The following is a 72,089-nucleotide window of genomic DNA, read 5'->3' as shown; positions in this document are numbered from 1 at the left end:
CCGAACCCCTCAGATGAACACCGTAAAAAATAAAAACGGTGCTAAAAAAAACTTTTTTTTGTCACCTTACATCACAAAAAGTACAACAGCAAGCGATCAAAAAGGCGTTTGCCCACCAAAATAGTACCAATCTAACCGTCACCTCATCCCTACCTAAGATAATCTTAAAATGTTTTATTATTGTGAAAAACTTACATAAATAAATAAAAATCTATACATATTAGGTATCGCCGCGTCCGTATTGACCGGCTCTATAAAAATATCACATGACCTAACCCCTCAAATGAACACCGTAAAAAATTTCAAATAAAAACTGTGCTAAATAAACCATTTTTTGTCACCTTACATCACAAAAAGTGTAATAGCAAGCGATCAAAAAGTCACACGCACCCAAAAATAGTGCCAATAAAACCGTCATCTCATCCCGCAAAAATCATACCCTACCCAAGGTAATCGCCCAAAAACTGAAAAAATTATGGCTCTCAGACTATGGAAACACTAAAACATGATTTTTTTTTTGCTTCAAAAATAAAATCAGTGTAAAACTTACATAAATAAAATAAAAAAGTATACATATTAGGTATCGCCGCATCCGTGACAACCTGGTCTATAAAAATATCACATGATCTAACCTGTCAGATGAATGTTGTAAATAACAAAAAATAAAAACGGTGCCAAAACAGCTATTTCTTGTTATCTTGCCTCACAAAAAGTGTAATATAGAGCAACCAAAAATCATATGTACCCTAAACTAGTACCAACAATACTGTCACCCTATCCAGTAGTTTCTAAAATGGGGCTACTTTTTTGGAGTTTCTACTCTAGGGGTGCATCAGGGGGCTTCAAATGGGACATGGTGCAAAAAAAACAGTCTAGCAAAATCTGCCTAACAAAAACCGTATGGCATTCATTCCTTCTGTGCCCTGCCGTGTGCCCGTACAGCTGTTTATGACCATATATGGGGTGTTTCTGTAAACTACAGAATCAGGGTCATAAATATTGAGTTTGGTTTGGCTGTTAACCCTTGCTTTGTAACCGGAAAAAAAATATTAAAATGGAAAATCTGCCAAAAAAGTGAAATTTTGAAATTGTATCTCTACTTTCCATTAATTCTTGTGGAACACCAAAAGGGTTAACGACGTTTGTAAAAATCAGTTTTGAATACCTTGAGGGGTGTAGTTTTTTAGATGGAGTCACTTTTATGGAGTTTCTACTCTAGGGTTGCATCGGGGGGGCTTCAAATGGGACATGGTGTCAAAAAAAACAGTCCAGCAAAATCTGCCTTCCAAAAACCGTATGACATTCCATTCCTTCTGCGCCCTGCCGTGTGCCCGTACAGAGGTTTACAACCACATATGGGGTGTTTCTGTAAACTACAGAATCAGGGCCATAAATATTGAGTTTGGTTTGGCTGTTAACCCTTGCTTTGTAACTGGAAAAAAATTATTAAAATCGAAAATCTGCCAAAAAAGTGAAATTTTGAAATTGTATCTCTATTTTCCATTAATTCTTGTGAAACACCTAAAGGGTTAACAAAGTTTGTAAAATCAGTTTTGAATACCTTGAGGGGTGTAGTTTATAGAATGGGGTCATTTTTGGGTGGCTTCTATTATGTAAGCCTCGCAAAGTGACTTCAGACCTGAACTGGTCCCTAAAAATTGGCTTTTTGAAAATTTCAGAAAAATTTAAAGATTTGCTTCTAAACTTCTAAGTTTTGTAACATCCCCAAAAAATAAAATATCATTCCCAAAATGATCCAAACATGAAGTAGATATATGGGGAATGTAAAGTAATAACTATTTTTCGAGGTATTACTATGTATTTATAAAAGTAGAGAAATTGAAACTTGGAAATTTGCAATTTTTTTAAAATTTTTTGGTAAATTTGGTATTTTTTTATAAATAAAAATGTTTGTTTTTTTTACTTCATTTTACCAGTGTCATGAAGTACAATATGTGACGAAAAAGCAATCTCAGAATGGCCTGGATAAGTCAAAGCATTTTTAAAGTTATCAGCACTTAAAGGGAACCTGTCACCGGGATTTTGTGTATAGAGCTGAGGACATGGGTTGCTAGATGGCCGCTAGCACATCCGCAATACCCAGTCCCCATAGCTCTGTGTGCTTTTATTGTGTAAAAAAAAACGATTTAATACATATGCAAATTAACCTGAGATGTGTCCTGTCCCTGACTCATCTCACGTACAGGACTCATCTCAGGTTAATTTGCATATGTATCAAATCGGTTTTTTTTACACAATAAAAGCACACAGAGCTATGGGGACTGGGTATTGCGGATGTGCTAGCGGCCACCTAGCAACCCATGTCCTCAGCTCTATACACAAAATCCTGGTGACAGGTTCCCTTTAAAGTGACACTGGTCAGATTGGCAAAAAATGGCCTGGTCCTTAAGGATAAATAGGTCTGAGTTCTTAAGGGATTAAAGACCGAGCCTATTTTCATTGTTACATTTTCCTCCCCACGTTCAAATAGTTTTGACTTTTTTATTTTTCTGTTCACATAGCCATATGAGGGCTTATTTTTTGCGGATCAAGATGCATTTTTAATGCCATCACGGCATTCACTGTGCGCTAGAAATGACATGACGTCCTTGATCTGTGGCTCAATACGATTGCGGCGATATCAAACAGGTTTTTATTTGATTTAATTACTTTTAAGAAATTAAAACTAATATTGGCAATACCAAACTCTAGTTTTAATTTTGTTTAATTATATTTCAGTCTACAGAGCTTTATGAGGGCTTGTTTTTTGCATAACGAACTGTAGTTTTTATGGGTACAAATTTTGTGGCATGTACGACTTTTTGATCACTGTTATTAAATGGGGAATACTATTTTTCATTTTTATCCGTTACAGCGTTCACCGAACAGGATTTTTTTTTTTTATATTTTTATAGTTCAAACATGCTTATTTTTTTGTTTATATATTTTTATATGTAAAATTGGGAAAGGGAGATTCAACCCCTTAAGAACCCGCCGTACCTGTACGGTGCAAGGTCCGCGGGGCTGTGGGGAACGATCTGGGCACCATGGCTGCTCTTACAGGCAGGCAGCCATGCCAGGTAAGGGCACCATGGTGCTGAACCGCCTCCCTGCAGCTCCAAGAAGAAGAAATTGTAGTTGGGGCGTTATATAAATAGTTATATATATAGAGATATAAGTTAATTTTTTAGCAAGTGTTTACTTTTTTAACACTAGTGAATTTTTATACTGCAGTTTTTGCACGCACGATCTGTGTGCGGGCGTGTGTGCTGCAGACCACCGATCAGTAGTGTGCTCATTAACATCTGCACATTTTTTTGGGGTGAAAAAAAGAACTGCAGTTAGTGGTAGATATATATATAATCTTAGTTCTTTTTCTACGTTTGTCTTGAAGGTGATCATTTCTCCACTCATTTCCTGCCTTGGGTATTTTTTGGATCTAACGCTTAAATCAGTATGGGAATATCTCCCAACACATGGAACGTCCGGGACAATATCAGTGACTGGATTTTTGAGAAAGTACTTCTTCAAGCAGAGCCCACGTATAAATTTTTCAATGCCCACATATGTGGAAAATTTATCTAAGGCCCTGGTCGGAGAAAACTTTAAACCTTTATTAAGAAGAAGTGTCTGTGCCTCTGTGAGTGTAGTAGTGCTGATATTAATTATGTTTGATATTTCCTCGGTGAATTGTGATGATTTCTTCTTTTTTGCGTGTCTACCCCTTCGTATCTTACCCCGTGCCTGTGTGTTTGTTGACCTCTGTGATATGATTGATCTTGTTGATTGTATGGTTGAGGATATCGTGTCTGATTGTAATTGTGTCTCACTCCCGGTGTCCTTTTCCAGCTGCCACCTACCTAAATGGTTATTGAATATACCAGTCAGCCAATTTAGGCGACTGAAGCGCAATTGTAAATCTGCAAAAAAAGAGGGTTAGTCAGCACCTCCCAGTGCGCAGGTGCACGCCGCCATGGCAAAGACCTAGAGGAAAAAAAGGAGACAATGCGGCAGCACTCTGCAAATCAGACAAAGTACAACAATGCTTACAAAAATTATGATGCTAATACTACGCTTAAAAAGCGAGATGCTTGGTCAATGCATTTTGTACAAAACCATCTAAGCCCGTATGCCAAACGTCAAGGCGATCTCTGTTACACGGGTCCTAACACTAAATACTACCTGTTATGCGCCATAATGACCGCCATAAAATTCAGGGAGTGTTGGACCCACATGCATGCTGGATCCACTCTGCCTTTTTCCGTTTTTTGTGCCAAAATGGCCTCCATTACAAGGGATGCAGGTACCAACATGCATGCTGAGCCCACTCTATACCCTTCCTGGTGCTAAACAGCTTCCAATGAATGTAGTGAGAGCGCAATTGTACTGACCAGAGACAGTTTGAAGAAGAAGCTACTACGCTTGGTCAACAGTTCCTGGATAGAGAATACCCAGACCAGACAGTGAAGAAAGCTTTAGAAAAGGTCAGGAATATGAACAGGCAGGGCTTCTTTGTCCCGAAACGTACATCCCCAACAGATGAGATATTAAGGATGACACTACCCTATCATTCACAATATCGACAGGTAGAGAAAATCATCAGGAAGCACTGGTATCGTCTCTTGGATGACAAGATTATAGGGTCATCCCTTACTAGAGATCCAAGAATTACTTATACGAGAGCCACTACGCTGGCAGCCAAGGTGGCACCAACATTGAAAAATAGTAAGAAAGGCCCAACCGAAGGCAATAGTTGGCTGACAATAGGGGGCTTCCACAGATGTGGGCGGTGTGGGAATTGCAAAGTGACGAACTTTGCCAGAAAAACCACAAGTGTCACCTCAACATTAATGAATGTTTGACCTGTGATTCAGATGTCATCTACTTGCTACAGTGTGGTTGTCGTAAACAATATATAGGGAGGACCAAGAGGACATTAAAGAAAAGAGTGGCAGAACATCTGGCCAACATTAAAAAGGGTTATGTATTGCACTCCCTCTCGAAACATTTCAAGGATATACATAACTGTGATCCTTCGGCCTTGACATTTTTTGCACTAGAGAAAGTCAAGAAACCATGGAGAGGTGGTAACCATGTGGCCGCTATGTCCAGGCAGGAATCCCGCCGTATCTTTGAATTTGAATCCCTGATCCCCAGGGACCTGAATGCAGAGTGGGAATTGTTTGGATTCCTTTGAGGGATGGGGGGTGAGCCGGGTGGTGATGCAGATTCAGAGTTTGGCTGTTTCCCAGCACTCTGTTCCTTCCTCACTGCCCTGCTCCCCTCCCCTTTTTCTACTTATATGGGCCTTTTAAAAGAATGTGATAGAGATGTCTACTTCCCTTGATTATAATCTCTCCTGCGTATAATCTGATGAAAACTACTATCGTGTATGCTTTTTTAACCTTTTTATGATGTTTCTATGTGATTTTATCGTTTTTTGAAAAAAAACGCATTGAAAACGCACCTTACCGCATGTGCGTTTTTTTTCCATTTGGCATAATTATTACAGTAGTACTGTCATTTATATGTTTTATCAGTCTATAAGATAAATTGTGTATGATAAAATTGTTTTTTGGTGGTATGGATTGGGACACCATTTTATATATATTTGTAGTTTTCCCAAATAGATGATTTTTATGTAGGCATATTCTAGACGCTATGGTCGTCTTATGCGCTTTCTTATGCGTTTATATTATTCTCATTATGTCGACACTTATACTGCCATATCTATATGTATTTTAATATGTTCATTATTTATGATGCTAGTTTCGCAGGACTAGTTGTTTTATATGGTTCTGTGCACTGAATATAACTGGTTTTCATACCAGGTGCTCATGATGTTTCAATTAGAGCAGGCCCACCCATGGCTGGCTTTCTGGGAGGATATAAAAAGCTGCTTAGTGCTCACTGTCTTTACCACTGAGGAAGGGGTGTATACCCTGAAACGCGTTTGGGCAAGTCGGGACAGTGAGCCTTTTCCCCCAAGTACTACAAGTGACCGAGAAGAAATCACGTCGGTCGGGGTGATCTGCATAGCCAGTCTCGCATGAGGGGCTGTTTTCAAATTCAACTGGTTACGTTACTACAGCTCCAGCCGATGAGTCACGTGGGACGCCGCGTTTGATCAGCTGTTTCCTGGATTCACCGCAGTAAGCTGAGTGAAGACACAGGGTAACAGACGTTTTTGCCACTTATTCGCTACAACATCCGAATAATTATACCTTTCTGGACTTGACACAATTGTCTATCCTCATACTGTGGAGGTGTGAAGTTGGACAGTGTTGGATATTCATACCCTCCGTCTGAGCTATGCACTTTTGGAGCCTCATCTAGGTTGATTTAACTTGCTGGGACTGACTTACATTGTGGGGAGTGTCCCATGAACCCTTGAACCTTTATCACCATCTGGTTATTTCTAGGGCCCTGCTCTCATTGATTTATTTTATTGTGATATTACGTTTGTAATTATAACCATCTGATGTATAGTGTGCTATTTTTAATTAAATTTTAATCCTTCACTACCGCCTCCTGTTCCCTTATACGGAGTGCCCCTCATCTCCATTACCAGTACTGTCCATTACTGATCGCGTCTGCTCAGTTTACACTGCAAGGTTTTTATTTGTGCAGCAGACATTTTTGTGCAGAAAATACTTTTTTTTACAAAAAAAAATCTAAATTTTACTTCAAATTTATTACAAGCCCCTTCACGTGTGAAAACACAACATACAAATCCCTCACACTAAATAAAGGTTTACACATTTCACACGTCACACCTTAATAAAATAAAAATGTCCAATTCACCCAACGAGTATACTCAGCTGAAGAGGCATCCTTGCTTCCGATACTGAGTGCCAGTGAGGGAGAAGAGGATGCCACTTTCCTCTACCTTCTCATCATCATCATCCGGTGATGAGGGACCCTCTAAAAGGCGCCCCACGGTAGCAGTGGAGGCGGCCCCCCAGAGTGAACCCTTATGGACCCCACCTACTAACGATTATCAGCCCCAAATTCCAGATTTTGTGGGCAGCTCCGGAATACAGATAGACTGTGTGGGCTTCACTGAACTAGATTTTTTCTAAATCTTCTCAGTAGATTTTGTAAATGTAATGGTGTCCCAAAGCAATTTATACACCCAACAACTCATTGATCAGAACATTACATCGCCATACGCTAGACCCCTAGGTTGGACCACAGTAAGTGCAGCAGAGATGATGACGTTTTGGGGACTCGTGCTGCATATGGGCGTTGTAAAAAAAAAAAAAAAGAAAAGCGTTAGACAATATCGGAGTTCGGACATTTTCTACCGGACTCCAATTTACAGTAACACCATGACCCGGAAGCGATTTTAGTCAATTAGGAAATTCCTACACTACAACAACAATTCACATTGCCCACCCCAAAACGACCCGACATTTGACCGTCTGTTCAAGGTTAGGCCTGTCATTGACCACTTTAACACCAATTTTCCTGAGGGGTACAACCCCAATAAAAATGTCTATGTACATGAGTCCCTATTACTTTTCAAAGGGAGGATTAGATTCCGCCAGTACCTGCCTAGCAAACGCGCAAGGTATCGGATAAAGTTATACAAACTTTGTGAGAGTAGCTCCGGGTAAACCCACAAGTTCTGCATTTACGAAGAAAAAGATTCCCGGATAGAACCCCCAAAATGCCCCCCCATCCTAGGAGTTAGTAGGAAGATTGTGTGGGACTTACTGCACTCCATGCTGGATAAGGGTTACCACCTCTATGTGGATAACTATTATACTCCTATTCAGGTCCCTAACTGCCAGAGTTACTGTGGCTTGCGGCACAGTGCACAAAAATCAGAGAGCCCTCCCTAGATCCCTGGTAGGGCAACCACTATGAAAGGGTAAAAGTAGGGCTCTCCTCCGTGAGAACATACTGGTGGTTAAGTACAAGAGGGATGTCCTTGTATTGACCACCATTCACACTAACGCCAGCTCCTCTGCTCTTGAATGAGGTATCACAATCACTACCGCCAAACCAGTTTCTATCCTGGACTACAACAGGCACATAGAAGATGTGGATCTTTCAGATCAACTTCTGAAGCCCTACAGTGCCACACAAAAAACAAGTGTGTGGTACAAAAAGCTGTCCGTACACATTGTGCAGATGGCAATGTGCAATGCGTACGTACTATTTCAATCTGCAGCCCACACAGAAACTTTCCTTGTTCCAAGAGGTGGTTATCAAGGCCCTCATTTTTCAAACCCAGGCAGCAGAGGATCCCAGCACTTCTGGAAGTCATGGTGCCCGTGTCGTACCAGGGCAACATTTTTGAGGTCAAGTCCACCAGACAGCAAGGAAGGGAAGGACCCAAAAAAGATGCAGGGTGTGTTCCAAAAGGGGTATAAGGAAAGACACCATTTACCGCTGCGAAACCTGCCCTGAAAAAACATGGCTGTACATGCAGGAGTGTTTTAAAATCTACCAATCTTCAATAAAGTATTAATTAAATTTCATCCTTTATGCTCCCTGCAATATTTCCACTTTACATCTCTGATTTAGTCCACCTCGCTTGCATATCCACCTTCCAACAACCACTAAATATTTTTTTCTGTGAGACAACTGTTAGGTCAAAAGTGCCCTTTCCACCCCATTTCTGGGGACCTCAGGAATCTTTTAAATGCGACATGGCACCTAAAATCCATGTCTGCCAATTCAGGCCTGTCAGCAAAATCCATATTTTTGCTGTTTGCCCGCTGTGCGCCCATACAGCAGGCTACGAGCACACATGGGTTGTTTCCCGAATGGGGAGAAAATGGGGAACATATACTAGGGTGCATTTTCTCCTTCAACCCCTTGTGAAAGTGAAAAATTTAGGTCTGCTATAAATTTTTTATTTTCAGAAATTTGTGCTTTGAAATCCTTAAACAAGTGTTTCTACCTTCTGTGAGACACTTGTTTGCTGAAAAGTACCCTTTCTACCACTTAAAATGTTCGTACGGGGGTGCTCTTTCCAAAATGGGGTCACTTTGGGGTTTTTAATTTCTGGGGACCTCAGAAATCTTTTAAATGCGACATGGCACCTAAAATCCATGTCTGCCAATTCAGGCCAGCCAAATTCACATGTTGTTGTTTGCCTGCTGTGGGCCCATACAGCAGGATACAAGCACATATGGGGTGTTTCCTGAATGGGGAGAACATAGGGAACACATACTGGGGTGCATTTTCTCCTTTAACCCCCTTTTGGAAAAAAAAATTGGGGTCTGCTACAAATTTTTCTTTCACAAATGTGTGCTTTGAAATTTTTTAACAAGTCTTTCTCCCTTTTATGAGACACCTGTTTGCTGAAAAGTACCCTTTCTACCACTTAAAATGTTCGGACGGGGGTGCTCTTTCCAAAATGGATCACTTCTTGGGGTTTTTAAATTCTGGGGACCTCAGGAAATATTTTAATACGACATGGCACCTAAAATCCATGTCTGCCAATTCAGGCCTGTCAGCAAAATCCATATTTAGCAGTTTGCCCGCTGTGCGCCCATACAGCAGGCTACAAGCACATATGGGGTTGTTTCCTGAATGGGGAGAAAATGGGGAGCACATACTGGGGTGCATTTTCGCCTTTAACCCCTTGTGAAAATGAAAAATTTGGGTCTGCTTTTTTTTTTTTTACAAATGTGTGCTTTGAAATCCTTTAACAAGGGTTTTCGGCCTTCTTTGAGACACCTGTTTGCTGAAAAGTACCCTTCCTACCACTAAAAATGTTTGTACAGCGGTGCTCTTTTCAAAATGTGGTCACTTCATGGGGTTTTTCATTTCTGGGGACCTTAGAATTTTTTTTTATGCGACATGGCACCTAAAATCCATGTCTGACAATTAAGGCCTACAAAAAACATCTTTTGCACTTTGCCTCTAGAGCCCTGCTTTGCGCCCATACAGCAGGCTACATGCACATATGGGGTGTTTCCTGAATGGGGAGAAAATGGGGGACATATACTGGGGTGCATTTTCACTTTTAACCCCTTGTGAAAGTGAAAAATTGGGGTCTGCTAGAAATGTTTTATTTTCAGAAATGTGTGCTTTAAAATCCTTTAAGTGTTTCTGCCTTCTGTGAGACACCTGTTTGCTGAAAAGTACCCTTTCTACCACTTAAAATGTTCGTACAGGGATGCTCTTTCCAAAATGGGGTCACTTTTGGTTTTTTTTAATTCTTGGGGACCTCACAAATCTTTTAAATGCAACATGGCCCCTAAAATCAATGTCTGCCAATTTAGGTCAGGATCTGTGACTCTAGAGCCCTGCTGTGCGCCTATACATAATTTTTTTAAGCACATATGGGATGGTGCCTTATTCAGGGGGAAATGGGGAACAAAATGTGGGGTGCATTTTGTCTTGTTACCCTCTAAGAAAGTTAAAAATGAGGGTGTAAAGCAACTTTTTTGTGAAAGAAAATGCTATTTTTCATTTTCACTGCCAAGTGAATCCCAATTCTGTGAAACGCCTGATCAGATAAAGTGCTCACTACACACCTTGAAATATTTCTTGAGAGATGTAGTTTCCGGAATGGGGTCACTTTTTGGGGGTTTCCACTGTAGGGCCACCTCAGGGAGTCTTCATAGACCTCCCTCCACAAAAAAAAAAAAACATAATTAACTAAACCACCAGTAGCAAAAAATAATATTAATAAAATAATTGTGTGTCCTGCGTTTCATATTTTCTATAGACTCATCTGGAGCTGGCATTTTTACCACAAAAACTGAAAACCGCAGGTGCCCCCCCAAAAAAAAACTATCAAAACGTATGTGCAAATCCACCCTCACAGCGGTAAAAACTGAAACTTACAGTAGGCTGTATCGTCTTTATTTAGTTTTATGTAAAAAAAAAAAATCCTTATAATGAGATGTTAAATTAATGTTTCATATATTAAATGGCCTTTTTCCCTTTATTTTTCTCTTCAGGGAGATCGCTGGTTACACTGGAAGGAGAGGAGAAGGTATGTCTGTATTTTGTCACTTGCAAGTGTGTGTGTGTGTGTGTGTGTGTGTGTATATATATATATATATATATATATATATATAGCATTACTGTACTATTTGGGGGAGAGCAGGTATTCCTAAGAGGAGGTTATAAAGACAGTTTTGCAGGAGTCTGTGTTGCAGTAATTTGGGCCAAATTTATTAAATGTTGCTAAAGTCTAACACGTCTGTGATGAGATGTGACTCCACTTCCACACCACCCCTTTACTGGAGTAAGACTCGAAAAAATTTGTGATGTCTTTAAAAGTTGCAGTCTAAAACCAAAATGTACAAATTCAGCTGCTTTTCATGTTTAATTCTAAGGGAACCATATTAGTAAATGTGATTCCTACATAAATGAAAAAAAAAACTGCCACGGACGAAGGAGCGCCAACACTTGTGTCAGGGTAATGGCTCTCTTTAACTATATTTGCAGATCATTGTATTAGGCTTGTAGTTTTATTTGCACTTTATTAGGCTTTTATCCGCATAGTCGAATCTTTTTACATATATGCATATAGCTAATATTCCCCTTCCTGTCGGTGTCCCTTTTCCTCCAATGAGGTCCCATTTTTGCAAACCTTTTTAACTGTTTTTATCTTATGAACCAATGAAGTATATGAACTATTGTAACTGCATGTGGTCTGGTAATTTCAGTAGGTTTGCATATTAATGCTAGTTTTTAAATATTCTCCATTTTTTTCAAGAGCCAGTTCACATGGCATAGTGTGTGGCACAAACCACTGCGGTTGCTCACTTTGACTGCCGCTCACAGCTTAGCGCCAAGCGGATTTTATGTGGGCACGTCTCTTCTCAGCTTGAGGCTAAATGCACACTATCAGGACTGCGTGCGGATTTGCATGTGGATAATCTGCACTGTAGGTCATGTATATTATATATGAGAAATTGAAATTCTCATGTACATAATGCAGATTTTTTTCAGTGCAGGATTTTGACCTACGGTACGGATTTTTAAATCTGCAGCATCTTATTTTATTTTTCTGACCGGATTTTCTCCATTCACTTCAATAGGGAGAGTAAAATCCACACAAACTGATTCGGACGGTCTGCACGGACTTCGCTGTGAATTTCAGTGTGGATTCTCCACACACAAATCCTGAACGTGTGCATTTAACCTTAAAGCGCCAGCCCATTTACTGCAGCGCTGCCTCCCAATAGGAGCAATGCAGCATGCAGCCGCCACTGGAATTTTGTTATCAATTTTAGATAATTCTGGAAATTTTTATTTCATAATTTTTGCTGGTGGACCCTGAGTAACGTCAGAGGTATCTGGAGCACAGAAACTAACCCACAGAATTTGTTAAAATGGCTGCCCCTTCCTGTCAGGCCCACACCGCTGTACACTGCACGGCCAGGGAGCTGGTCTTTAGCACCCACACCTAGCAGAGAAGCCTCCACCTTGTCAGCCCGTGTTATCTAGTGGAGGACTTGCATTGAGTTTTCACGTTCATATAAAACACCATAGCAGCTACCCTAACTATAGATACATTATTTATCTTCATAAACCTCGATAACTAGACGTAAAGTCCCTCATAAACCCCGCTGCGCACAACATTCCACCCCTTCAGTTCACCCTGCAAAATGCCGCCAAAGAAATGGCAGTCTGACATACTTATATGCTCTGTCCCCGCCCCGAAGCCAACCCCTGACCAATGGCGAGGCGACCTATCCTGATTGACAGTTCTCAGCCTTCCCGTTCCCTAATGCGGAAGTCATGTGATCAACAAACTTCGAAACCTCCCGCAGATCCCGCGGGATGTGGCGTCAGCGGTGGGAGATCTCGCGGGATCCGGCGGGAGGACAAGTTCAGGGAACATGGCGACGTCTCATCTGTTAAAGGTAAGGAGCCCTCCCCCTTGCTCTGCTTTGCCGCTCTCCTGCGGCTGAAGCGTGGACGTGGTCTCCGGTGTGGAGCGCGGGCTCTAGTGACGAGGCTCAGGCGGTGCAGAGCTGCGCTGTCACGTCAGTCTCCCGTTGCTGTCACTGACAGGAGCACCGGCCTGAGGCGTCCGCACTGGTGCCTGTCACTGGAGCTGCCCCTGTGTGTGTGACCAGGGAAGGCCATGTCCTCCTGCCTGTCACTGTGCATAGTGATGGCTGCCGGCTTCTGTATCGTAATCATAGTGATGAGGACATTTAAAGGGCTTGTCCAGATTTCTCACTGAGAACTGCAGAAAATATAAATTGGAATCTGTTTAGTTTTGTGTTGTAAATAGGTCAACCCTGTGAGGTAATATATCAACTAGACAACACGGTTGAGTGACATCATCGCTCTGTGGTTGAATTCTGTGCCGCCATTGGTTGACGTAGTCATGTGACTGCGTGCCATAGTTATACAGTACTAGTTTTGGAATTTTTCTCTTTGGTTCATCGTTGGGTGACAACCAATATGGCCGCTAACGGTGGTTGTCGGAGAGGTTTCCCAGATAAATACCAAATCCATCTTGCCATGTGCAGCAGGTGTGAATGGCGTTGTAACTAGGCAGGTGTAACGGTCAAGACCGCGTAGTCCAGGTAATGGTGACCACCTGCCCTATTGCTAGGATAGGACATCACATTATGATGGCGTCAGGCCTGACCTCTGGCACTGCCACCGATCCTGGAAATGAAGGGGCCGCCGCTCCGGTGTAGTAATGCAGGGAACCTTCTCTGCGCAGGGGGTGGCCCACAGTGGATGTGAACATTGCCTGAGGAAGTTACTATCTTTTTTGGGTTAAAGCGCCAGAAGGTGGTCCATTGAGTAAAATAAAAAAGGGGTTTTCGGAGACGTTAAAGAGGACCTTTTTACTGGTCCTGACATTACAATATAAGTACCTGGTACTGTAGGGCATGTTGAGATGTCCTGGCGCTTATTTGTTGTGCTGACGGGCCGCTCCGTTCCCCCCGCTGTGTCCCCCGTTCTGACTTCCCGTAGGTACAGTGGGGAGGAGACCACCATGTTTCTCAGGGGACGTGTCCTTCTCCCTGGTTGTGAGCTGTCTAATAACAGCGGATCCTGAGAAACAAGGCCGTCTCCTCCTCCTCCTCCCTGTGGTAGGAATGAAGCATACAGGCCGGGAAACCAGAACGGAGGGGCACAGCGGGTGATGGAGCTGCCCATCGAGGGAGAAAAAAATAAGCGCGAGGACATCTCGTCAACATGCGCTACATTGCCAGGTACTTGTAATGTCAGGACCGGTGAAAGGTCCTCTTTAATGTTGGTGGCCTGTCTTCAGGATAGGTCCTCCATATGAGATGAGCTGTTTGAAGAGGCCGAGGCACTCTGGTGAGCACCGCTGCTTCTTCCTGGACCAGTGAAGTCACCAGACCCAGACGCAGCTTGGTCCCAGTCAAGTGAATGGGGTTGAGGTGCAATACCAAGTACAGTCACTATTGAATGGATGGTGCTGTTCTTGGTAAGGCTACTTTCACATTAGCGTTTTTTGCGGATCCATCATGAACGGATCCTGCTGTATTATGTCTTCTATAGCCATGACGGATCCTTCTTGAACACCAGTGAAAGTCAATGTCGATTCGTTTTCTATTGTGTCAGAGAAAACGTATCCGTCCCTGTTGACTTACATTGTGTGTCAGGACGGATCTGTCTTGCTCCGCACAACATCGCGGACAGAAAAACGCTGCTTGCAGCAATATTCTGTCCGCGATGGGAACGCAACCAAACGGAACGTAATAAATTCTGGTGCACTCCGTTCAGTTCTGTCCCCATTGACAATGATTGGGGACAAAACTGTAGCGTTTTCTTCCGTTATTGAGATCCTATGACGGGTCTCGCCAGAGCACAGCTCCTTCCAACAGATCATTGCCTGAGGCGCTGGGTGTCAGACGACAGACGCTCACTAAACTGATACTGATGACCTATCCTGAGGATACGACATTAATGTCAAACACCCAGAAAACCCCTTAAAAGGCTATGGACACCTTGGGAGCTTTTGTTTTATTACTGCCCGTTTTTTGTGCAAAAAAATAAATAAAAAATTATTTTCAATTGGTGTTTATTAAAAATTTTCACCAGTTTTTCCTCTACATCTTTCGGTTTCACTGCCTCGGCAGACTGTTCCTTCTCGGTGAATCCGTCAGGGTGCTGCTCTGAAGGCCTCATCTCTAGTTCCCTGACAGCTTACGATTAGTGTTGAGCAAACTTCTGTTTTCAAGTTCGGCGTACAGGGCAAGGTTCGGGTTCTCGTTATTTAAGAATACTGTCATGGATTCCACTACCACGGCCCATAAGTTATGGTCCGTGGTAGCGGAATCCATAATGGAGTGCTTAGATAACCCGAACTTTGCTCGCCGAACGTGAAAACAGAAGTTCGCTGATCCCTAGTCACAAACACTCATTATAGCTAAATTCTCTTAAGTGATATCAGACTGATAAGAATATGGTTTAAAGCCTGTATCACCTTAGCAGATCAGGCAGAAGATTGTTGGGGAGGTAAGTGTTCCTTCCTGGTAATCGCCTGCTCGTCAGCTATTACATGCAGTGATCTCCTCCACGGTATGGGCAGGAGTGATCACTAATGCCATCGCTCGTCCCCATACTGAATCATTGTTTATCGGCAGCAGAGAGTGATTAGACACCACAATCTGCTGCCGGAAAATGACTTTTAAAAGGGTTATCCAATCCTAAAAAAAAAGCCCCCCCCCGCCCATATGCCGAGCCCCCCCACGCTGGATATAATTACTGTACCCTGGTCGCCGCTCCTGGTCCCCGCACTGCCACTTCTCCCCGTGCACGAATGAAAACATCCGGAGTTGGGGGGGGGGGTGGCAGCCAATGGCAGGCGGGGACAAGCCTCCTTAGCATCGCGGGTGACGCTAGGAAGGCTCGTCATTGGCTGCCACCTTGTCCCGCTAAAAACAAGCCCTCATACGGCTATGTGAACGGAAAAATAAAAAAGTAATGGCTGTGGGAAGACAGGGAGCACAAAACGATAACACAAAAAAAAAACTCTGGGGTAGAAGAGCTGCAGATCAGGCCTTCAGAGCAGCACCCTGATGGATTCACTGAGAAGGAACAGCCTGCAGTGGACGGGTGACGGCTGTGGAAGACAACTGTTGAAAATGTTTAATGAAGACCGGTTGAAAAAAATAATTTTTTTGCCCAAAATAAGCAAAATACAATAGTAAAAAAAATGAAAATTTTTCCCTTGGAGGTGTCCATGGTCTTTGAGAGGAGCTTTCCAGTGAGGAAGACAAGGAGCAGACATCTCAGCAGGAACAAAGTAACTCTATAGGGCTAAAGGTGTGCTCGCCTCAGAGATGCTCTGCTCCCACTGTGGGGTTGTCCCTGCCTGTTGGCGTCCTCGCACAGGACAGTGTGACTGATGTTCTGCCCCGTGGTCACAGGGGACTCGACATCTTTGGAACAGGATTTTTGGAGTATAACATTTTCACTTGAAAACCCCCTTGTAATAGCGGTCATGATGGAGTCACAGGATCTGTGAAATGCTGTAGTCCCCAATCTATGTTGCTTTTTATCAGTGTTTTCCCATATTGTCACGGATCGAGGAGCAGGAGCACCAGTGCTGACTGGGAAAGTGTTGGGGTCAGATGGACACGGACGCCTGCCTAATGTATGAGCATATCACCATTCATAGTGACAGCATTCACATGTTTTCTCCATCACCCACCAGTCACCACATGGACAGGGTCTCTCCTTTAGGCCTCATGCACACGACCGTATTTTGTATCCGTGTCTGATCCGCATTTTTTGCAGATAGGACGTGGACCCATTGATTTCTATGGGTCCACAAAAAAATAACAGCACACAGATGTCGTCCCTATGGGTCCATTCCGCAAATTATAGAACATGTCCCATTGTTGTCCATATTGAGGCCCTAAGTAAGAGCAGCATACGTTAGTGACGGAGCCCCCTTAGCAAGATTCTGGGTCACTTAGTTAATTTCTTTAACCCTCTCAAGACCCTGGGATTTTCCTTTTTTGCATTTTCATTTTTTACTCTCCTTGCCTTCCCAGGGCCAAAACTTTTTTTTTTTTCATAATTTTTCCATTCACATAGCTGTTTAAGGGCTTGTTTTTTTTGTACTTTCTATAATGCCACCATTTAATACTGCATACAATCTAGTGGGAAGTTGGAAAGAAGTTCCAAGTGGGGTGGAATTGGAAAAAACTGCAATCCCACCACAATTTTATGGGTTTTGTTTTTATGGCCTTGTGGTGGAGCAATCTTTACTCTTCAGTGATATCATTTGGGGTATGTATGACTTTTTCATTACTTTTTATTCAGGTTTTTTTTTTTTGGGTGGGGGGGAGTTAGCCATTTTGTTCTCTCTCGCCATTTGCAGTACAGGATAAATATATTTTTCTAGGACAGGTGTTTTCATACAAGGCGATTCCTATGTTAGTTTTTTTTATTATTATTTCTTTTTAATTTTGGGGAAAGGGTACGTTTTGAACTTTTACATTTAAAACAATTTTTATTATACTTAAAAAAAAAAAATTCTTTACTATATTTTGTCACCCTAGGTGACTATAACAAGCAATCATTAGATTCCCGTTTGTATTTTTTTATGGATTTTTACCAGTTACCAAATTCACAGTTCAGTATATTCCAATGCAGTGCTGCCACCTACAAGGCTCTGGCCTATCTACAAGGTAACGGCTTCCGCAGTCTTAGCCAGGGGAAGCTATTACCAGCGCAGGAGCATGCTGTCACATTAGACAACGGCATCTAAGGCTACTTTAACACTAGCGTTTTAGTTTTCCGGTATTGAGATCCGTCATAGGGGCTCAATACAGGGGGAAAAAATGCTTCAGTTTTGTCCCCATTCATTGTCAATGGGGACAAAACTGAACGGAACAGAACGGAGCGCTCTAAAATGCATTCTGTTCCGTTTAGTTGCGTTCCTATACCGGAGAGCAAACCGCAACATGTTGTAGTTTGCTTTCCGTCCTGGGATGCGGAGCAAGACGGATCCGTCATGACCCCCAATGCAAGTCAATGGGTACGTTTTCTCTGCCACAATAGAAGGAGTTTGTGACGGATCCATCTTGGCTATGTTAAAGATATTACCGGATCCATTCATAACGGATGCAGACAGTTGTATTATCAGTAACGGAAGTGTTTTTGCTGAACCCTGCCAGATCCAGTAAAACTGCTAGTGTGAAAGTAGCCTAAGGCCCCTTTCACATGAGCGAATAAGGCTACTTTCACACTAGTGTTTGGTGCGGATCCGTCTTGTATCTGCACAGACGGATCTTCACCAATAATGCAAACGCTTGTATCCGTTAATAACGAATCCGTTTGCATTATTCATAGACTTTTTTTTTTTTATGAATAATGCAAACGGATCCGTCCTGACTTATAATGTAAGTCAATGGGGACAAATCAGTTTTGACTTAGACTTTTTTTTTTTTAAGTCAAAACTGATTTGTCCCCATTGACTTACATTATAAGTCAGGACGGATCCGTTTGGCTCCGTATAGTCAGACGGTCACCAAAACGCCGCAAGCTGCGTTTTAGTGACCGTCTAAAAAACAACACGGAGACCAAACGCAGCCATATTGATGCATTCTGAAGGTAACCAAGTGACGAACAGCAGAACTGTACTGAAAACTCAGAATCATTGCGCACCCCCTCCATTATACTGAGTTTTAGGCTACATGCACACGACCGCATGTGTTTTGCGGTCCACAAATTGCGGACATGTTCTATTTTTTATTTTTTTGGCGGGGCTACGGAACGGACATACTGATGCGGGCAGCACACTGTGTGCTGTCTGCATTTTTTTGCAGACCCATTGAAATGAATGGGTCCGCATCCTATCCGCAAAAAAAACGGAACGGACACAGAAACAAACAACGTTCGTGTGCATGTAGCCTTAAGGGGAAAGTGTCATCAGAAAGTGACTCAGGCTACTTTCACACTGCCGTTTCTGGGTCCGCCTGTGAGATCCGTTAGGGGCTCTCACAAGCGGCCCCAAATGGATCAGTTTAGCCCCAATGCAATCTGAATGGATGCGGATCCGTTCAGAATGCATCAGTTTGGCTCCGTTCCGCGTCCATTCCGCTCTGGAGGCGGACACCAAAACGCTGCTTGCAGTGTTTAAGTGTCCGCCTGGCGATGCGGAGCCAAACGGATCCGTCCTGACTTACAATGTAAGTCAATGGGGACGGATCCGTTTACATTGACACAATATTGGTGCAATTGTAAACGGATCCGTCCCCCATTGACTTTCAATGTAAGTCAGGACGGATCCGTTTGACTTACACTTAGACTTTTTTTTGACAGAGTAAGGCTCCATTCACACGTCCGCAAAATGGGTCCGCATCCTTTCCGCAATTTTGCGGAAAGGGTGCGGACCCATTCATTCTCTATGGGGACGGAATGTGCTGTCCGCATCCACATTTGCGGATCCGCACTTCCGCATCCGTGCTTCCGTTTCCGCAAAAAAATAGAACATGTCCTATTCTTGTCCGCAATTGCGGACAAGAACAGGCATATTCTATTATGTCGGCAATGTGCGGTCCGCAAAATGCGGAACACACATTGCCGCTTTCCGTGTTTTGCGGATCCGTGTCTCCGTGTATCCGCAAAACACATTGCGGACGTGTGAATGGAGCCTAATGCAGACGGATCCGATCTGAACGGATACAAGCAAATACCAGACGGATCCGCACCTAAACGCAGGTGTGCAAGTAGCATCATTTGTTTAAATTAGGGTACATTTTTAATTTTTTTTTTTTTTTTTTTTCAATGCCACTTTATTTAAATGGTCACTTCCATCATAATGGAATATTTTTTTTAACTCAATTTTCATAGAACACCATTTAATTTTAGAATTTTTGGAGGTTTTTCTTTTTTTTTTTTCATTTCGGCAGTGCTAGGCCAATGAAATACAAGATAGTGGGGGAGATTTATCAAACTGGTGTAAAGTAGAACTGGTTTAGATGCACATGGCAACCAATCAGATTCCACCTTTCATTTACCAAAGGAGCTCTGAAAAAAGAAAGGTGGAATCTGATTGGTTGCTATGGGCAACTAAGCCAGTTCTATTTTACACCAGTTTGATAAATCTCCTCCAGTGTCTATGTAGCAGTCAGGTAAAACTCTTCTATAGATATAGAACCTATTGTTTATTCTACTTTCACATCTGCGTTTTTGGATACTTTCACACTTGCGGCAGAGTGATCCGGCAGGCAGTTACGTCGCCGGAACTGCCTGCCGGATCCATCAAAATGTATGCAAACTGATGGCATTTGTCAGACGGATCCTGATCCGTATGACAATTGCATTGAAATGCCGGATCCGTCTCTGCGGTGTCATCCGTAAAAACGGATCCGGCATTTATTGTTTTCAAATTTTTTGCGGTCTGAGCATGCACAGACCGCAATGCCGGATCTGTTTTGCCGGAACACTAGGGGCCGGCATTAATGCATTTCAATGGGAAAAAATGCCGGATCCGGCATTCTGGAAAGTGTTCTGGAATTTTGGACGGAGATAAAACCGCAGCACGCTGAAAAGGCAAAAAGACTGAACTGAAGACATCCTGATGCATATTGAACGGATTGCTCTCCATTCAGAAGGCATGGGGATAAAACTGATCAGTTATTTTCCGGTATAGAGCCCCTAGGACGGAACTCAATGCCGGAAAAGAATAACGCTAGTGTGAAAGTACCCTTTGCTGTCCTGTTTTTAAATCTGGCATGGGAACTCAAAACCACAGCAAAACCCCTCCATTATAATAATACAACCGGCGGCATCCGTTCAGAACGGATCCGGGTGTATTATATCAAAAAGGAAGAAACCAGATTCGGCACTAAAACCATTGTACAGGGAGTGCAGAATTATTAGGCAAGTTGTATTTTTGAGGATTAATTTTATTATTGAACAACAACCATGTTCTCAATGAACCCAAAAAACTCATTAATATCAAAGCTGAATATTTTTGGAAGTAGTTTTTAGTTTGTTTTTAGTTTTAGCTATATTAGGGGGATATCTGTGTGTGCAGGTGACTATTACTGTGCATAATTATTAGGCAACTTAACAAAAAACAAATATATACCCATTTCAATTATTTATTTTTACCAGTGAAACCAATATAACATCTCAACATTCACAAATATACATTTCTGACATTCAAAAACAAAACAAAAACAAATCAGTGACCAATATAGCCACCTTTCTTTGCAAGGACACTCAAAAGCCTGCCATCCATGGATTCTGTCAGTGTTTTGATCTGTTCACCATCAACATTGCGTGCAGCAGCAACCACAGCCTCCCAGACACTGTTCAGAGAGGTGTACTGTTTTCCCTCCTTGTAAATCTCACATTTGATGGACCACAGGTTCTCAATGGGGTTCAGATCAGGTGAACAAGGAGGCCATGTCATTAGATTTTCTTCTTTTATACCCTTTCTTGCCAGCCACGCTGTGGAGTACTTGGACGCGTGTGATGGAGCATTGTCCTGCATGAAAATCATGTTTTTCTTGAAGGATGCAGACTTCTTCCTGTACCACTGCTTGAAGAAGGTGTCTTCCAGAAACTGGCAGTAGGACTGGGAGTTGAGCTTGACTCCATCCTCAACCCGAAAAGGCCCCACAAGCTCATCTTTTATGATACCAGCCCAAACCAGTACTCCACCTCCACCTTGCTGGCGTCTGAGTCCGACTGGAGCTCTCTGACCTTTACCAATCCAGCCACGTGCCCATCCATCTGGCCCATCAAGACTCACTCTCATTTCATCAGTCCATAAAACCTTAGAAAAATCAGTCTCGAGATATTTCTTGGCCCAGTCTTGACGTTTCAGCTTGTGTGTCTTGTTCAGTGGTGGTCGTCTTTCAGCCTTTCTTACCTTGGCCATGTCTCTGAGTATTGCACACCTTGTGCTTTTGGGCACTCCAGTGATGTTGCAGCTCTGAAATATGGCCAAACTGGTGGCAAGTGGCATCTTGGTAGCTGCACGCTTGACTTTTCTCAGTTCATGGGCAGTTATTTTGCGCCTTGGTTTTTCCACACGCTTCTTGCGACCCTGTTGACTATTTTGAATGAAACGCTTGATTGTTCGATGATCACGCTTCAGAAGCTTTGCAATTTCAAGAGTGCTGCATCCCTCTGCAAGATATCTCACTATTTTTGACTTTTCTGAGCCTGTCAAGTCCTTCTTTTGACCCATTTTGCCAAAGGAAAGGAAGTTGCCTAATAATTATGCACACCTAATATAGGGTGTTGATGTCATTAGACCACACCCCTTCTCATTACAGAGATGCACATCACCTAATATGCTTAATTGGTAGTAGGCTTTCGAGCCTATACAGCTTGGAGTAAGACAACATGCATAAAGAGGATGATGTGGTCAAAATACTAATTTGCCTAATAATTCTGCACGTAGTGTATGTCAATGGGCGCCAGATCCGTTTGTTTTTTTCGGACACGACAAAACGGATCTGGCACTGTTGACTTTACATTTTTTTTGTGCAGGATCTGGCTTGTTCAGTTTCCCAGTTTGACAATAAATAGGGACAAAACTGAAGCGTTGGGCTGCGGTTTTGAGAGCCTGTGCCGGATCTCAAATCCGGACAGCACAACTCAGATGTGAAAGTAGCCTTATTTTACTACTACTTCAATGGGAAGATGTTACCTGTTAGTATAATAGTAGAATTAGGATGATAGCTGTAGGAAAGGCCTAGATATACATGTCCGCAGAAAGTATAACTTGTTTTGCAAGAAATAAGCCTGAGTTATGATGTCTCCTTGTGGCTGCCCCCGTACAGTGTAACGTCTCCTTGTGGCTGCCCCCGTACAGTGTAACGTCTCCTTGTGGCTGCCCCCGTACAGTGTAACGTCTCCTTGTGGCTGCCCCCGTACAGTGTAACGTCTCCTTGTGGCTGCCCCCGTACAGTGTAACGTCTCCTTGTGGCTGCCCCCATACAGTATAACGTCTTCTTGTGGCTGCCCCGTACAGTATAACGCCTCCTTGTGGCTGCCCCCGTACAGTGTAACGTCTCCTTGTGGCTGCCCCCGTACAGTGTAACGTCTCCTTGTGGCTGCCCCCGTACAGTGTAACGTCTCCTTGTGGCTGCCCCCGTACAGTATAACGTCTCCTTGTGGCTGCCCCCGTACAGTATAACGTCTCCTTGTGGCTGCCCCCGTACAGTATAACGTCTCCTTGTGGCTGCCCCCGTACAGTATAACGTCTCCTTGTGGCTGCCCCCGTACAGTATAACGTCTCCTTGTGGCTGCCCCCGTACAGTATAACGTCTCCTTGTGGCTGCCCCCATACAGTATAACGTCTCCTTGTGGCTGCCCCCGTACAGTATAACGTCTCCTTGTGGCTGCCCCCGTACAGTATAACGTCTCCTTGTGGCTGCCCCCGTACAGTATAACGTCTCCTTGTGGCTGCCCCCGTACAGTATAACGTCTCCTTGTGGCTGCCCCGTACGTTATAACGTCTCCTTGTGGCTGCCCCCGTACGTTATAACGTCTCCTTGTGGCTGCCCCCGTACAGTGTAACGTCTCCTTGTGGCTGCCCCCGTACAGTGTAACGTCTCCTTGTGGCTGCCCCCGTACGTTATAACGTCTCCTTGTGGCTGCCCCCGTACAGTGTAACGTCTCCTTGTGGCTGCCCCCGTACAGTGTAACAGCCCAACTGCTGATCTGCAGTACGGCGGCACCACAGGGAACTGTGCTGGCACCGTTCCTCTTCACCCTCTACTCTGCAGACTTCTCCATCAACTCCCCAGGCTGCCCCCTACAGAAGTTCTCTGATGACTCTGCCATAGTCAACCTTTTCACAGGTGAGGACGACTCAGAGTACAGACAGGGGACACAGGATTTTTTGGACTGGTGTCAGCGGAACCAGCTCCAGATCAACGCGGGCAAAACCAAGGAGCTGGTGGTGGATTTCCGCAGACACAGGCCCTCTGCTTTGGTTCCGGTGAACATACAAGGAACATACAAGGAACGGACGTTGAGGTGGTGGACTCTTAGAAGTACCTGGGTGTTCACCTGAACAACAAACTGGACTGGAGCCATAACACTGATGCTCTTTTTAAAAAGGGTCAGAGCAGACTCTACCTGTTGAGGAGACTGAGGTCCTTTGGCCTCTTTCACACGGGCGTTGCGGGAAAATGTGCGGGTGCGTTAGGCCTCTTTCACACTTGCGTTGTTGGGATCCGGCATGCACTTCCGTTGCCGGAGGTGCCTGCCGGATCCGGAAAAACGCAAGTGTACTGAAAGCATTTGAAGACGGAACCGTCTTCCAAATGCTTTCAGTGTTACTATGGCACCCAGGACGCTATTAAAGTCCTGGTTGCCATAGTAGGAGCGGGGGAGCGGTATACTTACAGTCCGTGCGGCTCCCGGGGCGCTCCAGAATGACGTCAGAGCGCCCCATGCGCATGGATCACGTGATCCATGCGCTTGGGGCGCCCTGACGTCACTCTGGAGCGCCCAGGGAGCCGCACGGACGGTAAGTACACTGCTCCCCCGCTCCCCACTACACTTACCATGGCTGTCAGGACTTTAGCGTCCCGGCAGCCATGGTAACCACTCTGAAAAAGCTAAATGTCGGCTCTGGCAATGCGCCGAAACGACGTTTAGCTTAAGGCCGGATCAATGCCTTTCAATGGGCATTAATTCCGGATCCGGCCTTGCGGCAAGTGTTCCGGATTTTTGGCCGGAGCAAAAAGCGCAGCATGCTGCGGTATTTTCTCCGGCCAACAAACGTTCCGTACCGGAACTGAAGACATCCTGATGCATCCTGAACGGATTTCTCTCCATTCAGAATGCATTAGGATAATCCTGATCAGGATTCTTCCGGCATAGAGCCCCGACGACGGAACTCTATGCTGGAAGACAATAACGCAGGTGTGAAAGAGCCCTTACGGGAACACCTGCAATTTTTCTGCGCGAGTGCCAAACATTGTAATGCGTTTTGCACTCACGTGAGAAAAATTGCCCATGTTTGGGATCGGTGTTCTGTAGATTGTATTATTTTCCCTTATAACATGGTTATAAGGGAAAATAATAGCATTCTGAATACAGAATGCTAAGTAAAATAGGGCTGGAGGGGTTAAAAAAATAAATAAAAATTAACTCACCTTAATCCACTTGTTCGCGCAGCCGGCATCTCCTTCTGTCTTTAACTGTGAGCAATAGGACCTTTTGATGTCACTGCGTTCATCACATGATCCATCACCATGGTGATGGATCATGTGATGAGCGTAGTGACGTCATCAAAGGTCCTATTGCTCACAGTTAGACAGAAGAGAAGCCGGCTGCGCGAACAAGTGGATTGAGGTGAGTTAATTTTTTAATTAATTTTTTTAACCCCTCCAGCGCTAGTTTACTATGCATTCTGTATTCAGAATGCTATTATTTTCCCTTATAACCATGTTATAAGGGAAAATAATAATGATCGGGTCTCCATCCTGATCGTCTCCTAGCAACCGTGCGTGAAAATCGCACCGCATCCGCAACTGCTCGCGGATGCTTGCGATTTTCACGCAACCCCATTCACTTCTATGGGGCCTGCGTTGCGTGAAAAATGCAGAATATAGAGCATGCTGCGATTTTCACGCAACACACAAGTGATGCGTGAAAATCACCGCTCATCTGAACAGCACCATAGAAATGAATGGGTCGGTATTCAGTGCGGGTGCAATGCGTTCACCTCACGCATCGCACCCGCGCGGAATACTCGCCCCGTGTGAAAGGGGCCTTTGGAGTGCAGGGGACGCTCCTAAAGACCTTCTTTGACTCAGTGGTGGCATCAGCCATATTCTATGGTGTGGTTTGTTGGGGGAGCAGCTTATCTGTGGCTGAGAGACAGAGATTAGATAAGCTCATTAAGCAGGCCAGCTCTGTCCTAGGTTGTCCCCTTGATCCAGTGCAGGAGGTGGGTGACAGAAGAACTCTAGCAAAATTACCATCATTGTTAGACAATGTCTCCCACCCCATGCCGGAGAGCCCCTTCAGTGACAGACTGCGGCATCCTAGGTGCACGGAGGAACGTTATCGGAGGTCCTTCCTCCCAGCAGCGGTTAGGATTTATAACCACCACTGTTCCCAGAAACCCAGTAGTGAATTTTTTAAGTAAATTCTGTTATGTTTTTCTTGTACTTTACTCTTTAATTTCTAATTACTCTTATTTTGCTCCTGTTGTGAAACGTGATTGCTGCTGTTATGCCCAAATTTCCCAACTGAGGGACAATAAAGGGATTTTCTTCTTCTTCTTCTACATGAGGCCTTATTCTAAGGCCGCATGCACACGACCGTGGTGTGTTTTGCGGTACGCAAATCGCGGATCCGCAAAACACGGATGTCGTCCGTGCGAATTCCGCAATTTGCGGAACGGCACGGACAGCTTTCAATATAAATGCCTATTCTTGTCCACAAAGCGCGGACAAGAATAAGACATGTCATTTTTTTTTTGAGCTGGGACACGGAACGGAGCAACGGATGCGGACAGCACACGGATTACTGTCCGCATCTATTGCGGCCCCATTGAAGTGAATGGGTCCGCCTCCGAGCCGCCAAAACGGCGGCTCTGATGCGGACCTAAACAGTGGCCGTGTGCATGAGGCCTAAAGCAGGATTTCCACAGGGAGACTACAATGCAGTAACTGCAACCTCGCCCACCAGCAACAGAGAAATATGAAGGTAGTACCGCGTCACGGACACCCAGGCTAATGAGGGTCACGGCTAGGATCAATTCCAGCCATGTGGTCAGCAGAGGGATAATAGGAATTGGATGCTATTACTCGGGCACATTATCGACCGCAGGTAGCACTTGGAGCTCAGGCTGCTCTTGTCCATATTATTGTCCGACAGCATTGATCCGTTACCCACTGGTGGCCGTTCTATAGCACCGTAAGGGTGCTGCCACAGGAAAATCATAAGGAGTGGATCATAACTGGAGATAGATTTCTCCACTTTTTGTAATCCACTCCTGTTTTGGGTTCAAAAACGACATAAAAAAACCCTGAATGTGTGGCAGCGCCCTCCCTGGCACATATATAACACTACTCTTATTATTATGTTAATTTATGCCAGTCATTTACTAGGGTTTCATGGGTTTTGTTCTTGTTATCCCCAAAGATCAGATAAACCAAACGTCTGGTGGGTCACATAAGTGACTCCCCCCCCCCCCCCCCCAGGCGAGCGCCTGCCATATTTATTTATAGAGGAGCACAGGGGCATCGCTGAGCTGTCTGCATTACTGTCTGGTCTCTGTTTCAGGCATTTCATGTCACAGCCGATTTGACAGTTTTGAACATTTTCCTAACGGGACAAGTTATTGATGATGTGTGTGTTTTTATTTTATTTATTTTTTCTTGTTAAAGGGCATCTGTCAGCAGTTTTGTACCTATGACACCGGCTGACCTGTTACATGTGCACTTGGCAGCTGAAGACATCTGTGTTGGTCCCATGTTCATATGTGTCCGCATTACTGAGAAAAATGATGATTTAATATATGCAAATGAGGCACTAGGAGCAACGGGGGCGTTACCGTTACACCTAGAAGCTCTGCTCTCTCTGCAACTGCCGCCCCCTCTGCGCTTTCATGGACAGGGCCAGGTGTGATCACGCATGCCTGGCCCTATCGGTCAAAGTGCAGAGGGCGCGGCAGTGGCAGAACCCGCTCCTATCTCCAGGAGGGAGAGCAGCCATGCACCCTCCGCTGGCTCGGCTATTTCTGGCAGTCCCATAGTGGTGAATGGAGAGGTGGCCGCACTTGCTCTACATTCAATGCTGTGGGACTAACAAAAATGGCAGAGTGCGCTCTTTCGGCCATTTTCCGAAGCCGCATTGTGGTGCATGTAGAGCAAGTTGTGCATAAGCAGCTGCTGACCTTCACTTCAGGGGCCCCGTTCTCTAGATAGGTGCAGGTCCCACCTTTGGGACCCACTCCTATCTGACATGGATGGCATCCTAGCAATATGCCATCAATGTCGCTGATGTGAATACCCCTTTAATATACAGACAGAGAGCTGTCAGGTCCTCTGTAATGGTGGGAACATTTTCAAAAATTCTGTCCAGCTGTTTTATCAGTTTCCTTCTTAGTGGAAGAAAATAATATTTAAAAATACGCTTTTCAAAAATACATTTGCTAGTCTCAATTTATTGTAGGTATTCATTTACCAAAAGCCTCCGGCACGTAAAGAAACCGTGTCCAATGATTTTTTTTACATGATAGCCTATGGGGAATTCCTAGAGGTATAGGTCAGGTGTACATCTGGCACCACACACTGCAATTACAGTGTGAATAGACCCTTTAAAGGGGTTGTCCGGACTTTTAATATTGATTACTTATCCTCAGCTGTACGAGGGGACGGCGTTCACGCGTTCCGTCTCTCTTCCTGTTCACCGCTGCATTGCTATAGACCTACAGCGGTGAGCAGGAAGGGAGACAGCACTTGGGCAGCTGATCGGGGGGGTGCTGGGTGTCGGACCCCCGCCGATCTGATATTGATGACCAATCCTGAGGGTAGCTCATCAATATTAAAATCCATTTAAAGACCTGACAATATGAATACATTTGATTTATACACTTTTTTTTTTTTATATTTATTTTTCAGAATAAAGGTTCCCTTCAGTTTGAGGACAAATGGGATTTCATGAGACCTATAGTTCTGAAGCTTTTACGTCAGGAGTCTGTCACAAAGCAGCAGTGGTTTGATCTGTTCTCGTAAGTATTGCAATGCAGTTTTTAAGTTTTTCTATAGTAGCAAGAAAAAAAAAATGAGAAGGCAAAAAGGGGTGACGCTGCAATAAATCCTCCAATTTATGTATAAAGAAAGGTGGTCTCATTGTCCCCATGGTGGGTGGAAGGTTACTTCGCTCTTCCTCCTCTCACCCTGAGTCCCAAAGTTCAGTGCATAGTGAACAGAAGAAAAAAAGTATCTCACGAATCTGAAGTAACTTTCTTCAGGATAGATCTTAACGGTTTGGGGAGGAGGGGGGGGGGGGGATCTGACTCCCGACAACCCCTTTATAAGGTAGTGGAAGGGGCCACATCACTGTGATGTCACTTTCAGCCTGTGATGTCATGTACATTGGTCACATGGCCCCATGAGCAGCTTAGTCCCATTCAAGTGGACAGGACTGAGCTAAAGTTGCAAGCATATCGTATGACGCCATGCTTGGTATTTTATGAAGAGGCCTTAATCCAAGGTGGGGGATTGGTGATCAATATGCAAACTCCAAAAAAAAACTTTAACCCATCGGCACTCCTTGAAGGAAATATGTGTCAAGGATGGGGAGTAATTCCCTAAACACATTTATCCTGTGCCTGCGTGATCACCTGTGAATGCACCTTATTTTGCTTTAGATCATCCTGAAAATAAAGGTCCAAGGTGTGCAAAGTTCATACCTGCCACCAGAGGTCGCAATAACGCCTGTGCAAACGTCATAGATTTTACGCTTTGAAAAAAGGCTAATGCGTATGAATACACATTAAGGCTTTTCATGCAGTTAACCAACGCACTGCACGCTGTGAATCTGATGGGCAGCACAGTAATACTGCTGTTGTCCAAAACGTCCAATAGCAAAGCTCCTTGCTTGCAGGTGTAGGGTAGGCAGCAAGTAAGGAGCTTGTTATTAGGGAGGGAGGCTGCTCATAGGCCAATTTCGGCGCTCTGCTTCTCCATGCCGCTGCAGAATCCCTGACTGTGTAGGCTTACTGGTGGCTGGCAGAGGAAAGATCCATGAAGACTGAAGAGCAGCCGGTGAGGAGGCCAGCTGATCTCTGGGGACAAGCTGATAAGGAGCTGTGGACGGACAGCAGAGCACTGATTTGTGCTCTGTACCGGGGTAATGGGATCACTGAGAGTGTATGGTGCCTGCATTCTTCTGACTGCGGAGGTGAGGAGGTGACTGCCAGACAAGAGGTCATCATACCTCTCTGAGTCCGTATGCTAAACTCTCCTGTGTTAGGTGCCAGAGCAAGCAGACTCTGACTGTGTGCCAGAGCCTGCTGGTGCAGTGATCAGTAAGTCCAGAGGCTGATCACTGCACCAGCATGTCCTGGCTGATTGCAAGGGCCTGCTGGAGCAGTGATCAGCGAGTCAGTGTGTTTGCCTCATATCAGTCTATATCATGTTTATGCAGTGCTCTGTGTAGCCTGTATTTTTTTATTTTTTTGCTCCATCAGCATTATCCCAGCAAAGATATTTCTGCGCTGCTCTGTCATCACATGTGTGGGCACTGGATCTACACAGCAGAACATTGTGGGGATAATCATGGTGCTGATGGGCCAATGAAATACTGGAGATGCAGAGCACTGATAACTTGACATTTTGGCTGCGTTATATTTTAAATATGATGGAGAATTTTTTTGTCATTTATATTCCAGACTTCTTCTCACGCTTTAGGGCCCCTAAAATGCCAGGGCAGTATAAATACCCCACATGTGATCCCCATTTCGGAAAGAAGACACCCCAAGGTATTCCGTGAGGGGCATATTGAGTCCATGAAAGATTGAAATTTTTGTCCCAAGTTAGTGGAAAGGGAGACTTTGTGAGAAAAAACTAAATAAAAATCAATTTCCGCTAACTTGTGCCAAAAAAAAAATAAATTCTATGAACTCGCCATGCCCCTCATTGAATACCTTGGGGTGTCTTCTTTCCAAAATGGGGTCACATGTGGGGTATTTATACTGCCCTGGTATTTTAGGGGCCCTAAAGCGTGAGAAGAAGTCTGGGATCCAAATGTCTAAAAATGCCCTCATAAAAGGAATTTGGGCCCCTTTGCGCATCTAGGCTGCAAAAAAGTGTCACACATCTGGTATCGCCGTACTCAGGAGAAGTTGGGCAATGTGTTTTGGGGTGTCATTTTACATATACCCATGCTGGGTGAGATAAATATCTTGGTCAAATGCCAACTTTGTATAAAAAAATTTGAAAAGTTGTCTTTTGCCGAGATATTTCTCTCACCCAGCATGGGTATATGTAAAAAGACACGCCAAAACACATTGCCCTACTTCTCCTGAGTACGGAGATACCAGATGTGTGACACTTTTTTGCAGCCTAGGTGGGCAAAGAGGCCCACATTCCAAAGAGCACCTTTAGGATTTCACAGGTAATTTTTTACACATTTTGATTTCAAAATACTTCCCACACATTAGGGCCCCTAAATTGCCAGGGCAGTATAACTACCCCACAAGTGACCCCATTTTGGAAAGAAGACACCCCAAGGTATTTCGTGATGGGCATAGTGAGTTCATGGAAGTTTTTATTTTTTTGTCACAAGTTAGTGGAATATGAGACTTTGTAAGAAATAAATAAATTTAAAAAAATCATCATTTTCCGCTAACTTATGACAAAAAATAAAAAGTTCTATGAACTCACTATGCCCATCAGCGAATACCTTAGGGTGTCTACTTTCCGAAATGGGGTCATTTGTGGGGTGTTTGTACTGTCTGGCCATTGTAGAACCTCAGGAAACATGACAGGTGCTCAGAAAGTCAGAGCTGCTTCAAAAAGCGGAAATTCACATTTTTGTACCATAGTTTGTAAACGCTATAACTTTTACCCAAACATTTTTTTTTTTATCAAAGACGTGTAGAACAATAAATTTAGAGAAAAATTTATATATGGATGTCGTTTTTTTTAAAAAAACTTACAACTGAAAGTGAAAAATGTCATTTTTTTGCAAAAATTTCGTTAAATTTCAATTAATAACAAAAAAAGTAAAAATGTCAGCAGCAATGAAATACCACCAAATGAAAGCTCTATTAGTGAGAAGAAAAGGAGGTAAAATTCATTTGGGTAGTAAGTTGCATGACCGAGCAATAAACCGTGAAAGTAGTGTAGTGCAGAAGTGTAAAAAGTGGCCTGGTCATCAAGGGTGTTTAAGCTAGCGGGGCTGAGGTGGTTAATACTGGGGAGGGAGGGGGGGTGGAGGGCGCATTGCACCAACAATGATAACTAACGTTTAATATACAAATGCAGGCGGCGGCAGAAACACATTGCCGGCACCCGACCTCTGACAGGGCCCTGCGATCAGCGACAGTTAATCCCTCAGGTGCGGCACCTTAGGGGTTAATTGCCGCGGATCGCAGCGCCCTGTCAGAGGCAGGGTGCCGGCAATGTGTTTCTGCCGCCGCCTGCATTTGTATATTAAACGTTAGTTATCATTGGTGGCGCAGTGGCCACAGCCCCTCCCCTCTTCCGCCCCTCTGTGCTCTCATTGGAGGAGGCGGCAGCAGCACAGGGGGGAGGGATGACTGCTTCCTTCCTCCCTGTGCTGGTGAGGGAACATGGCGCACAGCCTAGTATCGATAAAAGACAAATCCCTGTATCGTATCTATACCGGGCTAAAAGTATCGATTTGGTATTGAGCGTTCGATACCCGAAACAACCCTACTATACAATGTACAGCGCTGTGCTTGTTAAGCGGTGAGGAGGCCACAGCATTCACCGGAGCACCATGGTCTCTTCAAGCAGTTGATTGGCAAAGGGGGGCAGGAGTCAGACCCCCACAGATCAGGTATTGACGTTATGTCCTGAGGATAGGCTATCAATTGCAAACTCCTGGAAAATTTTGTATGAATGAATGAATAACTTATATAGCGCTACAATTGCGAACTAAATCGCCTCAAGGCGCTTTTGCAGCCCTTGACCGCCTATCCCTTTATGGGTGAGGCAGAGGGTCCTGAATGTAATCCGATCCTTCACGGGTAGCCAATGGAGGGTCTTCAGGGACGAAGTGATAGATTTTCCAGTTATCAGTCTGGCGACTGTGTTCTGGACAACTTGTAAACGTGAAATTTGGTATTTGGGAAGTCCTAGATAGAGGGAGTTTGCGTGGTCAAGTCGGGAATTGATGGTTATTCCAACTACTACTGCTGCTGCGTCTCCTTCAGGGATGAAGGGAATGAGTCTGCGCAGCAGTCGAAGAAGATGATGGGATCCGCTGACTACTGATCCTATTTGTGCATCCATTGTCATGTCTGAGTCAAAGATGACTCCGAGGCTTTTGACTTTGGTGCTGGGAGTGATGGTTTGTCCGAGGATGGTGGGTGGCGTGCATGTCATGCTAGAGTTTTTGTTTCGGTTTGCATGAAGAAAGAGCAGTTCTGTTTTGGAACCATTGAGTTTGAGAGAGCTCTCAGTCATCCACTCGTCGATCAATGAGAGGCAGATTTCCAGGGCGTGGTATTTGGTCTTTTTTGTTGGTAATGCGTAGGTAAAGTTGGGTGTCATCAGCGTAGGAATGATAGAGCAGGTCCTGGTTGCTGATGATTTTGAGGAGTGGTCGGAGGTAGATGTTGAAGAGCACGGGCGACAGGGGTGATCCTTGAGGGACTCCACATGTGATTTTACGTGCTTCTGAGGTGAAAGCTCCTATTTTCACTTTCTGGGATCGGTTCTCCAAAAAGGATACGAACCAGGGTAGATCCGAGTCTGCGACTCCGGCTACTTCTGTGAGACGAGTGAGCAGGGTTTGATGATTTACTGTGTCGAAAGCTGCGCTGAGGTCCAGCAGCACCAGGAGGCATGATTCTCCTTCATCTGCTGCTTCGAGGGCATCATCCCAGATTTTGAGGAGCGCCGTTTCTGTCCCGTGGCCAGGGCGGAATCTAGATTGAAGTGGGTCCAAGAGTTTGTGGGTGTCCAGATGGGGTTGTAGCTGTTGTACTACTGCTTTCTCGATAATCTTGGAGATGGTGTTGAGGCTTGTAATTGGTCTGCGGTAATTTGGGTCTTTGGGGTCGTTATTGGGCTTCTTTAGGAGGGGTTTGATTATGCCTTGCTTGAGGGCGATCGGGACTATTCCTTCTTTGAATAACTGGTTTATGAGGTGTGTTATGGTGGGTGCCAGAATGTCGGTGCATTCTTTCAGAAGTTTTGTGGGAATAATGTAATTTGGGGATGTGCTGTCTCGAAGGCTTCTGATGATGGTTTTAGTGTTTTCAATGGTGATTGGGACCAGAGTAAATCTCGGTGATTGTGAAGTGTTTGTGTGGTTTTTGTCTTCTTGCCTTGGCCGAATGGGGTTGCTTGCTATGTTCTGTTGGATTATTTCTCGAATGTTTGTGATTTTGTCAATAAAAAAGTCAGATAGCTCATTACAGAATTCTTGTGTTTTGGCTCTAAACAGTTAGGGTTCATAGTCTGAGCGACTAGTAGAGTTCGCGGGGACGGTTTATGGCTTTTGAAATGGTGTTGGAAAAATTCTTTTTTTGCTGTGAAGATGGCTTTGTGGTATTTTTTTTGGTGAGTTATTTGTAGTTTGTGTGGTATTCCATTGTTGGATTCCTTCTCCAGGCTCCTTCAGCTCTTCTGCGTTCTTGTTTCAGTGAAGTCAATTATGCGGAACGGGTGCGGACCCATTCATTTTCAATGGGGCCAGAAAAGATGCGGCTCCACAAAATAATAGAACATATCCTACTTTCACACTAGCGTTCAGGGTTCCGCTTGTGAGCTCCGTTTGAAGGCTCTCACAAGCGGCCCCGAACTGATCCGTACTGCCCCAATGCATTCTGAGTGGATGCGGATCCGCTCAGGATGGCTCCGCTTGGCCTCCGTTCCGCTCAGCAGGCGGACATCCGAACGCAGCTTGCAGCGTTCGGGTGTCCGCCTGGCCGTGCGGAGCCAAACGGATCCGTCCAGACTTACAATGTAAGTCAATGGGGAAGGATCCGTTTGAAGATGACACAATATGGTGCAAATTCAAACAGGATCCGTCCCCCATTGACTTTCAATGTAAAGTCTGGACGGATCCGTCTGACTAACTTTCACACTTAGAATTTTTTCTGAACTATAATGCAGACGGATCCGTTCTGAGCGGATCCCAACGTTTGCATTATAGGAGCGGATCCGTCTGTGCAGACACCAGACGGATCCGCTCTGAACGCAAGTGTGAAAGTAGCCTTAAAGAACGGATGCATGCAGTTATATTATCTGAACTGATCCGTCTGTGCAGATCCATGACGGATCCGCACCAAACGCGAGTGTGAAAGTAGCCTTATATAAAAACTCGGGTAGGCCCTGCATGTGTACTAAAAAAATAAAAAGCAATATCTTACCCTTTCCCCCCTCCCCCATCTTCCTGGCTGCAGCAGTGATGTTCTGTGCACACAGGTCACAGCAGTGTATGGGACGTCACCACTGAGGCCTGTGTGCATACAACATGACTGCTGCTGCCAGGAGGATGATGACCAGAGCACAGCTGTGGAAGCCGCAGAGGGAGAAGGGGGCCGTATCGTTATTTATAAGATCCACAGGCACAGCCCGAGTTTTTGTTGAACTCAGACACCTCTTTAATTTGATACCAAGCTCTACCCATACATCCTAACCACAGCACACCTTTAAAGGGGTTGTCTGGGTTCAGCGCTGAACCTGGATATAACCTCTTCTTTACCCATCTGCCATGTCTGATTGGAGCATCGGAACATTTCCTTGCTTCCCCTCGTCTTGTGCTGCATCGCACAGGGCGAGCTTTGTTTGTTTACTGCCGGTGACGTACCGGGCTTCTCTTTACTATGCTAGGCAGAGGCTTCCGCCTAGCAGTGAGCCCGGTGATGTCACAGACGGCGGTCTATAGCGCTGCCGGTGGCGGGTACTGTGCAAAGTAGCAAGGCAAGGGGAAGCATCAGAGCCAGGGAATGTTCTGATGCTCCACAAGAATAGCTTATATTCAGGTTCAGTCCTGAACCCGGACAACCCCTTTTATTACATTGCATATTACGTGTCCTTGGCAGTAAATAGTTAATGTAGGTCTGTTGGTAGTTTGTCATCTGAGTGCAGACAGCTCAGTTTTCACCGTCAGTGGTGTGAACACAGCCTTTGTCAATGGGGGTTTCTCAGGCCCTGCTGTATGGGTCCAGTGATACGAGCAGCAGCCACGACCTGTGTACTGGGACTGATATGAAGCGGAGCAGTGGCCATAAGTGTATTCTTTTTATTTTAATACAAATTATATTTACCTCTAGGTCCTGGCGTCCACACTTAATAAGGATTTAACTAAGGAGCCACTTTCTTCAGCAGGATAATCTTGATTCTGAAGGAATGTTCTAATCTCTAGAAGTTGTGCTCCTTACTATATTGTTGGAGAGTTGTTTTCTGGGATGGCACAGCTCGCTTGGCTATTTCTCTAATCTCAATCTGTTTTAGGGAACGTTGACTATTTTTTGTGTTGCAGGGATGTGCATGCCGTATGCCTATGGGATGATAAAGGTCCAGCAAAAATTCACCAGGCTCTAAAGGAAGATATTCTAGATTTTATCAAGCAAGCTCAGGCGGTGAGTGCTTTAATTTTTTTTTCTCACTTATTGTCCTTTTGAAATTAGTGTAGTAAATAAAGTTCTAGCGTTCATTATGAATAGAACTGGAATAACACGATGTACGGTGCAATTAGCGCCATACGCTGTAAATGTACATGACTTAATCTCCCACCATCCCAAAAAGGGAATTGAAGTGAATAAATAAGTCATATGATTTTGGGAAACATGAGAATAAAATCTGCAATTTGTCCTAGAAAAGACAAGCCAGAACCTATCACAATGCCAGAATTATGTTCCAGTGCAGGCTAGGTCATCAATATTAAAACTCCCAGAAAAACCCTTAAAGGGGTTGTCTCATCACAAACAATGGGGACATATCGCTAGGATATGCCCCCATTGTCTGATGGGAGCAGGTGAGACCACACCTATATTGAGAACTGAGCTGGCTCGGCTATTTCGGTCGGGCCCATAGAAGTGAATGGGAGCGGCGGCCGGTCATGCGTGGTGCGCTTTTATTCACTTCTATGGGGAGCGCACTTGGTGGTGGCCGGACCGGAGTCCTCCAGGCACCACCTTGCAGGGCTCCATTCCCGATATAGGTGCGGTCCCAGCGATGGGACCCGCACCTAAAAAAACAATGGGAGGCTTGGAGCATATCCTAGCGATATGCCCCCATTGTCTGTGATGAGGCAACCCCTTTAAGTACAGCTGATCGCTTCTAGCAAACCTGCTTCCATTGCTTTGCTACACCAACGAGTGATCAGCCGTAATCTGTAACTCGCCAGCGGTGTTTAATCTCTGCGCTGCGTCCCCTTGAGGGGAAATGAGGCATTGCACAGTTTGGCATTACATAGACATATTGAGTCCTCTAGACTAAGGGGCTCATGCCCTCCAACTTATTTTTTTCCCCATGTGCTTTCCGTTTTTATTTTATTTTTATTTATTTTTTGAGGCCCGTATGCAGAACCATTCACTTAAAATGGGGCTGCAAAAGAAACGGAACTGACTCCGTGTGCATTCCGTGTCCGTATGGCCGTTCCGCCAAAATATAGAACATGTCCTATTATTGTCTGCATTACGGACAAGGACAGGACTGTTCTTTTAGGGGCCAGCCCTTCCGTTCCGCATAATGCAAACAGCCAGTATCCGTGTTTTGCGGATCCCCAATTTGCGGACTGCAAAACACATACGGTTGTGTGAATGTAGTTTTTGTAGCCTTTCTCTTTTCTGGCTAATAGTTGAGAGTCCCCAATAGATGAGCGTCCCCCTCTATTTAGCCAGAATTAGACATCTCCACTTCTTCACCCAGGCAGCCAGTAAAGGCCGCCCATTAGTGCCGGTGACGTCACCGTAGCAGTGTAAGTTTGGAAACAAAAAAGCCCCTGCCCTGCGTGAGACAGCGCAGGGCAAGGGAGAGCATTGGAGTATGAAATGCTCCGATACTCATGTCAGAGGGGCTTCCTGGGTGAAGATGGGGGTATGTCCGGGTTCAGAGCTCTTTTAAGAAAAAATGCCCCCATGACTCTTGGTTGACATAATTCGTGCTGATGTAGGTGGAAATATAATCTCTGATTATTTTTCTGTTATGTCAGTCTTAGTAAACCTGATGGAGATTTTCCTGCAGCTTCGCACATATACTGGTTAATCGTAGGATAAGGTTCTGCTGCGTTTTGTGAATAATATTAATTTTACTTTTTTTTTCTGTCTTTGAAGAGAGTATTGAGTCATCAGGACGACACCGCTTTACTTAAAGCTTACATTGTAGAATGGCGCAAGTTCTTCACCCAGTGCGACATCTTACCCAAGCCTTTTTGTCAACTAGAAATTACTTTAATGGGTAAACAAGGAAGCAACAAGAAATCCAATGTAGAAGACAGTATTGTTAGGAAGGTAGGTCCAGCTGCGTGTTACCCGTCTGTGTGGTGGCGGATTCAGAAGGTCTAAAGTGACTGAGAGTTTAGCTTTTGCTTGAATGTGATTCTGCTTTTTAGTGTAGGTTGCCTGTTAATCTGCGCGTGCCTTTTCTTCCTTTGCAGTTAATGCTGGATACCTGGAATGAATCTATATTTTCAAATATTAAAAATCGGCTTCAGGATAGTGCCATGAAGCTGGTCCATGCTGAGCGATTAGGGGAAGCATTTGATTCCCAGCTAGTCATTGGCGTTCGAGAATCCTATGGTAAGTCTCAAAACTTTATCCAAATTCGTCTTGGTTACAGGTTTTTTAAGCTGTAGTCACCTCTGCCCCAGAAGCACCTACATGACACCCATGCAAAACACTTTCGTGTTATGCAGGATATTTACAGCTGTTGAAGAACTTCTCACCTGTTCACAGAATAAGGGGGACATTTCTGAAGACCAGCGATTTAGACGGCGGTCCTCGTCCCTCCTGCACTGGCGGTTCATCAGCCTAAATTATGTAGAGGTGCCGGCCTCTACACAACTTAGGCGGACTTTACACTTGTCTAAATCTATGCCAGCTCCCTTGCTGATATATATATATATATATATATATATATATATATATATATATATATATATATATATATATATATAATTTTCTACGGTGAAAACAGGTGTAGAAAATGATAAATTAGACCGGCCTTCGCAAGCTCACTTTTTTTTAGACCTACCGTGAGCGGAAGAAGTCACAGATTGCTGCACAAATAACCTTTGGGACGCAAAATGGCAATTGCCATGTTCCAGGAATATGCAGGTCAGATGGTAACTTACATATTCATGGCGGTACCTGGACCAGAGACTTCTATAACCAGATGTGGACACTCAATGCAGAAGTAATGCTGTGACCATTGAGCAAGTGGGGCCGTAAATATGAGGCGTATCTGCAGGCCGACACACTGCTAGCTGCTGCATATTTACATTGTATTCTGTTTGCTCCAAGTTATCCCCTATCCACTGGATAGGGGGCTAACTCGCTCATCGGAGGGCGTCCCAGCAGTCGGACCCCCACTGACTCCCGAGAGCATGGGGCCCATTCATTCTCTTGTGCTTGAAGTGAATATGGAAACCGTGTTGAATACCATTGACTGACTTTGTTTCATCCCCTTTACATCTTACTTTGTACTTTACCTATTTTGTTTTTGCAGTTAACCTCTGCTCAAATCCAGAAGACAAACTCCAGATCTATCGAGATAATTTTGAAAAGGCCTACTTAGATTCGACAGAGAGGTTTTACCGGACCCAAGCCCCCTCCTACCTGCAGCAAAACGGTGTACAGAACTACATGAAATATGTAAGATGGCAGTAGTTACAAATCCATGTGTGTATGAGCCAGCAGATTCTCCAGTTTCTAATGCTTGTTTCACCCTGAACAGGCAGATGCTAAACTAAAGGAAGAAGAAAAAAGAGCAGTGCGCTACTTGGAGACCAGGCGAGAGTGTAACTCTGTGCAGGCGGTGAGTGTAGGCGTACTGTAGAGCTCTAATAAATTCTGCTTTCATGAAAAAGCATGGGAGGTATGGACAAAAAGTTATACCGTAACTAAGTTTTATAGAAATTATAGTCAACTTATTGTTTCAAGGTGCAGGTGAAGTGTTCCTCATCATGAGTTGTGAAATAAATGTACATTTCAAAAACTATTCAGTCCTTCACTTACAGGGTATTGGTTGATAAGGGCTATGACGGTTAACATTCAGTGACTTCAAGAAGCATTCCAGGATTTCATTTTTTGTTTTATTTTTCATGGTGGTACCCATTTGTAAACTTCACGAGGGGCAAGTTACTGCAGTGAATCACGTTGGCAGCCGCTCTATTGCAGGTTAAGGCCTCATGCAAACGACCGTTGTGTGTGTGTGTGTATTTTGCGGTCCGCAAATTGCGGATCCGTAAAGCACGGATTGCGTCCGATTTGCGGAGAGGCGTGGACAGCCATTAATATAACTGCCTATTCTTGTTCGCAAAACAGACAAGAATAGGACAGGTTATATTTTTATTTTTTTGAGGACCACGGAACAAAGCAACGTGAATAGGTCCGCATCCAAGCCGCAAATACTGCGGCTCTGATGCGGACCAAAGCAAGGGTCGTGTGCATGAGGCCTAAAGGGGTTTTCCAGGAAAAGATATATATTACTTATCCTCAGGATAGGTCATCAATATCAGATCTGCGGGGGTACGACACCCGGGACCCCCAATAATTAGCTGTTAGAAGAGGTTTTAAGCGCCACAACTGCTTCCTAGGCCATGTGACATCACCGTACATCTGTAACATGGCCTAGTTGGCAGCTCAGCCCCAAGCACTGCAACTATACTATGTACGACGCTGTCCTTGGGGCTGCCCAGATTTTTACTAAACTCAGATAACCCCTTTAATAAAATGATCGCTTCATAATCTAGTACACTTATCGTTCATGCTTCAATAGGTTTGGCAGTTGTTTTGTTGTGTCCTCAGCATTTACTTAATAAAGGTCTTGGAATGTATGAAACAATTTCACAGTATTTTCCAGAACACACACAGTTGGGAAAACGTTATTAGTGCGGGAAATATTTCCTTGTCGTCGTCCCCCCCCCCCCCCCCCATTTCCAACGAGTGTTCCATTTGCAAAAAAAAAAAAAAAACTAGAAAGCTCATAAGCTCATCATATCGTGTGGAAAAGATCCGTAGCCAACTTTAGATGTGATATGTAACTTGGTAAGGATGACAGTCCAGCACTTGCCCGAACTGGGTTAAATGTCACTGTATTATTTTTATGAAATTACATTATTACCTTTATTACTGTAGTACAACATATCGTATTAATGTCATCTTCCAGCATAATGACTTGTATGTTTGGCTTTACAGCTGATGGAGTGTTGTGTGAACGCCCTCGTAACGTCCTTCAAAGAGACCATTTTAGCGGAGTGCCAAGGAATGATCAAGCGCAATGAAACAGAGAGTAAGTGGAGCTTTCCATTTGTGTCTGGTGTCATGGCGGCCTCTTTCCATGTCACAGGAAAGGGAGTCATCTAGGCAGAGATGGATATGTGTCACCAGAACATTATACAGTGAATAACCTTTGTTAAAACCATAATTACACAGTTAAAGGGCTTGTCTGGTTTCCTACATTTAATGACCTATCCTCAGAATAGGTCATCAATATCAGATCAGTGGGGTCTGACTCCCAGCACCTCCACCAATCAGCTGTTTGAAGAGAACGCAGTGATCCTGCGCTGCCTTCTCTTCACTGTTTACATGCTCGCTGTTCCAACCGCATTGGTGAGCAGTGCAGTTACAACTAAGCCATCCCATTCACGTCAATGGGATGGGTTCTTCCGATACAATCGAATAGGAAGGCGCTATCTCATTGAAGTGAATGGGGACCACTATAGTTGTAAACAGTGAAAGAAAAGGCAGCGCTCATACAACCACTGCTTTCACTTCAAAAAGCTGACCGGCGGGGGTGCGTGGAGTTGGACCCCCGCCGATCTGATATTGATGACCTATCCTGATGATAGGTCACCAATATAATAAAGCAAACAACCCCTTGATCCCAGCAACCCTTTGAAAATCAGCCGTGGTCAGTTAAAGGGCAAAAGTAAAATTGCACCACAGCCATTTGTCCAGAGTGACCCTCTGTTTTGGCTTAGAGTGGGTGACACCCCCCATGGCATCCATGTACTCTAATAGCGTGCATGCACAGGGATTTTCCTCACCAGTCAAACTCTCTTTAACAAAAGGGACTTTAAAAGCTTGTCCAGGGACATTAAAGGATGAGCTTCCTGCTCGGTTACTCCATTAAAACAGATCTGTCAGCTTAATATGCTGCCTTATGTAAGGGCAACATATTCCAGCTGCAGGTCCACACAGTGCCATCGGCCTGACGGGAGCACTGAAATAATAAAGCTGGCTCATAGTTGTGAGTCCAATGTATCCATGAGGAGAGCGCTCATATATGCACAGCAGCTAGTTTATCACCACTTAGAGGGGTTGGGGGGGGAGTTGTCGGGAGCACTCTCCTCATGAGTCCACCAGACTCTCAACTATGAGTCCACTGTGTTCTTTCAGCACTGCTTTTATAGGGCAGCTCATTAAGCTGACAGATCCACTTTAACCGGAGCTTAGAGCCGCAGTACTGGAGGACTTCGAGCAGCCATCTATTGTACTGTCATCTGTTCATTTCAATAGGCGCATACAATGTTTAGTTTCTGCAGGGGAAATGTGTGGTTGCCTGTACCGTCCCCCGAGACTGATCACTGGGGGTCTCGGCACTCGGACTTGGTCACCCAGCAATTGCCAAGCAGCTACATCCTAAAAGGGATTTCTCCGATCTGTAAAGTCTCCTTTAGTTAATTTTTTTCATCACGTTCAATGTCTCTGTGAACGCAAAAGGCTCTGGCAATTTAATGCTGAGGTTTCTCTGGTTTTTTTCTTAGAATTGCATTTAATGTTTTCCCTGATGGATAAAGTTCCTAATGGGATTGAGCCAATGTTAAAAGACTTGGAAGAACACATTGTGAGTGCTGGACTCGCTGATATGGTGGCAGCTGCAGAAACTATTACTACTGTAAGTAGCCTTCATTTACACTGTGCCAGTTCCAGTAATGTCAGGGCTATAATCAATGTGGAGCTAGATTAAGGCTGTTCCAGCTTGGAATGCCTGGAATTGACCGGACAAAAAACGCTGCACGCTGTGGTTTCTGTCCGGCCGATTCTCAGCATATTTGCTGGGTTGCGGCCGGATCTCCGCTGAACCTCATTATAGTCTAAGCCATGAGTTTGATAATATAGTTGCTGATCACCGTAAATTATTGACTGCTTAACGCAGTATTGTTTGCCATTGTTTTGGTTAATACAATTTGTTTTCTTTTTTTTGTCTTTTCTCTACAAGGATTCAGAGAAATATGTAGAACAGTTACTGACCTTGTTTAATAGATTTAGCAAATTAGTTAAAGAAGCTTTTCAAGATGATCCAAGGTTTCTTACGGCTCGGGACAAGGCAAGTTTTTTTATCCCTGTGCTTTTTTTTATATTACTTATAGATGAGATACTGTTCTGTAGTTAATGGGGTATTCCATAAATGGGAGCAGCGCTGCAGTAACCAGATCTGTCCACTATGCAATGGATGGAGCTGAATAGTTGCCAGAGCTACTTCATTACAGCTTGACAGCGGGAGTGCGGGAAGTCGGACCCCCGCAATCAGATGCTGATGGCCTATCCTGAGGATGGGCCATCAATAGTGAAATTCTAGACCACTCCTTTAACCCCTTAAGGACATCCATCATATATGTACGGCGGAAGTCCGGTCTTAAAACATGGCGCCCGCTCGCACGTGCAGCGGGCGCCATAGCCGCTGGGTTTCTGCTATTTTAAATAGCAGAGACCCGCATATAGCAGAGACCCACACATGTATGCAATCAGGCATAAGGCTGATCGCATACATTTTCCCCTTCAGATGCCATGGTCAAATGTGACTACAGCATTCTTGGGCATCGCCGTGTGTGAAAATGCCCATTCAATTAAAATATAACAATATTAATGGCAGACGGCAAATGGCGTAAGTAACGGGGAAGTCACTTCAACTACCCAAGAATTTTTTTATAAAAAGTGATCAAAGAGTCGCACACTTCAAATTGGTATCACTGAAAAGAACAGATCGTCCCACAAAAAATGAGCCCTCACACAGCCCCGTACACGTAACTACAAAAAAGTTATAGGGGTCAGAATATGGTTATAAAATATTTTTTTTTTCTCAAAGGTTTTATTTATTTTTCTTCAGTATTAAAACGCAAGAAAAATTATACAAGTGTGGTATCGTAACCGTACTGACCTGGAGAATGAGGATAACAGTTCAATTTTACCGCATACTGTACAGTTAAAAAAAAAAAAAAAAAAAAAAAAAAAAAAAACCTTTATCGGGATTGCGTTTTTTACCAATTCTACCACATTTGGATTTTTTTCCGCTTCCTACTACATGGCATGCAACCATTAATGGTGCCGTTAGAAAGTACAACTTGTCCCGCAAAAAATAATCCCTCATAAGGCTATGTGAGTGGAAAAATAAAAAAGTTAGGACTATGGGTAGGCGGGGAGTGAAAAACAAAAACGCAAAAAAGGAAAATCTCAAGGTCCTGAAGGGGTTAAAGTATAATGGGGGGGATGGGGTTAAGCACTCTGTACATAATAAAACTAATAACGTGCAGCGGTAATTGATAAATTGCCTTCTTGAGCATAACTGCTTGCAATCTGGTAGCACCATTTCCAGGTGTCAATTCAGACTTTATTTTATTTTTTTGCACATACGATGTCAAGAAAAATGCATTAAAATATTAGTGTTCTAAATGTATTCATTTTCTAAGTTGAAACGGGACAAAAACTGTTTATCTGATTTTTAATGGTGATCAAAATGGAAAAATTTTGGCATAAAACCAACAAGTATGAATGTGACCAAGCACATACCTGTAAGGTTCCATTCAAACGTCCGCAATCTACAAACAGCACCCTCTAGTGGCACTGGACAAAACTCACTACATAACAATCGGTTATTAACAATTCGCTTAACAAAATGAACCCATCTTAGTTTCTCTTGTTTTATTGATTTGATTTTACTTCATTCATTTCAGGCATATAAGGCTGTTGTCAATGATGCTACAATCTTTAAGCTGGAGCTGCCGCTAAAGCAGAAAGGGTAACGTTTTAAAGTTAATTTGTTGTATTTGCAGATTTTTTTTTTTTAAATAAAACGTAGATCTGAGCAAAGTATGCTATTTTCTTAATGGTTCTGTGACCATGAAAATGCAATGTTGCATGTTATAGAGCAGGAGGAGCTGAGCAGATGAATATACAGATTTATGGTAAAAGATTTAGTATAGGTTGTAAATCATTATTTTATCTGTGCTCATTCTGGGCTGTGAAGTCCAGGAGGCGGTCCTATCAGTGATTGACAGCTTTCTCTGCACACAGTCATAGAGGGAGGCCTGTCAATCACTGATAGGACCGCCTCCTGGACGTCACAGCCCAGAATGAGCACAGATACAATAATGATTTACAACCTATACTAAATCTTTTCCCATAAACTATATATCAATCTCCTCAGATCCTCCTGCTCTATAACTTGCTGTGTGCAGGTCAGACACCATGTTCAATGTGGTAAAGGGGTTATTCCACCACATCTGCTTATTCCCTACACGCGGTTTTCATCAGTGTGCTATGCATTTTTTAAACAGATGACACACTGACCCATACAAGTCAAGGGGGCCGAGCAGACATCCGTTTTCATTCCCAGAACTGTGTGCGTGATTCACAAAACTCATTGCAGGTGCTATTCTTGTCTATTTTGTGGATCAGAGTAACCATTTCTATTGATGGGAGAGAGGAAAAAAAAATGGAATACACACAGAAGCCGGCTATTTTTCAGACTTAAAATAAGATATAATGTGAAAATTGGACCGGCACTCAAAACATTATAGGAGAGATGTGGGACCAAACAAATTTATTTAAACACAATATGATGAATCTAGAATATTATCATCTAATATACAGTCTGTCGATTATGGAATGTCGATTATAAAAAATCGATCAAATAAAATCGAATGAATAAAATAGAGTAAAATGAGAAGAATAGGACTTTTTTTTTTTTTTTTCCGGACCACGGAGCAACGGATGCAGACAGCACACAGAGTGCTGTCCGCATCTTTTGCGGCCCCATTGAACTGAATAGGTCCACATCCAAGCCGCCAAACCTGCGGGTCAGATGCGGACCTAAACAACGGCCGTGTGCATGAGGCCTAAAAGAGCTTGATAGATTTTAGACTTCCATGACATGTCCTCTTTTACTAGAAATTAAAAGGTTCTGCTCTTAGCATTGAGGTAATCATTGTGCACAGTCACGATGCAAGCTACAGAAACGTTGAACTTTTTTCTTCTAAAATTTAATATTTTTTTCTCTTACATTTAGGGTGGGATTGAAAACACAGCCGGAATCAAAATGTCCCGAATTACTTGCTAATTATTGTGATATGTTATTACGAAAAACACCTCTGAGTAAGAAACTGACTTCTGAAGAAATTGAAGCAAAGCTTAAGGAAGTAGTAAGCATACATTTTTCAGTTTTTCTTGTAAAAAAAATAAAAAAAAATTATTTACTTCATAGTTAACTTTTTCACATAGGTAACAACCACAAAACAAACCAATCCTAAAACAAGTGATTGTGCTAAACCGGCGGGTAACCAACTCACCTAGGATTACTTTATTAGGACACTTTGGAAATGACAGATAGTAACCATGTCAGAAGGGTGAAGGTGCTGGCAACTAGTGGGGGTTGGGAAGTTAGTGGGAGGTTTAAAGGGGTCGTCTCACGTCAGCAAATGGCATTTATCATGTGGAGAAAGTTAATACTAGGCACTTACTACTGTATTATGACTGTCCATATTGTCTCCTTTGCTGTTTCCATGGTTGCGACACCCTGCAATCCATCAGTGGTGCTCGTGTTTGCACACTTTAGGAAAAAGTGCCAGCCTCTATGGTGATTAGGACCGTGGGAGTGCAAATAGGCTGCTGCTTTTTTATATTGTGCAAGCACAGCAGCGCTGATGGATTGCAGGGTGGTCGTAATCCTGGAAACGAGCAGTGTATAATGTGATGGAAAAATGAATCCAGCCAGCAAAGGAGGCAATATGGACAATCACAATACATTAGTAATGGCCTGGTGTTAACTTTCTCTACATGATAAATGCTATATTCTGAAGTGACACAACCCCTTTAAGTATGAGGGCTGACTGATGAGTTAGTCTGTGGTGTTTAGGAACACAAATATTTTTAAAGGGATTATCTGGGGATCTCATATTGATGATCTAACCTCAGGATAGGTAATCCGTGTCAGATCGGCAGAGAATATGACACCTGGAACCCCCTCTGATTAGCTGTATGGACAGGCCATGGTACTCCATGAGTACATATGCCAGTGATGTCCCCATACATTGGTCAAATCGCCTAAACACAGCTCCGCCCCACTCAAGTGAATGCGGTTGAGCTGCGATATCAAGCACAGATGCTATACAATGTATGGGGCAGTGCTTTCTAAGCTGTGAGGATGCCACAAACGGTGAGCATTGCAGCTTAACACCTTAAGGACCCAAGACGAGAATGCTCGTCCTAAAGGGGCGGTACTTTGTGCCCCAGGACGAGCAATCTCAGCCTGCGGTCCTTCCTATCCCCAGCGTGCGGTGCCGCGATCAGCGGCAGAGATCCAGCTGTTACTGACAGCCGGATCCCTGCTGCATCCACCAGCATCGGTGATAACACCGATGCCAGTGGATTAACTCCTCATATGCCGCGGACAGCGCTGACCGTGGCATATGGGAGGTTTGTATACAGATGTATTGTGCTGCATTGAAACAGGGATCAGACCCTTTAATGTTGAAGTCCCAGAGTGGGACAAAAAATTAAGTGAAAAAAGTAAAAACTAAATAAAAGTAAAAAAAAAAAAAAAGTGTCCTTTTCCCAAGATGAAGTAAAAAAAAAACATCACTAAAAGTGCAACACCATGGGATCAAAAAGGCGTATGCCGCCCCAAAATAGTACCAATCTAACCGTCAGCTGATCCCGCAAAAAAATGAGCTCCTACCCAAGACAATCGCCCCCAAAAAATAAAAAAACAATGGCTCTCAGAATATGGAGACACTAAAACATGATTTATTTTTTTTGTTTACAAGAAGGCTGTTATTGTGTAAAACTTAAATAAATAAACAATATATACATATTGGGTATCGCCACGTCCGCAACAACCTGATCTATAAAAATATCACATGAACTAACCCCTCAGATGAACGCCGTAAAAAAAAATTAAAACGGTGTAAAAAAAAAGCTATTTTTTGTCACCTTACATCTCAAAAAGTGTAATACCAAGCGATTAAAAAGTACCAATCAAACTGTTATCTCATCCCGCAAAAAATTACACCCTACCTAATACAGTCGCCCAAAAAATAAAAATAAACTATGGCTCTCAGAATATAGACACTAAAACATGATTTTTTTTTGTTTAAAAAAATGCTGTTATTGTATAAAACTGAAATAAATAAAAAAAAGTAGACATATTAGGTATTGCCGTGTCCGTAACAACCTGCTCTATAAAAAATATCATATGACCTAACCACTCAGATGAACATCGTAAAAAATAGTGTGTCAAAAAAGCTATTTTTTGTCACCTTACATCACAAAAAGTGTAATACCAAGCGATCAAAAATCATATGCACCCTAAAATAGTACCAATCAAACCGTCATCTCATACCGAAAAAAATGACCCCCTACATAAGACAGTCGCCCAAAAAAATAAAAATAAAACGATGGCTTTCAGAATATAGAGACATAAAAAAAATTTTTTTTTCAAAAATGCTTTATTATGTACTCCACAAAAGAGATCTATGGTACTGGCCTTTATTAGGAATTCTAGCCCCCAAATCCTGTGTCTACAGAAGACACATTTGACTACCACCACCACCTCTACAGTTTTACAGAAACCCTGGGTTTAGTGGGCCGCACACTCTTATCACACCTTTTCTTCACGAGTGGTGTCACTACTAATTCACAAACAACTACGCTGGGAGGTAAAAGACTTGGCCGTTGATTCAGAAGGCAGATATGTCTTTGTTCACTCTCTAATTGACAATGTACAATATACACTATTAGGTATCTATAACCTCCCCTCCCGGATCTATGCAAATATTACATTTAGCAGCTACCTTTGCAGCCACTTACCCACATTCTAGAGTAATTTGCATGGGAGATTTAAATAAGATGATGGTTCCCTCGTTAGACCACTTTACGGATACGGCAGACCCAACCAGTACAGGGAGCCTCTCACAACTTAACAGATTCCTGACTGAGTTCAGGTGGTTTGACTTCTGGAGGATCAAACATCCTAGAGAGAGGGTGTACTCCTATAGCGGTGGGCACAACTCCCTAACCCGAATAGACTACGTACTAGGCAACGAGTTAGCATTATTAAGTCTCCGCTCCATATCATACTTAACCAAGAGGATATCAGATCATTCACCAATGTTAGGCACTCTAATACGGGGCACCCCCTCAGTAATGTACAGGATGAGCATACATCCGTTCTGGCCGAATTTGCTGGGTTCAGCAGATGGGACAGCTTGCCAGATAAAATAATTCTTGGACGTACATATAGATGAGCCTAATATAACCCTAGTCTGGGCTACTCTAAAAGAATTTCTTCGTGGGTCCCTACACTCCAGCATTTCATACATTAAAAAAGACACTAAATGCCTGGAGATGGAATCCCAATGTAAAATACTGGAACAGCAATACATCAGTCATTCAACAGACGCTAATAGAAATGAATGGCCACCAATGAGAACAGAGTAGGAGGAGGAGGGGAGGGACTGTGGCCACTCCACCACCAATGAGAACAGAGAAGAGGAGGGGAGGGACTGTGGCCACTCCGCCACCAATGAGAACAGAGAGGAGGAGGGGAGGGACTGTGGCCACTCCGCCACCAATGAGAACAAAGAGGTCCTGAGGGGTTAATTGCGGCGGATCACGGCGCACAGTAATAGAGGCCAGGTATGGGATATGGCCGGCACATGCAGGCTATATTTGTATTCAGGCATATTAACTATATTTATTGGTGGTGCAGTGGCCACAGCCCCTCCCTTCTACTCCCCCTATTCTAAGTATTATATTAATTGTGCCCCCCTCTCCACAAGATTAAATCATTGGTGGCAGTGGCCCCAGGGTGGCAGCTTCTGATCGGAGCCCAAGCAGTGTCATCGTGGGGCTCCGATCTGTTACCATGGCAGCCAGGACGCTACTGAAGCCCTGGCTGCCATAGTCAGCTCCCTGCTGCTGTGTGTACTATGCACAGGGCAGCAGGGAGAGTGTGAGGTCCTATTCACCCTATTAGAGATCTATTAGGGTGAATAGGACAAGGGTTCTAGCCCCTAAGGAGGCTAATAGTTATTAAATAAAAAGTAAAAAAAAAAAATGTTTAACCCTCCCCCCCCCTCCCCCCGAAATATAGAATATATCGTGATATATATCGCACATGCTTAAAATTATATCGCAATATAGATTTTAGGCCATATCGCCCACCCCTACTTCAGACCTTCACACAATTTTGTCAAGAATTATATAGATCTAGCATAACAACATTGGAAATAGAGATGGTCACTTACATGGAGAGTATTTCCCTTCCCAAACTTCCCACAACTCAAAGTGCCCAACTGGACCAACCAATTAGTTTAGAAGATATAACAGCAGCCATAGCAGATCCTAACAATGGGAAGTCGCCTGGGCCGGATGAACTCCCTAAGGAAGTTTATGCCAAATATTCAGAGGCATTAGCTCCACAATTGTCATCTGGAAACAGCACGTCTGCCGGAGTCATTTATGGAAGCGACCATTATACTATTACTTAAACCCGACAAAGATCCCCTAGATTGCAGCTCTTATAGACCCATTGCACTGCTGAACGTAGACTATAAAATTCTAATCAGGGTTCTAGCTACCCGATTGAACCAGGTAATCTTATCACTGGTCCATCCGGACCAGACTGGATTTATGCCAAGTGTTCAGGTGGTTACGCAACTGGGACATTCATTGAACGCAAACTGGGCCCTAGCCTCATTAGACGCAGCCAAGGCATTCGATTCCATAGAGTGGGCTTATCTGCATCAATGCCTAAAAGGGTATGGTTTTGGTCCACAGTTCCACAAAATAGTCAGGTCCATAAATATTGGGACATCGACACAATTCCAAGATTTTTGGCTCTATACACCACCACAATGGATTTGAAATGAAATGATTAAGATTTGCTTTAACTGCAGACTATCAGCTTTAATTTGAGGGTATTTACATCCAAATCAGGTGAACGGTGCAGGAATTACAACAGTTTGCATATGTGCCTCCCACTTGTTAAGGGACCAAAAGTAATGGGACAATTGGCTTCTCAGCTGTTCCATGGCCAGGTGTGTGTTATTCCCTCATTATCCCAATTACAATGAGCAGATAAAAGGTCCAGAGTTCATTTCACGTCTGCTATTTGCATTTGGAATCTGTTGCTGTCAACTCTCAAGATGAGATCCAAAGAGCTGTCACTATCAGTGAAGCAAGCCATCATTGGGCTGAAAAAACACAACAAACCAATCAGAGAGATAGCAAAAACATTAGGCGTGGCCAAAACAACAATTTGGAACATTCTTAAAAAGAAGGAACGCAACGGTGAGCTCAGCAACAAGAAAAGACCCGGAAGACCACGGAAAACAACTGTGGTGGATGACCGAAGAATTCTTTCTCTGGTGAAGAAAACTCCCTTTACAACAGTTGGCCAGATCAAGAACACTCTCCAGGAGGCTGGTGTATGTGTGTCAAAGTCAACAATCAAGAGAAGACTTCACCAGATTAAATGCAGACGGTTCACCACAAGATGTAAACCATTGGTGAGCCTCAAAAACAGGAAGGCCAGATTAGAGTTTGCCAAACGACATCTAAAAAAGCCTTCACAGTTCTGGAACAACATCCTATGGACAGATGAGACCAAGATCAACTTGTACCAGAGTGATGGGAAGAGAAGAGTATGGAGAAGGAACACACAGCATCTGGACGCCACACGTGCCAGGAGCTGGGAGCAGCGCTCTCTCCACTAGCGGTATCATCCACAGACTTGAAAAAGGGGTCCACAGAACCCCGAAACGCGTGGTCACGATAACAATAAAAAAAACTATTGGTTTGTAAAAAAAAAACTCTGGTTGCGTTTTTGCGCCTATGGTCCACCCCTCCACTCGACCCCCAGTCCAGTGAAAATATACCCTATTCATTGACCCAGACGGCGGCTTGGCCCCCGCCAAAGGGGAACGCAAATGGAATCGGCAGCACCAACCAGCGAGACGTAATCACTCTTATTCACCTCCATTTCAGTTGCACTGAACAATAGGTGCAACAACAACAGGTAAGCAGTACCACTCTTCCTGTTTCTTTGGAGGCTTGTCTTTTAACTTATTTACCCTATGAGCGCCTTTTTCTTTCCTTGGCCACATTTTACTAACTTGTACCAGAGTGATGGGAAGAGAAGAGTATGGAGAAGGAAAGGTACTGCTCATGATCCTAAGCATGCCACCTCATCAGTGAAGCATGATGGTGGTAGTGTTATGGCGCGGGCCTGTATGGCTGCCAATGCAACTGCTTCTATTGTATTTATTGATGATGTGACTGCTGACAAACGCAGCAGGATGAATTCTGAAGTGTTTCAGGCAATATTATCTGCTCATATTCAGCCAAATGCTTCAGAACTCATTGGACGGCGCTTCATAGTGCAGATGGACAATGACCCAAAGCATACTGCAAAAGCAACCAAAGAGTTTTTTAAGGGAAAGAAGTGGAATGTTATGCAATGGCCAAGTCAATCACCTGAATCCGATTGAGCATGCATTTCACTTGCTGATGACAAAACTGAAGGGAAAATGCCCCAAGAACAAGCAGGAACTGAAGACAGTTGCAGTAGAGGCCTGGCAGAGCATCACCAGGGATGAAACCCAACGTCTGGTGATGTCTATGCGTTCCAGACTTCAGGCTGTAATTGACTGCAAAGGATTTGCAACCAAGTATTAAAAAGTGAAAGTTTGATTTATGATTATTATTATTATGTCCTATTACTTTTGGTCCCTTAACAAGTGGGAGGCACATATGCAAACTGTTGTAATTCCTACACCATTCACCTGATTTGGATGTAAATACCCTCAAATTAAAGCTGACAGTTTGCAGGTAAAGCACATTTAGTTTGTTGCATTTCAAATCCATTGTGGTGGTGTATAGAGCCAAAAATCTTAGAATTGTGTCGATGTCCCAATATTTATGGACCTGACTGTAGGTCACACTTTTATACAGCAGACCGATAAGCAGGTTATTAATAGACGGGTAATTATCAGAAGCATTCACTCTCCATAGAGACACGAGACAGGGCAGTCCTCTGTCACCACTCCTGTTTGCCTTAGCCATAAAGACATTGGCAATTAGGGTGAAAAGTAGCAATGACATCACAGGAATAACCATGGGGGAAAAAGAGGTCCGCACAGGTTTATATGCAGATGACATGATGCTATATTTATCATCACCTAGCGTATCTCTTAGAGGTGCTGCAGCATTGATAAATGAATTCGGGGAGTTCTCAGGTATAAGAATGAACTGGGAGAACTCAGTATACTGTATATGCCTCTGGGCAAAACAAACTGGACGGTCCCCTCTCATGCGGAGAGATTGAAGGTAGTGGACACTTTTTTTAAAAATATCTTGGAGCAAATATTGTAAAAAAAAAACACTCTCTGGCCCTGTAACTTAATATATATTCCCTGAATAGTTCATATACGAAACAAACTTCAAAACTGGAGGGCTCTGCCTATTTCGGTGGCAGGACGTATCGACCTAATTAAAATGATCATACTTCCCAAAGCTCTTTATGCATTTCAACATTCGGAGTAGAGTTGTTGCGATACCAAATTTTTGATTCGGTTTCGATACCATGAAAAAGTATTGCGATACTCGATACCATTCGATAACACGCGAAAAAAAATAAACCAAAAAAGCCAGGTGCATTCCGCATTTTAAAAAATGGCAAATCGCACAGTTTTTATTTATTTTTTCTGTTCTGTCGTTCACCGCATAGATTTTTTTAATATTTTAATAGTTTGGACTTTTCTGACGTGGCGATATGTGATATGTTTATTATTTGAACATTTTATATGTGAAATTGGGAAAAGGGGGTGATTCATACTTAATATTTTGGTGTTTTTTGTTTTTTTTTTAGTTATTTTTTTTACACTTTTTTTTTTTATTTAATAACTATTTCCCCCCTTAGGGGCCAGAACCTGGGATCTTTCATCCCTTGTCCTATTCACCCTAATAGAGCTCTATCAGGGTGAATAGGACTTCACACTGTCCCTGCTGCCCTGTGCATAGTGCACACAGCAGCAGGGATGTTACCACGGCAGCCAGGGCATTAGTAGCATCCTGGCTGCCATGGTAACCGATCGGAGCCCCAGGATTACACTGCTGGGGCTCCGATCAGAAGCTGCCACTTCACCACCAATGAGGGGGAGGGGACCCTGTGGCCACTGCCACCAATGATTTTAATACTGGGGGGGTTGAGAGGGGCCAGCGCACTGCGCCACCAATGATAATTACCCCTTAATACAGGAGGCGGGTACTGGCAGATCAGCGGCAGTTAACCCCTCATGTGCCGCACCTGAGGGGTTAACTGCCGCTGATCGCAGCTCCCTGTCAGGGGCAGGGTGCCGGCAATGCGATTCTGCTGCCGGCACCCGCCTCCTGTATTATGTGTTAAAGTCTACTTTTCCTGGGTCCAGACTTTAAGTATTAGGCTACACAGAGCGGCGCCCAGAGATGTCCCAGCACTTACTAGTCGTCCTGGGCGCCGCTCTGTTCGCCCGCAGTGCCCCATTACTGTCTCCTCTCCTGCTCCATATGCTAATTACTATCGGAGCAATGGGGAGGAGACATCAGCTTCTCTAGTGGGCGTTCCTTCTCCCTGACTGTAGCTCTGTCCAATCACAGCGCAGGGAGAAGGAACGCCCTCTAGTGAAGCTGATGTCTCCTCCCCATTGCTCCGATAGTAATTAGCATGTGGAGCAGGAGAGGAGACAGTAATGGGGCACAGCGGGCGAACGGAGCTGCGCCCAGGACTAATGGTGAGTGCTGGGACATCGCTGGGTGCCGCTCTGTGTAGGAAAAGTCGTATTATTGGTGGCACAGTGCGCCCGCCCCTCCTCCGCCCCTCTCTTCTCATTGGTGGCAGCAGCACAGGGGGAGGGAGGACAGCTTCCTTCTCCCCTGTGCTGCTGAGGGAACATGAGCGCGCCGACAGCAGCTCGCTCATGTTCAGAGATACTAGACTGCGCAGCCCAGTATCGAAAAAATGGAAATCCCGGTATCGTATCGATACCAGGACAAAAGTATAGATTGGGTATCGAAATTTCGAAGAACTGCCCACATCGGAATACTTCTTAAAACAGTACCTAAACTGTAAAACACTATGGTCAGTTCTGGAAATGCCCCCTAGATTTTAGAAACCGCTGTTGCCAATACACAAGCGGTCCAAAACGGATCCGTTTTGCCCTAATGCATTCTGTCTCCATTCCGCTCTGGAGGCTGCTTGTAGCATTTGGTTTCCGAAACTGAGCCAAACAGATCCGTTCTGACACACAATGTAAGTCAATGGGGACGTTTTCTATGACACAATCTGGCACAATAGAAAACTGATCCGTCCTCCATTGACTTACAATGGTGTTCAAGACGGATCCGTCTTGGCTATGTTAAAGATAATACAAACGGATCCGTCTGTGCAGATCCATGACGGATCCGCACCAAACGCGAGTGTTAAAGTAGCCTAAATCAAATTTTACCGTATATTGTACTGGTGTTTAAACACAGCAATAAACCACAAACATTTGATAAGGTATGGGGTCGGTGGTGTGAATCCCACATACGTAGTACTCGTCCTCGAGACTGCAACAAGCTATATCAACAGCTCGATGATCCATGGTTCAATTGGTTTAATGGGAATACCTGAAAGACATATGTGATGTAAGAATACTCAACGGAATAAGGTGACGGCAACGGTGCGATGGGTGGTTGAGTTTGAGTTGATGGAAATTAGTGAATAATTAAAGTTCTTTGACAAGTGTCCGATTTGTTAAACCTTATTGTATTACGATGTATATTGGAATGTACAAGTCTATGTAACTTTTTTCTTCTGTTAATAAGTGGAAAAAAATGGAAAATCTGCCAAAAAAGTGAAATTCTGAAATTTCATCTCTATTTTCCATTAATTCTTGTGAAACACCTAAAGTCTTAACAAAGTTTGTAAAATCAGTTTTGAATACCTTGAGGGGTGTAGTTTCTAAAATAGGGTCATTTTTGGGTGGTTTCTATTATGTAAGCCTCACAAAGTGACTTCAGACCTGAACTGGTCCTTTAAAAAGTGGGTTTTTGAAAGTTTCTGAAAAATTTAAAGATTTACTTCTAAGCCTTGTAACGTCCCCAAAAAATAAAATTGCATTTACAAAATGATCCAAACATGTAGTAGACATATGGGGAATGTAAAGTAATAACTATTTTTGGAGTTATTACTATCTATTATAAAAGTAGAGAAATTTAAATTTGCAAATTCTTCCAAATTTTTGGTAAATTTGGTATTTTTTTATTAATAAAAATGAAATTTTTTTTTACACAATTTTACTAGTCATGAAGTACAATATGTGACGAGAAAACAATCTCAGAATGACGTTTTAAAGTTATTACCACGTAAAGTGACACATGTCAGATTTTCAAAAAATGGCCTGGTTTTTAAGGTGAAAAATGGCAGGGTCCTTAAACATCTGATTGGCAGAGCGGTCCTGGGAGTTGGGCCCCCGCCGATCTCATGTTGATGTCCTATCCTGAGGATAGGACATCAATATGAAAATCCCAGATAACCTGTTTAAAGGGGTTTCCAGTTATATATATATTGATGGCCTATCCTCAGGATAGGTCAATTAATATAAGATTAGCGGTGATCCGACTGCTAGTGACCCCCCCCCCCCCCCCCCCCCCAAGATCAGCTGTTTGAAGGGAAGGCCGGGCTTGTACAAGCGCATTGTTCTCCTTGTTTACCTGCTCCCTGTCGACATTGCAGTGTCAAGCAGGTGTAATTACAGTTCCTAATGCACACCATATTGGAAGTGCTCACTAGTATTCGCTTTATAAGACGCACAGCCATTTCACTAGTATTCGCTTTATAAGTGTGTGTATATACACACACACACAAAAAATTTTAGTTTTGTAATCATGTTTCTGCTTTTCACAGCTGCTGGTGCTGAAATATGTTCAGAATAAAGATGTCTTCATGAGATACCACAAAGCTCACCTCACCAGACGCCTCATCCTGGACATTTCTGCGGACAGTGAAATTGAAGAGAATATGGTTGAATGGCTCAGGGTAAAATAAAATATAACTTACATTCCGGCATAAAACATCACATATTTGCTTTAAACTGTGTCCAGACTCGACTTACTATGTTTTCTAAGGTTTCACCACACCATGACATATGCCTGGTGTCTATATGGCCCCACACCTAAACAAAGGAAAAAGACAAAGACGCAAATTACTATAGAAGCAGTTCACATGTTGATAGCAGCTAAGGCTACTTTCACATCTTAGTTTTTGCTGGATCCGTCACGGATCAGCAAAAACGCTTCCGTCATGATAATACAAACGTCTGCATCAGTTATGAACGGATCCGGAAGTATTATGTCTAAAATAGCCATGACGGATCCATCTCTAAAACCATTGCGTGTCAGAGAAAACTGATCCGTCACCATTGACTTACATTGTGAGTCATGACGGATCCATCTTGCTCCGCATCCCAGGGCACACTCAGAAATGCTGCTTGCAGCGTTATACTGTCCCCGATGGGAACGCAGTGCAATGGAACGGAATGCATTCTGGTGACTCCGTTCCCTTGAGTTCAATTTTGTCCCCATTGGCTATGAATGGGGACAAAACTGAAGCGTTTTCCCCGCTATTGAGATTCTATGATGGATGCCAATAGCAGAAAGGGAAAGCTCAGGTGTGAAAGTAGCCTAAACCATACCTGCGTGAGAAATAGACATTTGAACACACTGCTGCTTCTAAATGGAGGGATGGGGAAGCATTCTCTATGTCATCTCTGCTCCATGGAAGATTAGATTATTCTATAGTAAATGTACTGTCACCCGTGAAGATGGCATTGCTCCATGATTGCTCTTTTTGGTTTTCTCTGCAGGAAGTGGGTATGCCTGCCGATTATGTCAACAAGCTGGCCCGCATGTTCCAAGACATTAAAGTTTCTGAAGATTTAAATCAGTCTTTTAAGGAAATGCATAAAAACAATAAATTAGCACTTCCAGGTAGGAAATGTATGAGATAACTCTGGCCTATGATTGCTGACATTGGTACCTATACCCGTACTTACAGCTAATAGGGGGTGTTCTGTAGGTAAATATGGGGGCTGTGTGATGTATATAAATAGCAAATGAGCGATTATACAAAGGCTGAAGTAATACCTGTTACAAGAGATGCCGATGTCCTTATCCAGTACTGTATCCTTTTGACCTTCTGATCCTTCTTCACATCCAATATAGACCATTTACAAGATTAGGCTACTTTCACACTCGCGTTTGGTGCGGATCCGTCATGGATCTGCACAGACATCTGTTCAGATAATACACCCATCTGCATCCGTTCAGAGCGGATCCATTTGTATTATCTTTAACATAGCCAAAACGGATCCGTCTTGATCACCATTCAAAGTCAATGGGGGACGGATCAGTTTTCTATTGTGCCAGATTGTTTCAATAAAAACGGATCCGTCCCCATGACGTACATTGCGTGCCAGGACGTTTGGCTCAGTTTCGTCAGACAGACACCAAAACGCTGCAAGCAGTGTTGTGGTGTCCGCCTCCAAAGCGGAATAGAGCCAAACTGATGCACTCTGAGCGGATCCTTTTCCATTCAGAATGCATTAGGGCAAAACTGATCCGTTTTGGACCGCTTGTGAGAGCCCTGAACGGATCTCACAAACGGAAAGCCAAAACGCCAGTGTGAAAGTAGCCTAAGACTGTACTGTCTGCAATTTAGGTGCAGCCTATTTGCTTGTTGTGTATTTCCAGTTCCCCGCTCATTACAATATTTGGCAGTATATTTCACCGACTGGACACAGTTTTGTTATCTTGATTAATGCAGTCCTTCGTTATTGCAGCTGATTCTGTGAATATAAAAATTTTAAACGCCGGTGCTTGGTCAAGAAGCTCCGAAAAAGTATTTGTATCCTTACCCACTGAACTTGAAGACCTTATTCCTGAAGTGGAGGAATTCTACAAGAAAAACCACAGTGGTAGAAAACTACACTGGCACCATCTGATGTCTAATGGCATTGTAAGTATGTAGAGGTAGAAGACTGCACCTGTCGTCTGCTGTGGAACTCCCTGTGTAATTTACTTAGAGGGGTTGACCACTTCATTTTCACTTTTTACCTTTGAATCCAAGTGCCAATTAGTTGGCACTTGCATCTTTATTTAAAGGGTTTTTCCGGGAGTTTTATACTGATGATCTATCCATTGGATAGGTCATCAGTATCTGATCGGCGGAGGTCCGATACCCAGGACCCCCTTCGATCAGCTATTTGCGAAGGTACCAGTGCTCCTGTGAGCGTCTGCGGCCTTCTCTCAGCTTTTTCTCAGCCAGTGATGACACGTTCATCAGTCACGTGGCCTAGGAGTGCAATACCAAGTACAGCCACTATACAATGTACGGCGCTGTCCTTGGTAAGCACAGAGAAGGCCACTCAGAGGAGCGCCGATGCTTTCTCAAACAGCTGATCACCGGGCGTCCAGGGTGTCCCCCACTGATCGAATACTGATGACCGATCCAGAGGCTAGGTCATTAGTATTAAAATCTTGCACAACCCTTTTAAAAGTCTAGGCCCATTTCTAGGTTGTTGTCATTTTCCTCATTGTCTAAAAAGTGACTGCAGATGAAGGGACATGTGCCCGAGCACTTATCATGCCTCCTCCATTGAAACACAGTGAACCTGCAATCTGCGCATGCGCTGGCCCTCTATGTTGATAACATGTTTAGTCATATACCCGTCCATTTACAGGAGGGCTATCCGAATGGAATAGTAGGCTGGCTGAACAGGGGATAGAGGGTGGTTGTGAGTGTGAAATTGGTAATCTAGGAACAAACCTATATGTCATAATACAGATCTGAGTAAATGCCATATAATGAACAATCGGATTGAAAGGTATAAAATTACCAGCCCCTTTAACCAGTTGCCGACTGCCCGTTGACTAGATACGCCCAGGAGGTCGACATATATCTCTGAAAGGACTTTTTAAAATGTCTTTTCAAAAATCGCAGCTGCTGGAGTGGGGAGCCGGCTGTCAGTGACGGCCATGTTCCCCTTAGAGATGGCAGGGACAGTTTTTCACTGTCCCTACCTTCCCCCATCACTGTGTATAAAGGTGCGGCTTCCTGCTCCGGCCCCAGTGACCATGTAATTGCTGAGGACGGGGACTCTGCACGACCTGCTAGGTCTAAGCAGACCGAGGTCAGCTCTGCAGAGAGGCTGTACAGCGCTTTACAACCTCTGTGGGGCCGCTGTGACGCCCCAGCTCCAGGAGAAATCAGATAATTGGAATGTAAAATGGCCCCCAAAGGTCTTGTATGACCTTATGGGGACACAAAGTGGAGAAAAAAAGACCAAAAAAGTAGAATAAAAACCATACCACAGTTGCTAGCTCCACCCAAGATACCATAACCCAAACATCCTGTTAATGTAAATGGACCTAATTTAAAAAATATATATATTTTAGTTGCGCCATGTGCTATTAACAAAACAAATAAACGTCCCTTTTTTTTTTTTTTACATTATCCTTGTTATAAAAAAAATCAAAACAATTTAAAAAAAAAATAAAGCCCTAGATATCACCGAAAAAGGTGCAATAAGTATTAACATAACCAATACGAGGAAAAAAGTTGTGTGGTAATGGAATTAGAGCTGCAGTATACAGTGGATGGAGTTGAGTATTTTCGGCATTCTGAGGCCTGAAGCAATTGGATGAGGTCACATCACTGAGGCCAGGGTGGCAGGAGAGTTCATGATGGGCACAAGTCTTCTAATGCACCATTGTGTGTGTGTGTGTGTGTTTTTTTGTTTTTTTTTTTTATATAGGTTCCTCCTCAGACAACCCTTTTAACATTCAAACCCCCATCATATCTGACAATTATAAGTAATGAAAGGCAACCTGTCAGGTTGGACACGATGTCTGAGCTGCAGACAGCAGGTTATAGAGCTGGAGGAGCTGAGCAGATTGATAGGATTGTCTAGAAGTTGTAATTTATTCATTACATTCCTGCTCATTCTGGGCTGTGAAGTCCAGGATGCGGTACTATCAGTGATTGACAGCTTTCTCTGTACACAGTCTTAGAGGGAAGGCTGTCAATCACTGATAGGACCGTCTCCTGGACTTCACAGCCCAGAATGAGCAGGAATGTAAATGAATAAAATAGAAGTTTTACTGAATCTTGAATCTTTTCCCAGAGAACCATGGATCAGTCTTGTCTTCTCCTCCTGCTCTCTATCATGCTGCTGGTAGATTTAGGCCTCATGCACACGACTGTTCCGTTTTTTGCGGTCCACAAATTCCGGATCCGCAAAACACGGAAGCCGCCTGTGTGCCTCCGCCTATTGTAGAAATGCCTATTCTTGTCCGCAAAATGGACAAGAATAGGACATGTTATATTTTTTTTGCGGGGCCACGGAACGGAGCACGGATGTGGACAGCACAAGGAGTGAATGGGTCCGCACCCGAGCCGCCAAAACTGCGGCTCGGATGCAGACCAGAACAACGGTCGTGTGCATGAGGCCTTTACACTGCATTTTCAAGGTGACGTGTTCCCTTTAAAGATTTGTTGGGATACCGATAAAAACTGTTTTTAAACTTTGCAGATAACATTTAAAAACGAGGTGGGTCAGTACGACCTGGAGGTGACCACATTTCAGCTTGCGGTTTTATTTGCCTGGAATCAAAGACCTAAAGAAAAAATAAGTTTTGAGAATCTTAAATTAGCCACAGAATTACCCGATGCAGAACTAAGGAGGACGCTGTGGGTAGGTTCTTGTTTCTCTTTGTCTTTTATTCGCCCTCATTTCTTTTTCTACTTTCTTTCTGTCTCCTGAAATCGCTTTATACTGTACATTGTGCGCTACCTGGCAACGTTCAAGTTTCTGTTTTCCTCTTTATTTAGTCTCTAGTAGCTTTTCCTAAATTGAAAAGGCAAGTTTTATCATATGAACCGCAAGTTAACTCCCCAAAAGACTTCACTGAAGGTACTCTGTTTTCTGTGAACCAGGACTTCAGCTTAATGTAAGTACTTTAATAAAAGGTTTGATCGTTGAATGTGATTCCGTGTTCGGCTGTTAGTATTTCAGGAGGAAAACACTGAGATTATGTTAGTCCTACTCTTTGATGTCTGAGTGGGAGCTCGTGTCTTCAAAATTATGTATTTTATGATTTTATTTATTTTTTAAAGGGGTTGTCTCATCATAGACAATGGGGGCATATCGCTAGGATATGCCTCCATTGTCTTATAGGTATGGGTCCCGCTAGGACCCGCACCTATATAGAGAACAGAACCCAACCGCCCTCCATTCATTTTCTATGGGGGCCAGCGAAAATAGCTGGCTCGGCTATTTCCGTCGAGCCCATAGAAGTGAATGGGAGCGGTGGCCGGTCATGCGCGGTGCGCTCCCATTCACTTCTATGGGGAGAGCCGGCTTGGTGGTGGCTGGATCGGAGTCCTCCCCTCAGTAATGTATAGAATGAATATACACCCATTCTGGCTGAATCTTCTGGGCTCAGCGGATAGGCCTCCCTATCAAATAACTGAATTTCTGAAAATACATAGGGAGGAATCTAACCCGACTCTAGCGTGGGACACCTTGAAGGCGTTTCTCCACGGGTCCCTACATTCCAGCAACTCCTATATTAAGAAAGATACCAAACACTCGGAGCTGGAGCTTGAATTGCAGTGTACCACTCTGGAGCAGCAATATATCCGACACCCGACTGAATCCAACAGGATTGCTTGGCTCCAGGCGTGTAGACATTACCTAGCTATCCTCAGAGATAAAGTGGATGGAAATAAATCTTGTGACATTGCAGAAGCTTATTGAAACAATGCCACAGCGAATGCGTGCCGTAATCAAAGCTAAAGGCGTGTGTGACTCTTTTTTTTTTTTTTGACATGCAGTGTATATAGATCCAGCATAATAGTTTCTGAAACAGAGAGAGCAACATATCTAGATGGTATAACTTTCCCTAAACTTACCACACTACAAAGTGCCCAGTTAGATCAGCCAATCTCCCTGGAGGAAATAACACAGGTCCTATCAGACCTTAATAATGGGAAGTCTCCTGGCCCTGATGGGCTCCCCAAATAATTATATGCTAAATACTCAGAGGTGTTGGCTCCTCAACTCCTAGCCACCCTTCACTTGGCCTTTGAGAAGGGGCATCTGCCAGACTCATTTATTGAAGCCACTATAATACTTTTACTCAAACCCGATAAATAACCCCTAGATTGTAGCTCCTATAGGCCTATTGCCCTGTTAAATGTGGACTACAAAATCCTAACCAGAATCTTGGCCACTCGTCTTAATCAGGTAAACCTATCTCTGATCCACCAGGACCAGACAGGTTTTATGCCCGGGAAGTCCACTACAGAGAATATTAGATGGGTTCAAGTGGTTTCACAAGTGGGCTATTCCCTGAATGTAGATTGGGCCCTAGCCTCACTAGATGCCGCCAAGGCATTCCATTCCATCGAATGGGCCTATCTGATTGGCTGCTTGCGGGCTTTTGGGTTCGGCCCACAGTTCCTCAGATGGATCAACATGTTATGTAGTAGACCGGTAAGCAGACTGCTGATAAATGGGGAATTATCTGACATCTTCGCCCTTCATAGAGGCACAAGACAGGGCTGCCCATTGTCACCACTTTTGTTTGCTTTGGCAGTCGAGACCCTGGCAATCAGGGTAAGGAGTAGTAACAACATAACAGGGGTGATCTTGGGAGAGAGAGAGGCCCGTATAGGATTATATGCTGACGATATGGTTCTATATATGTCCTCGCCTGACACATCTTTTCGCAACGCAATGGCTTTAATGGATGAGTTTGGGGAGTTCTCGGGCCTAAGAATAAACTGGGAGAAATCAGTATACATGCCTCTGGGTAGGGAAGATTGGACGGGTCCTTCCTATTATAGAACAGCTAAAAGTGGTAGACACATTTAAATAACTGGGAGTAAATATTACTAAAATACATACTCAGGCCATGTCACATAATATCTTACCCCTAACAATTTATATAAGGAACAAGTTTCAAAGCTGGAGGACTCTGCCTATTTCTGTGGCAGGACGTATCAACTTAATTAAAATGATTATTCTTCCCAAGGCCCTTTATGCTTTTCAACATTCAGAGGTACCTAAATCGGTGTTTAAAGAAATCAAATTCTGTTCAAGGGCTTTGATTTGGGGTAGATCCCGAGCCAAACATAGCTTAGACACTCTAAAGCGGTCTAAAACAGAGGGAGGTATGGCCCTGCCGGACTATTATTTATATTACCTGGTATATAGCAGGGGAACTACCCATTTCGGAATACTTCTTAAAGTGTTACCTGGGATGCTACACTCTTTGGTCAGTTCTGGCGAACACACTCACATTTTAAAGACATTATCTCGGACATCCCTTTATGGGCCAACCAATCGCTACCGCAGGTGCAGGGGGTTATGGGGGCAGAGAGGTGGCAAGCGGAAGGGGTCAGAACCCTTGGAGATATGTATTATCGGGGGGGTTCTGATGTCGTTCGAGGAAATTTCACAGAAATACAACATCCCCCGAACTCATTTCTTCTCATACTTGCAGCTCAGATCGGCTATACAGAGTACATTCCCGAATGTTAACTCTACGATCTCGAAGTACCCCCTCATAGGAGTAGTCAAAACCCAGGGACCCAGAGGACTAATATCAGCAATTTACTCACATTTAGTGCAAGCAAAGGTCTGTGCCAATCCCCTCCTAGTATTAGACAAATGGAAAAGATTGATACCCACACTTACAGAAGAATCTGATACGATTTTATTGGAATCACACAAGTATCACCAGCAATTAATAATAAAATAATTCAACTGTATATTATACATCAGACATATCTCACAGCAACTAGACTATATAACATGGGAAGGCCATCATCCACAGCATGTCCACGGTGCGGGGAACGGGAGGCGGACTTTTGGCACGTGATGTGGAGATGCAGCCCAATAGCCACATTCTGGAAGGAGGTGACATTTCTTATCTGATCTATTACCGGTTCAGGTGGCTTGCATTTCTGAGATTTGCCTGTTGGGAATATTAGGCGAGGATAGTTGGGATCATTACATGTCAACATTTCTTAAGGGAAGTGCTATTTATGGCACGTGTCATTCTGAGATAGTACAGCGCCATTACACCGAATCTATCCATGTGGAAAACGCAGATAAACCAGATCCTACCGTGTACGGTGTTAGTATATAAGCATCGTAATAAACCTCAAAAATGTGAAAAGGTCTGGGGTGTTTGGTGTAATTCACCTCATACTCTATACTCCGCTTCAATACTACAGCAAACCTCGTCAACGACCCGTGGAACCATGGATCAGTCGGTGTAGTGGGGTCACCTAATGTATTGTATAACACAACCTCAGCTGGCATAAAGTGCAGTGGGCAATTAACTGATTGATTGAAGGAATTAATAGCGAGGAGAATGGTTTATTATTGATATCTTGAAATGTACCAGAAGTGTATGTATTTGTTGTTGATTTATATATGTCAATAAAATACATAGTATTGCTTGCTGAAAAGCTAGTCCTCGGAAGCAGTCCTCTCTACTCTGCTGTATATTGCTGGGCTATTGCACAGGCTCTGGCTCGTTGCTGACCGGCAAAGTAGACGCAGTGGGGGGGATGTGACTGAGCATGTGCGTCCACCAGCGCTCAGCTAACCGGGCCTGCACATTGCTATAAAACTTTGAATACTAGGTGGTTCTATACCATGTAAGTAAATGTAATATCTCTAATTAATCATTTTCTATGTCTGTGAATGGTAACCGTTAATAATTTTTCATGAACTGTACAATAAATACAATATTTACTGATGGGACACTCCGTGGCCAGGGCAGCAATAGACCTAAAACTACTGTCCCATGGAGCAGTGGACCATCGTTGGCAGTAATGCTCCTTTTGGGGAGAGGCTCCAGGATCAACCTCTATGCTGATGACATTGGCGGGGGAGGGGGCTCCGTTGGTTATTTGCCCATCACACACCCACATTGCAGTTGCCAGTGCTGTTTCATACCGACAGCCTACGTTCTAACAAGGTTCCCCCCCCCCCACCCGAGCTGTCCGGGAATAATGCCCATCAGACATGCCTTAGATCCAAGGTGGACAAGAATAGATGGTTCAGGATCTTTATTTTAGGATTACTTTTTTCTAAACTAAACATTTGGTTTTCCATCTTTGCTTGGTTTTCTCGTAGAAAAAATGGAAAAGTTCAGAAACGAGGAAAGATTAATTTGATTGGCCGCTTACAGCTGACCACCGAAAGGATGAGGGAGGAAGAAAATGAAGGCATTGTGCAACTGCGAATACTGAGGACACAGGTACATCGTCATTACTGCTGTACCTGTTGCGAAGAGTTTTTTGTTTGTTTTTTCTCATTGATGGTTAGTCTAGGGATCAGCACTCGGCTATTGGGAAACTACAACTCCCAGCATGCTTGGTTTTTCTTCTAACTCCCATAGAAGTAAATGAAGCATTCTGGGAGTTGTAGTTTCTGAACAGCTTGAGTGTCGGAGTTTGCTGATCCCTGGTCTAACCAATAAAGCCTCATCACTGCCAATAAAATCTGGCAGTCCTCGAAGGGTAGACACTATCTCTCCTATTCTTAAAGGGGCTTTCCAAGATTTTTTTAACTGATGACCTATTCTCTGGATAGGTCATCAGTATCTGAATAGTGGAGGTTGGTCCCCCAGGAACCCCACTAATCAGCTGTTTGAGGAGGCATCTATGCTCGCAGTAGCACCACAGCCTTCTCCCAGCTTAGCCTAGGGCAGTGATGGCTAACCTCCGGCACTCCAGCTGTGGTGAAACTACGACTCCCAGCATGCTCCATTCATTTCTATGTAGTTCTGAGAACAGCCAAGCAAGTGTGCATCTTTGGAGTTGTAGTTTTACCACAGCTGGAGTGCCGGAGGTTGGCCATCACAGGCCTAGGCAATACTTCATTGGTCCGTGTTGCTGTTCCCAGAGTTTGAGGACCCCCACCGATCGGATAGCGAGGGCATCCCTCTGCGACTAGCCATCACTAAGTATGAGGAGGGTAGTACTGTGAGTTTCGTTTCATTCCTAAAACCCACTTATTTTTCCAGGAGGCGATTATTCAAATCATGAAGATGAGGAAGAAAATTACAAACGCCCAGCTCCAGACAGAACTTGTAGAAATTTTAAAAAATATGTTTTTGCCACAGAAAAAAATGATAAAAGAACAAATTGAGTGGCTTATAGAACACAAATACATCCGAAGAGACGAGTCTGATATCAACACCTTCATATACATGGCATAATCTGTGAAGCCTGCGTATCATATCTGGATGACGTGAGTGCTGGAGCAGGCCAACTCGAATATTTATGCTGAAAGCAGACTCGGCTGCAGACTATATCGCATAAATATTACAGTCCCCCTGCCTTACCTTACTAAAGGACAAGAATCTATTGCCAATGTCACTCTGCCAGCATGACAGCATCTTTCACATCGCTTTTACCGGCATGCTGTTTTAATGGAAAATCGTTTTGGAAGAACTTGTGAGCTTGTAAAGTAGAGATTTTTGTTGTTTTTTTTTTCAAATATAAAACTTCAGTGTTTATTTTTATTCCCCCCTCATTTTTCTCCCCACCCGGGGATGGGATTATCGCATTTCATGCACTGATTAATTGCTGTTACTGTTAGACTTTAAGAAAAGAAGAAAAAAAATCCTCACCCCAAAAATAGCACTTTCACATGAAAATGAATTTAATGCATTAATTTAATTGCTGTCATCCCCTCCTACACAACGTTTTTGGTGACTTTTTTTTAGGCATATCAATAGTTTTGAAGAAGTTAATATAAATTAGAGGAACTGGTAACCAGGGTCTGTCCGCTCCCCTGACATGTCTGTGTTAATTATTAATGAATTAGTTAATTATTGTATTCCCCATGAAACGACAAATCTAGAGCGTCTTTCCTTGGAAGCCTGCACTCTGCTGTTCCTCTGTTATTCCTCCCGGAAGTATATCTATTAATTGATAACTTTTATACCGTTCCCTACTTCGTCTGACACTGTCCAATCAATGCTGACAGTGTCAGATTGCGTACGGGTATGCCACATGGACGAGAGGAACGGGAACACCCCGTTGCCATTTTAGCCATATGTTTCCAGGAGGGATCACAGAAGATCTGCACGACGCAGAGTTAGATAAGAAAAGATGCTTCAGAATTATTTCATGGTGATTGCAAGTAAAAAACGAACTTGTCAGGAGAACTTATGGATCCACTTTAAGGCTACGTGCACACGAACGTATTTTGTTTCCGTGTCCGTTCCGTTTTTGTTTTGTTTTTTTTCAGATAGGATGCGGACCCATTAATTTCAATGGGTCCGCAAAAAATGCGGACGTCAGTGTGCTATCCGCATCAGTATGTCAGAACGTAGCCCCACAAAAAAAAATAGAACATGTCCTATTCTTGTCCGTTTTAGGCATTATTACAATGGATCCACCCAAAAAAAAACGGATAGCAAATGGATATCATTTTTTTGGCGGATCCACAATTTGCAGACAGCAAAACACATACGGCCGTGTGCATGTAGCCTAAGGGTGCTTTCACACATGGCCGATTTTGTTGCAGAAAATTTCCGCAACTGAAAATTACCATAGTTCCGTTCCATCTGAATGGGTTGTTTTGGCAAGAAGTACATGGATTTCTGCAAGCCCCCTTCAGGTGAATAGAACTAATTTTCAGTCGCACAAATTTTCGCCAACAAAATCGGCCCACGTGTGAAGGCCCCCTGAAAACGTGCTTTTGATATGTAGATTTTAAAGGTGTGATCAATGCAAGGGGTACGTGGTAAAGGCACAAGCTGGCTAGTGCAATGATCACTCTTCCAGCATTCGGTCCTTCTGCTCCTGCCAAAGGTAGATTTAAAGTGGCCATACACAACAAATGGACGGCAGCTGTAGCTGCAGCTTTTGGCAGAGCTGCACGACAATCTAATGTGAATGGGGCAGTTATGACTATTCTTCAACGACATACACATGCTCTGTGAAGAGGTAGGGAGGAGTACATGTCGGCCAAGGGAGCATTTGGCTGACAAATAGCTAATGTGTGTTGCCAGCCTTGGACTTACCAGTGAAAACAGAATATTAAAGGGCAGCTGTCAGCAGTTTTGTACCTATGACACTGGCTGACCTGTTACATGTGCACTTGGCAGCTGAAGGCATCTGTGTTGGTCCCATGTTCATGTGTGCCCGCAGTGCTGAGAAATATATGTTTTAATATATGCAAATTAACCTCTAGGAGCAACGGGGGCGTTGCCATTACACCTAGAGGCTCTGCTCTCTCTGCAACTGCCGCCTCCTCTCCACTTTGATTGACGGGCCAGGCAGTGAAAACATGAAAACACCTGTCCCTGTCAGTTAAAGCGCAGAGGGCGCCGCAGTTTCAGAGAAAGCTGAGCCTCTAGGTGTAACGGCAACGCCCCCGTTGCTCCTAGAAGCTCATTTGCATATATTATAATTCTCAGCAATGAGGCCACATATGAACACGGGACCAACACAGATGCCTTTAGCTGCCAAGTGCACATGTAACAGGTCAGCCAGTGTCATCGGTACAAACCTGCTGACAGATGCCCTTTAACACATGACTTGCATGCTGACCAGTAATTAAAAAGAAGAGCAAAAAAATCAGCAAAAAATAAGCGCAGTGGCACTTTCCCCAATTTTATAGGATAATTTCCTGTTCTTATGCTGAAGGCCTCCTACAGCAGACTGTCATCAAAAAGACTGTATTGTATATGTATGCATTTGTATATACGTATGTCTTGATATATTCTGTATCTAGATATATATTTTGTGTATTAATTTTCCCATATACTCACACATATGTGTGTATATATATGCATGTGCCTGTATATATATTGTACATATGTATGTGTGTGTATATATAATACATGTGTGTGCGTGTTTGTACATAATCATGATTTTCACACAGCCAACACAATCCGCTCTAGGATGTATATCGAAATAAATTGAATAAGAATTTGCACCTGATATTTTTATATAGTTTTAAATGTCTCTTCTGCATAGTTATTCCAGAAATGAAAGCCATTTTTAATCCATTTTTATCCATTAACCTGTCAGGCCCTTTAGCTTCACGCAGGCAGTAAGTATGTATTTATGTTTGATGAAAAATGGAGGTGATTTGTACAGGACATTGTGCACCACATGGACTGTACATGGCAGCGTCCCATAGTCCCCAGTCTATAGGCACGAATACACTGCTTGTTCAAACTTGTAGATATCCATGCTGGGCAAGGACACTGGTCAGAGTAAAGGGCTAGTCCCCCTGTCCAGTAGTATAGGGGGTAAATGCCTGATCAGTGGTGGTCCAGCTGCATGGCCCCCCTTCCAATAACCAGAACTGCGGCCTGTGTTCCCCTGTTTGACTGGAGCAGCGTACACGCATGCCCACCATTCACCCCTGTGGGTCTGCCGGAGATAGCTGAGCAGAACCATGCATGTGTGTCCACCGCTCCATCCAAACTGGGCAACACGGGCCCCCCATTCAGCGTGGGGCCCAGCAGTCAGGCCCCTGATGATCAGATGCTGATATAGGTCTTTAATAACAGATTAGTGGGGGTCTGATTTCTAGCAGCCCCACAATTAGCTGTTTGAGCAGGTTACTGCGCTGGGAAATGCACAGCGACCTACACTGGGTAGTGGCCGTGAATGGCGCCGCTCCCATTTTAGTGTAGCACTGCAGTTCCAGGCACGACCACTACCCAGTATACAGAGCCCGATATGCAGCAGCCCATTCAAACAGGGGGTGCCGGAGTCTGATCCCTGCCGATCTGATATTGATGATCTATTCTAAAGAGAGGTCATTAATATGACAGTCCCCCAAAAATCTTTAATAATTCGATTTCTGACTAAGTATTGCTGTTACACATTTGTTATAGCGCCACCTGGTGTTCTTTTGATTCACTCTCAGAAAGTCCCGATAATGTGTCCGGTGCTGGTGAATCTGTGTACAATATCAGGATCCAGGAAGGGGTCCTGATCTGATGAGCATGTGTGACCACCGGTGGACGCTCTGAGGTGCTCCTTACAAGTATGTTGCAGCAATATCTAGACACAGCAGCATTTTTTTTATTATTCCAATTGAAATCAGCAGGGTTGGATTTTATTTATGTTTTGCGATTCTGGGGTCGCCATCGGAGCAACCTGCGAGTCGTGCAGTTGCCCCATTCAGTTCTCTGGCTATCTTTGGTCGCTTGACAGGTGTTTCGGCTAAGATTGCTATGCAGCCCCAGTCAGGAGGGAGCCTGTCGGGATTTCATGCTGCCTGTGGTGCAGCAGCATGAAACTGAGGACGGCTTCCTTTTCATTATGCTGGCCATTTGCTTCGCCCTACGTAGAAATCTATAGGTTTGAACAAAGAGCGTCCAGGATAGACATGAAACAAAATGCATTATTGGCGTTTAGTCCTGTATGAGGATCGCAGGCACGGCATTAGCGGACCTGCCTACATTGGCACATGATCATTCTATCAGTTCACCTAGAGCCTAGACTTCATGAATGGTATTTTCAACCTAGCGGTGCCCGCGCACGGTGAGATGTGAATGTACAAATTGAGGTAAACTTGTACAGATGCAAGAGCGAATGTGATCCTGTGTATAAAAATTGCAAGATTATGTCCAGTCATTTCCATGTTGACCTTTTTAGTTTTCTTGACTTTTCAGCTGTACAATAAAAAAAAACCTGGAGGTGCACGAAAGCGTCCTATAATATCTGATTGCATTTTACTGTCGGACTATACAATAACATGATTGCTACAGGTACTTTATCGTATGGGAAATATCAGACGAGGATCTAATCGGGTGGAATGCTTAATGCATTTCATAGGGGATGTACATCGTCCGTTGTTGCAGCATTACACCTCTCCTAAATGGCTTCTGCCAGGGATTTATATAAAGTATCTAGAAGATACTGTATTGGGGCACCATTGTG

General features: G+C 43.8%; 1 protein-coding gene across 2 annotated transcripts; it reads left to right on the top strand.

Moving 5' to 3' along the window:
* Positions 1-12,774: 12,774 nt before the first annotated feature.
* CUL5 (cullin 5) lies at positions 12,775-68,494 on the top strand. 2 transcript variants are annotated; one of them, XM_040426263.1, is made up of 19 exons: positions 12,775-12,845; positions 28,545-28,654; positions 36,112-36,211; positions 37,907-38,083; positions 38,230-38,371; positions 39,300-39,445; positions 39,528-39,608; positions 40,991-41,084; positions 42,562-42,692; positions 43,017-43,124; positions 44,749-44,813; positions 46,083-46,215; positions 57,000-57,131; positions 57,958-58,081; positions 58,933-59,108; positions 61,684-61,845; positions 61,983-62,101; positions 66,307-66,430; positions 67,199-68,494. In XM_040426263.1, exons 1-19 carry the CDS (start codon positions 12,822-12,824, stop codon positions 67,391-67,393), a joined length of 2,343 nt encoding a protein of 780 aa, XP_040282197.1. In that variant the 5' UTR covers positions 12,775-12,821; the 3' UTR covers positions 67,394-68,494. The 2 variants fall into 2 exon arrangements, with proteins under 2 accessions (XP_040282197.1, XP_040282198.1); XM_040426264.1 differs by lacking the exon at positions 67,199-68,494 and having other exon boundaries at positions 61,983-62,105; positions 66,307-66,414.
* The last annotated feature ends 3,595 nt before the right edge of the window (positions 68,495-72,089 follow it).

The sequence above is a fragment of the Bufo bufo genome, chromosome 3, assembly GCF_905171765.1.
Source record: "Bufo bufo chromosome 3, aBufBuf1.1, whole genome shotgun sequence".
Classification (NCBI taxonomy): domain Eukaryota; kingdom Metazoa; phylum Chordata; class Amphibia; order Anura; family Bufonidae; genus Bufo; species Bufo bufo.
Note: the sequence above shows the minus strand (reverse complement) of the source record. Positions and strands in the feature narration are given on the sequence as shown.

What these genes read in the sequence shown, in the direction of transcription:
- CUL5 (XM_040426263.1), top strand. Translation starts at nt 12,822, where the DNA reads ATGGCGACGTCTCATCTGTTAAAG. An exon ending in CGACGTCTCATCTGTTAAAG is followed by an intron (nt 12,846 to 28,544) that starts GTAAGGAGCCCT and finishes TTTATTTTTCAG; the next exon opens with AATAAAGGTTCCCTTCAGTT. An exon ending in TTATCAAGCAAGCTCAGGCG is followed by an intron (nt 36,212 to 37,906) that starts GTGAGTGCTTTA and finishes CTGTCTTTGAAG; the next exon opens with AGAGTATTGAGTCATCAGGA.